The sequence below is a fragment of the Myiozetetes cayanensis genome, unplaced genomic scaffold (assembly GCF_022539395.1).
Source record: "Myiozetetes cayanensis isolate MyiCay16 unplaced genomic scaffold, myiCay2020 scf15, whole genome shotgun sequence".
NCBI classification, from domain to species: domain Eukaryota; kingdom Metazoa; phylum Chordata; class Aves; order Passeriformes; family Tyrannidae; genus Myiozetetes; species Myiozetetes cayanensis.
In genome coordinates this window covers 1,974,173-2,046,261 of record NW_026087159.1, presented here as the reverse complement: position 1 = coordinate 2,046,261, position 72,089 = coordinate 1,974,173, and positions in this window count along the sequence as shown.

Genomic DNA, 72,089 nt, shown 5'->3' with positions numbered 1-72,089 from the left:
AGTTTCCTTTCATTAATCATGCATCTCCATGAACAAGATGATAAATTATAAGTGAATACTCAAATATCATAATTTTAAAAGTGAATTTTCATAAGAACTCGTGGCTGACATGAAATACCCTGCAGGAAACTATAAAGAGCAGTTTTGATAATTCCTCAGGTTTGTTTTCTCTAAAGTCTCATTGATTTGCATCAGTGACACAAGAGTCTGATTTTTATGTCTGTTTGCAAGCGAATTTATACTACATTTTCTGGAGGAATTGCAGCTGATATATAGATAATGTATTGTTTCTGCATAACTATTTACTTATAGTTAAGCTTAGTGAGTGGATCAATATTTGAAATAGGAGATACCAGCTCCATATGTTCCCCTTCTACTTAAAGCATTCAACAGGCAATTAATTACCCCTCTTTACTGCTGGGTTGGGTAGATAACTCTCCAATCCTCCCCACCAATTCTGGACTTATGGCAATAGCATGAGTTAAAGTAATATAATGGAAAATACTTAGTAATAATATAATATAAAGGAATATAACAGAAAGACTTCATACCACAAATCACGGTAGATTTTTCTGGTTCACTCTGATCTTGGTTTCTTTTCATGTCTGACCTCTGACATACACATACATACAGACATACAACTTTACTGACTGAGAATCTACCAGATTTAGCTATTTTTGGTAGTATGACATAATAAACAAATCCTGACAAAACAAATAGGAAGTTGAAACTGGAAGGTAAAAGTGCAGCTTGAAAGATCTATGAAGGGAGCCTTGCTCAGCTTTATCAGTGAGGATTTTTACAATATTCCTGAAAAAGGATATTAAGGAAGATTCTATTGAATTAAAAACAATACAGTACATATACATAGTGTGCAGTTGCCAGCAGTCATAGAAAATAAATATTTGGGGTGGGCAAAAAGGCATGTGATGGGCAAAAAAGTTCCTTTTTTTGGGGGGGGGAAGATGTATCAGTTTCAAATAGTTGTCAAGTTGTACTTATGGGGAAACGATGTGCGGGAGTATTTAAACACAGTGTATGTATCTTCAGTAAAACACAATATAAATCTTAACTGCCAGTACCACAATGCCTTTTTCAGGTTGTATTAATCTCTGTGACAGTGAACACAATGCCCTCAGCATGGATCTAAATGCCAGGTGCATTTCTCCTGCTTAACTTTTGGGTAGAGCCATGCAAAGCACCACGACTCTGTCTGGGGAAGGACTGAGTTACCAACAAATGTCTTCATGCCAGGTAGGACAAACTCAATAATTTAAAAATTCTCTGACTAAAAACCTGAAGTTTCAGGTGACTAAGCAAATTCTTTGATTAGAAGATGGGATCAATGGTAGTTTAGATAATGCTTTTATCTGGTTGTACTATATAATCTCATAAATTTAACTAAAACAAGCTTATAATAAAATGAAGTAGGACTTTTTCATTCCACAACAGTCTGAAGGAGTTTCTTTACCTTTTCTACTACTGGTACTTTTCGCTTTAATTTATCCCCTGATATTGATAACCGTATAATTAAATGGTTCAAGCTTAGCAGTTACCAAACCCTTCTAGAAAGGTGATTGAATTGAAGATTCACACTTCATCGAGGCCCTAAGCTTCAGAGCTCTGTAAGTTTTCTAATTATTTTTTAAAAATAGAAATAGGAATTACAAAATTAGTCCTTATTAGAGAGTAGAAATTACAATTTCCCTCCCTAAACAAGATCACTCTTTTCTTCTTACCCCATTACCCTGGGTGCATGGCTACCATATCAGGAAATAGATGGTAGATGAAATTAGATTTAATGAAACATTGCTAAGACTTTTCACATACAGGTATGCGTGGATGGCTCACAAGGAATGGTTATGTGACTTAAATGACTTTTATAACACTCATTTAAGGAAAAAACCCCATTCCTCTGGACAATTTTTTGCATGTTTGAGGGAAAAAGGAATTCGTGCAGGGCTTCTAGAAAAAACACATGGCTGAACATTCACTGTGCTGGTGTTAAGAAGGTTTATAGTAGCTACTCAGTGTCTTTATTCAATCACTCTGAGTAGTTAGGAAAGATAAAAGTAGTGACAAGAAGTGTTTTAATTACTCTCTAAGAAGCCTTATAAAATAAGACTTCCAACTGTTCTTGAGCCAAATAGAAAGCCCTTTAATATGAAGTGCACAAAACAGTTTGATGTGTTTATTTTTTTTAGACTATGTTTTTCTATTCATTTCCATAAAAGACTAAACAAATGCAATTAAAAATCCTGAAGTAGTTTAAGTAAACAGGCATTCTTCTTGGCTTCAGTTTGATTAAGTTTGCTACTGAGAAAAGATGTCCTTTCCTTTAGATAAGATCCACAGTGTAAATGCAGAATGCTAAATTCTGAAGGTCAGCTTTGAATCACATGAACTTTAGCTTAAAAAGGCAGCCCTGGTTCTAAGATAGAGATTATTATTAGGTTCTCCATTTTAAAATGTATGAATCCCATGTGTCAGAAGCAGAAGATCAAACAGGGAATGCTTTTGTTTTCCATGGCTGTATCCTTCAATTTTTACGGTGTCTAGACCAATAGGTCAGTCTCCTTGGAACAAAAGATGAGAGGGAAGGCACAAAGTGTCATCTCATGGGGTGTTTTCTTGATTCTCTCATTTTATTTCTGTTTCTCATACAAAATGTTTTCTTGTCTGAAAATGAGTGTGTATAGGGTTGTACAAGATATGTGAGCATATCTATATAAATATATATATAGCATATTTGGAAGATATTTCAGTGAATTATGCTCTGGCCAGTGGGTAGGAATTTTCTGCCTGGTTATTGTGTCTTTGGAATATTCCTGCCCTCTTTGTGTTCTCACTGTATAGAATGGGGGGAAAATGCAGTCATGAGTGAATGTGATTTTTTTTTTCCTTTTTTTTTTTGCTTTTCTGCAGTTTTCATTACAGCTCACTCAACATAAAAGCATTTAACTTGTGCAGTGGTTACACTGTAAAGACAGGCTCAGAAAATAGGAACGTGGTTAGGGATTGATGTTGTGTTTGAAGAACAGAAGAGTGGTGGGTTGACTCTGATTCAGATCCTCAGAAACACTCGGGACTGTGGCCAGAGCTGCCAGTGACTGAACCATGAAAGCATTTCCACAAATATTTAGGAACTGCCTTTTCTTTTTTATATCTCTTAGATTCTCTATACCTGTATTATCTCAGCATCTTCCAGCAATCAGCACAGGACCTTTATTCTGAGTTTTCTTCACAAATTACCCTTTCAAATAATCTTTTGGTGACAGAATGAATATTTTTCCTTAAAATATGTATTTCAATTTTCTTTCTTTTATTTCACTGTCTGTAATTCCTGGCTTTGAGCCTCTCTGGTGAAATACTAAGAGCTGATGAATCTTGTTTTACATCAGATGCTGAGAGTGGTCAGCTCTGTCAGCCCAAAGATGAGGTGGGATTCTAGTTTTTAGTTGCTGAGCAACTCTTAAGGAAGGCCTGGATCTCCTGGGAGAGAGGCAGATCCCTTCTCACTTGGGAGCAGAACAATCCAGAACACATAAGACACATGGTACCAGCTGCAGCTTCTTTTAAAGCTGCTGCATAGAACCCCAAATGTTGTTTGGGACTGAAGAAATCTAGGGATAATTAAGTTCTAAACCATGAAGGAGTTATATATATTATAAAATTGTCAGGACTTGAGAAAGTCTGTTTGTAACAAGATAGACATATTGGAGTGTGCACAGAGAGTGTCTGTTCATGTGTGGATGGATATCTGCACACGGTAGTCCAGGCTACGTGGAAAACATCAGCAATGAGAAACCCTGAATTTTTTTCATGGTAGTTTGGTGGTTTGCAAACAGATGTTTCCCACTGAAGGAAGCACACAGTGCTGTCAAGTGCTTCCTTCTGACTACTGACATTACCCATGTCTTGCTTAGATTCACCAGCAAGATACTGGACTAGCTGGTGGTACTTCATATGGTGTGAAAGATAAATAGAACTGACTGCTCCCTCCATATGGTTGGGATTTGACTTCAAGAAATCCCTCAAGAGCAAGTGAAATTTCTGTAGGACAGAGAAGCAGCATAAATTTGAAAAAGTACATTTATGTCCTCTGAAATCTTTGCTGTCAATAAATGACTTTTAGACTTTCTAGACACCTGTGTTCAGGTGCCTCTGATAGTGTGTGTAAGTTGTATGACCTCTGGCTGATGTTGATTCATTAATACCTTTATCTGTTCCTATTCAGGGCTAATCTGTGACTGGAAAAGATGTAGGAGGTTGGAAGGAGGGTACATTCTTCCATGTGACTCTTACCTTTGCCACTGGAAGGAGATTTAATTTTGTTTAATAACTTTCAAGTCCAGAGGCATCAGAAAATTTTCTTAACACCTATGTTCTAGTGTATAAATGCTTTTATTAATTGTACCAGATTGAAGTACTTCCCATAATATTTTCAGTTTCATAGTGGGTTTTTTATGCTGCTAATATTTCATTGAATGCAACATACTTGAATGTCCAGTTGGTGCAGGAGAAACGGAGTTAACTAAGCACTAAAAAAGCAAAATATGAAAAAAATTATATTGATATTTCAGTATGCAGTTTAATTCTATTGAATCATTTACCAAATCGAAGACTGGTGAGTGAATTGATTAGGTCACTAAAAGCTCACTATTACAGGGAAATACCACTTGAAAAGAAAAATGAGAAAGTTCAAACATAAACCCAGACTTTGACATCAGTAAACCACATCTGAAGTGTTCACCAACAAATGGAATTTGAAACATTTTTTACAATTTGTCAATGTATTACTTTGTTATGGTAATGATTCAAAAGCTATAGAGTACTGGGAAAATGAAGGCTTCTTTGGGCTTGTCATAGTGATTTCTCTTCTTATTTTTGTTTATTTTTTATTCTCATGTAGCTTTGGAAATGTTTATATGAACTGTAGAGCTGAAAAATTTTGCCTCAGACATTCTCACCAACTTTCATATGTGTTAATTTTATTCTCTGATCTTTTACTTTGTGAGATAAAGTAAATACCTTTCCCCATGTTTATTCTTTTTTATTTTCTTCTAGAGGGGATGGTTTATAGATTATTAATGAAGCTAAAGAGAAACAGACCCTCTAAACCTTTGTTTTGTGTTTGATCTTCTAACGTATATAGCAACACTTTTCAATCACCCCCTCATTGTAATTCTTCTGAAAGTTTCAGTGTAACCCAAAAATCAATATTAACAGATGTTGTTTGCTTAAGTCTGAAAATGTTCCAGAAAAACGCTCGTCAAATGCATCCCATCTATGGTTTCATAAAGTTTCAGATTCTCAGAATCAATATCAGCAGATGTTCCCTACTTTTATTTTATTTTTTTCCCAAGGCATTGCAGAAGTGCTTCTTCCAGCATATTTTTGAAAGCAAATCGAACCCACTGGGTGTGTGACAGCTTTCAGTGCTGCCACAGAGCAAGAGCCTGTCAGCTCCTTCAGAAACACATTGTCTTCCTCTAATGTCATTAGAGAGCAATAATTAAACAGAAAAACATGGGTTTAATTAGCGTACGATGAATTGTGAAAGTCAATCCTCAGTGTGTTGTCCATCCATGTTAAATTCCATAGTAGGGTTAGATTAGCATTTCTTTATCTACTGAGAATGTTAATGCAGAAATATTACAGAAATAGGTAGGAGTAAGATAAGAAGAAACTCCCTTGCATGGGTTTTGGACATTGTGTGGTTTAATGTTTGTTTTACAGGGCTGACATGAAATCTAGAATTTCTGCATAGGCCTCTGTTTCCAAGAGTGTGTTAAGAGATTTCTGACTGCATGAAATAGGGTTTTTTTGTTTGATTGGTTTTGGGTTTTTTTGGTGGGTTTTTTTGTGGTTTTGTTTGTTTGGGTTTGTTTGGTTTTTTTTGTTGTTGTTGTTTTTAAAGAAAAGGAAAAAGAAAAAATGTATCTTTTAAGAAAAAATGTATTTTTTAAGGAAAAAAAAAAAAAAGAAAACAAAGCCCCAAACCATCTCACTGAGCAGTTTGGAGGAAAAAATAAGCTGGTTTATCCCTCTTCTAGTATGTGAAAAATGTAGTGGGTGAAACTTTGAAGCTGATCTATGTAGTGAAGTAAGTGTCATCTAGTGCAGTTTGGGATTTGCTGAGTGGGGCTGTTTTCTGGTTAAAATAAAGTTATACTAATGAGTCTGTGCTTCTCTGTGAATACGTGTAATAATTTCTGATTGCAATGAGACAATGTCTTAGAAACAGCAAAATGCAAGTTCTGAAAAGTGATCAGCACTAGTTATAAAATATATTTGAGATTAATGAATATTTCTGCAGTCTATAATATTAAAATATTCTCAGTACTACATCAAAATGGAATTATACAAGTGACTTCTCTGAGCTGATTCCAGGTTTGAACATATCATGGTTATAAAAACATGGAGGGTTTTTTTGTGTGTGAATTTAAACCACTGGTATGTTTATACCCCACATCTGGGATTGTTCTCTGTGAGCTCTGAGCTAAAAGAAAACTGTGCAACTGTGTTAGCACAGCAGCAAGTCTGCACAAATAAAGCTGCCTCTCAGTGGGGTTTATTAATGTAGGCATCACATCATGCCACTGCAGTTATAGTTCTTCCTTTTCAGGCTCAGAGTGTGCTTGCATTTGGCTGCAATGCATAGCATAAGTATATGCCAGGAGACTTTGCCCTGAGTTGGATTTATTTGAACAAAAACTGTGACAGTTGTGATGCCTGTTTATTATATTCAGATTTAGCATTCATTAAAGTAGCCATAATGAATAAATTGGGCTTGGATTTTTTGTGTGGTTGGTTGCTTTTTTGTTTTGTTTGTTTGTGGGGTTTTCTTGATGGAATGTATTAACAAACTGTACAGTTTTACAGTAGTAACTTTTTCTTTGGCCCTTTCTATATATATATGTATATATGTGGCAGCTCCAGTGTGATTGCAGGTTCTAGTATATGATGCATTTTATTTTCATTGCTTCTTATAGGGCAGAATAAAAATAAAAAATACAAACCCCTTTCATATTTCCACATATTTATATATATGGATAGAAGTAAAAGACAGCATATTCAATTTAAAAACAGGTGCATGAAAGTGTTATTATCATACCTTAACTTCAGTAGTAGATTATTGACTACAAAGCTTCAGTAACTAAATATAGTTCATTTCCATGATGAAAAGTGTAATTTTTAGTATGTACATACTTCTAAAGAGTAAAAACAGTAGAGTAAGATGTATAGAAGCATTAGAGTCTTGCTACTTTTTGGAAACATTTTGTTCTTCTATTTAGAAAGAGAAACAAACTTTTCGACCAACTCCTTCCCATAAAATAGTCTTTTCTGAAACAAAATGGAGCCATGAAACCTTGTCCAGTTGTTCTGAGTTTAGCTGCTGCTGATTTGGAGAATAACAACTTATATCTCTCAAACTTTTCTCTCCATCCTTTCACTGAATATGGGGAAATCTGTCCATCCATATAAGCAAACCTTCATACCCTTTTTCCTTCATAACTCTCACTGTCACCTCTGTCATCTTTGTCTGGTTTCCAGCCAGTCTTAAATTTCTCAGTGCTGGCTCGTTTCTAGGATAAATAGGTATAATTCATATTGCCAGCTGCCAGGGACTACTGTATTTGCCAATAAATGGGTATCAGGAATAGCTGAATGAAGAGATGTTTGAATTGAGAAGAGAAAGTTTAAAATTAGCAAATATGATGAATGCTGTCATATCTGAAGTAATTTCTCTCCAAATTCATCAAGGGCACAGCTGCTGGAGTGTGTAACGTGAGAGAGAAAGTCAAGGAATGTTTACTTGGTAGAATGAAATATAGCAGGAATTTGCAGATTACATTAACTGAAATAATGTTGCATGAATACTTTTTAGGAATTTTGAAATAATCAGAAAGAAATGGAATAAATATTTCACAGATAAACCCTCTCTGTGACAAGTAGTTAAAAGATGATGTTCTTTTAAAAAGGTGCTGCAGAGAAGACAACAAGTTTTGTTTAAGGCCAGTCTTGTTTAGAAAATTTATATATTAGGCCCTTAGATCCAGCTAAGTTCTAACACATAAAAACCAAATTTATTCTCTCAAAGAATTTCTTTAACAATTATTTTTCCTGCTTACCCAATCAGCTGAAATAAACAGACAGGATTTGCAGATAGCAGAAAATTTTATACCTGTGACATTTCAAATTTGCCTTCAAAGTATTAAAACTGACTGTCAGATTTGAATTTCACAGAATTTTCATAGTTTCTTTTAGACTAAGAAATTACTTAGGGCAGAAGATGTTTCATAATGACAATCTTCAGTTTAAAGAAATAGTAAATTTTAGAGGACAAAGAAGAAAGTCCGTGAGGCTTTGTAATACAATATAGTTATGGAAGCCTCTCAAATCAATGAGCATCTGCCTGGTGGTGTTACTGGCAACACATCTTCTGGTTTAGGAGGATTTTCAGCCATGGAAGAAGAGAGGTAATAAAGAGTTTTGTGACTCACAGGCTTGGTCTTCATTCAGTGCTGAGGTACAAAAGTCCGATTTAACAGAAGAATTTTACTTTTCATGTGGATCTGTCAGTATGCTGAATTAATTCAACTTTAAAACGGTGAATAATTCCATGACCTTTCTAAGGACCCTATCCTTGAAACGGAAGAGGTTGAAAGAAAAATATGTTTAGGATTAAACAGTTAAAAATGGGTTATGCAAAAAGCATGATGTGTTCTTAGCTGAAATTATTAGTTCTAGACCTTGAGTAGCGTGGAAATTAAGTACCCAAAGGAAGTGTGGGAATCCAGGGCTGTGCTGACTTGAAGGCTTGTATAAATTTTGCAGAATTCCTATTAGGTCCAATTTCTCTTGACTGACACTTGGAAAATTGTGAAAATTATTTGTTTTGAATAGTGGACCTTTTGATGGGGCTATATCAGGAAGTCTTGTGGAATTCCTACTAAGCAGGAATTATTCATGAGAACAGGCAAGGAAAAGTGTTGTATGTTATGAAATTATAGAGGTATAGCATATATATGGTCTAACCTTGCTGTATCCCATGAGGAAGATCCCGCACTGTGAAGGAAGATAATCTTGTCAAGATGGGCTGATGGGCCCTGCATTTAAAGAGTCAAGGAAGTAAAGTAATCTTGGAGTGTTTTGGAAGTGAGAAAAGGAATATTTCTAGATGACAGGAGAGAATAATGAAATTACTAAGAGTCTGAGGAATTCAGGCTGCCACTTTTGTTATTTTTCAATTAATTATATGACACATTAGAGAAAAGGGTATATATTTGAGAAGTCATGAAACAAATAAAAATAAACTGCTATCTCGTTTTATTTTGTTATTCTGAATAACTCAAGCCAGAGGCCAGCTGCTGGGCAAAACACAAAGTCTTTTTCTCAGAGACCTTTTCCAATAGGGAACTGATAGAAAACTATTGATCCAGAATGTTCCATTTCTCTTCCAGATGCTCATTTGAAACCATGCAACTCTTCCTCATCTACATTTAGTATTTTATTTGACTTATTCAGGCAGCAAAGTTGTGCTTATTCAAATTGTACCCTTAGAATAGAGAAAAAGAAGTTCAGAACAGCTTTGTGAAATCAGCAACTACTCAGTGTTTGACTCTATTTTCACTTTGTTAGAGGAGTATTCTTGATTTTCTGTACTGAAGAGACTTTTCAGATACCCTGTCAGAATTTAGTGTTCTTTTCCTGGCTTCACCCCCCCCCAGGACACCATTTGTTTGAGGTTTGTACATGTGCTCAGATGGGGTGATATTTTCAGCCTGATGCCACAGCTGTGTTGCTCACAGTTGCTCTGAACCACAGTTTGCTGAGGTTGTCAGCTTCAGATCATTCATTTCAACTATCTATTCATCTCTGCCACAGGTCTCAAAATGAGCTCTATAGAGATTTTAAAATTTTTTGGCTGTCTAATAAGAATGATAAAAATATGCACACAGTGGAGAGTGACCATATATTTTAAATGTGATTCATTACAGACTCTCGTCCAAAAAGACTTCTCACTTGAACCAACATCTTTATTCTCAGCTGCTGCAGGTGAAACTGCATGGCTGGGGTATGTAAATTCAAGGCAAGCTTTTTATTTAGCATTTCTGCCTTGCCAAGTGAATCATAGACAGGAAATAACCCAGCTTGCCAAAATTTATCATACTGTGTTTCCAAAAGTGAAAACAGGTTTTTCATATAGCAAAGCAAATGCTGTGTTTTGCCACAGATAATATTTTGAAAGTTGGTACAAGGTATCTTTGTAGCACAGATATATTTTTTTTCCCAAACTGATTGCATACTTCAAAGTCCCAAGCTTTTTGAGATCCTCTTAAAACTAATTAATCAACTTTGCAAACTGCATATCTCCCTTTCAAGTAGAACCCGCAATCCCTCTACCTTGGGGAATAATTTTCTTGTTTTCCCAGCATTTTCCAAATCTAATTATTGTACCTCTAAATAGGAGATCTGTTATTACACAACGTGATTAATTAGATACGTTATTTCTTTATCAGGTGAGAAATCACCACAGGATTTATGATAAGCTTATGAAATCAACAAACACTGTATAAGGCAAAATGTAATTACTTCTCAATTAAAAATCCATTTGACATATTTGAGAGATTAATAAACAAATTGGATTTGTTTCTAACAAAAATGATTGGATTTTTAAAAAAGATGAATCATACTTGATACACCTCATCTGAACCTAAAGCATAAACCAAATCAAAACTATAAACTTAGCTAGAGGTAGAAGAGACTTAATTTTTCAAATATGAACTCTAAAATCATAAGTCAATGTGTAACCTGGGCACTGCTGCATTCATTAACTAGCCACTTCATCACATTTAAACACTGTTTGAATTAGGGCATTGCATTCTTATTTATATAACCTCAAAAAATGCCTGAAATGCCAGTAGTCTTTACTACCTTCCCTGCTTCTGGGACCTCTATATAATATATGGATAGATATCTGTGAAGTAAAAGACAGTGCATTCTGTTTAAAAATGTGGGCATGAAAGTATTATCTAGTAGATAATGTATTATGTTCATTCTGGAAATTAGGAATTTTTAAGATATGGGAAATCAGCTGTTTACCTCCTAAGCTGTTGTAAAACAATTGTAGCAATGCCCAGTGTTACAAAAAAAGTACTTTCCGAGTTGACAGAGCATCAGATCTCTTCAAAAATATACAGACAGTAAGGGATTTGATCTTACCACCAGCATAAACAGCAATGCCAAGATCCTCTCAGCTTCCCCAAACATCCTCCTCCTCCCACCCTGAGCTCCTGCACACAGCCTGATTGCCAGGGATTCTGTTTGCAGCTTCCCCAGCTTCTCTTGTGCTCTCCTGTCACTAAAGTGTCAAAGTAGGGTCAGGCTGTGCCTGTTTACACTTACAAAATCTAATGATCCATTTGATATGTCACTTAGGAATCAAGGGAATTTTAAACTAAGTGGATATTTGCCCATTCTGCAAACAACTGTAGGAAAGAAGCACCTTCCTACAGAACTGGTGCTTAAATCTGAACATATTTCCATCAAATTTTAGCAGAGTTAGTTGAACCTTTCTCGATTCCATGCTGTGGCTTTTCCAGGGAGAGTTTATTACAGCAAGGTGAATTTCTTGACTTTTAAAGAGCCTGGGAAACTCTGATGAATGTTATGATAATAATTGACCATGTCCTGGCCAAATGAGAGTGTGTTTTCCGCAGAACACTTGTTCTGATTTCAGTGTTATTAATGCGAGTTCCAGGGTCTGAGGGAAGTGTCTGAAACGGGAGGTTTTCAATCAAAGAAACCTTTCATCATATGCAGGCATTATCTGGAGAGCCATATGGATGCTTCCCTGGCAATCTGCCATTTATCAGGCATCTGATCTATCAGTTCCTATGTCTTCTTTTGAAAGCCTTATAGCAAAGGCCCGCTGATTTTTCTTTTCAATCCTTAGTGATCAAGTAGGCTTTAAAACAAGAAAAGACATGATTTCATTATTTTGGATTCATAAACTTGGAGTTAGTGAGTAGCTTCTCCCAGCCGTTAGCTTTAGAGAATGGCAAAAGGCTTTAATCATAATATAGAAATTGTGGTACGTGGGCAGAAAAAAAAATAAGTTAGGAATTCATCCCAAATTTTAGTCCTAATTAATCTTACAAATACTGTACAACTGCAATGCAGTGATATTTATTTCCAGTGATTTCTCAAGAGTGTCTAGTATCTGGAATTTTTTAATTTCTTTTATTGAATATTTTATTATATTAAAAATGAAGATATTATGAGCAGACCATAACTATTTAAAAATTTCTGTCAACTTTTTTAACTCTTCTAGATGAAAAGAGGTTTTGCTGTTGTGAGAATCCAGTCTGATGTTTTTAAGCAAATAGAATTTTTAAAGGATTAAAAAATAAAATAAGGAAAGGAAAAATTATGTCTTAGGGCAGGTATTATTATATATTATTATATACTCTATTACATATTTCTTAATAAGTAAATGCAACTTCAGTTGCAAGTTCAGATTTGACTCATTCACAGAATGACTGATGTGGGAATGTGTATAAGTTTTTATGTGCCAGTTAGCAGGCTGGAATTTTAATAATATTCCTTTTATTTTCTGTCTTTGGGCTGTATAAATATTTTATCTAATGAGTTTCAAGTACAGGTGAGCAGTGGAACCATCCCTAATTAAAAGCTGAAATGTGGTGCTTTTCAAAGTTTTACCTCCTAGTGCAAGTATAGGAATCCTGACTGAATGGCATATGTTCTTCATTCCTAATTCCTGAATTCTTCTTCAAGTGGAGAAAATTTGCATGTCTCTGCATATTTCTTTCTTGAAGTTTCTTCAGGATTTCCCATTGGGACCTGCTTGTGGTTTGCACTTGTTCCTAAATTCTTACATTCCTTACATTTCTTACATTTCTTACTTCCAAGGTGGGTGACAAGAAGCCTATAGGAGTAAAGTGGAAATACTCTGTGCACTCAGCATGGAGAAAAATTATCTCCACCAAGTAGAAAAAGGAGATTTAATCTTTTTGGCAAATGGGAATTTTGTTTAAAATTCTTTAAAATGTATTATTGACCTTGAGATTAAAAGAGCTTCACTCACAGAGCCTCCAGCATCTGACATCAGAAGGTATTTTGGTTCAGTCCAGGGTTTTATGTAGGATAAAGGACTACATATTTTCCCTGTGAAAATAGTTAATATTCCTGTTGCTCACAGCATGCCCAGTGCTATGGCATATTTCTTTCCTCTACTGTACAGTGAGTGTCTGAATTCCATCCTGCATTCCACTTGAAACTTATTTCTCTGGAAATGACAGAAAGCCTGTGACTCTGAATGCTGCCACACTCTTAGTTGGCTGTTTGATAAATGGCAACGTGTGTGAGTGCTCTGGGATTTTGTTTCATTTCAGTTTACTGAAGGCCTAATACAAAACCCAGGGAGGCAACAGAAAAGCTTTTGTCTTTGGATTGGGCCCTAAAGAATTGCCAATATCTCTTGAAAAACCATGTTGTACTTCTCAAATGAGAAGATCACTCATGATTTCTAACAGACTGCAGTAACACCTGGATTAAAGTAAGATAACTTGGTATTTTCTATTATTAAAAATGAGATTTTTTTCCCTTTGAAATTTCATCAGGAAATACAGACTAAAAACCTTTCTGCATGTTAGTTAATCTCTCTCTTTTCCTTTTTTTTTTTTTTTTTGGTACTCTTAATGGTCTGAAGCTCTGGGTCTTTGCTCCTCCAGTTTCAGCAAATGAATAATACCTGGAGGGATAGAAATTTCATATACTTTTTTTCCCCTAAGGTTATCTATTCTGCTGACTGCATGGCTGTCTCTCTAAACCATCCTATCAATTGCTCAAGTGTGAATGCTATGTAATATGTTTTATATCTGGAAGGTTGAAGCTTTTTCTCCTACTGGGAGTTTCATATTTTGATTAGACAGTCTGACTTTCTTTCTTTTTTTGCCTCCTAGGAATTCCTAAAAAATTATCTTGCTGTACAAATAGTTTGGCAACTGTAACTTTATAGTCGCTTATGTAGAACTTACTTTCCTCAGTAAAATAGAAGAACTACCTCTCAATTTGAATAACCTTACATATCAGTAATGGCAGGCTACAAGTCCTTTGTTGTAGTAAATATCTACTCAATTATGTATTTTAAAATATTATCTCCTCTAAAGGCTTTGGTCTCATAAACATGTTAGCTTATTTATATTACATATGTACTATTAAACTGTTTAAATCTGCAGCAATCTAAGACAATTTTTCTAGAGAAAATTGAGAGGTCGTGCATTATAGTTGCACAAAAACAGATCTGGGAAATCGGGTTATTCTGATTTATACATACCAGAAGAGAGGACTCTTGGTCTGCCTGGGGAAACAGTTATTTAGGTGTAATGTAAAGAATATACACATAACGAGTATGTGAAGAAATGTGGCATCAGACTTAACACTTACCCAAGCAGCAGGAGAGCTTTGTAACAACTCTGGTTGCCCAGGTAGCGAGTAGAGTTCAGTAATGATTTAGTCAAACTTAAATGCTTTACATCCCTGTGCTCTCAGAAGCTCCAAAAAATATTCCTATTTTCTGGCTGTGTTTGTCGTGGCTCAGAGGAGACCAGACAAGTTCATGCCAAGGAAGTCCTGGGAGAGTTATTAAGAGATGATGTGGAGCTGAGCAGGTTTCTGAGCTGGAAGTGGTTGGAGTCTGAGAGTGCATGAAGGGGAAGGACTGTGTGTGCTTGGAAGGACTGATGAAGGGGAAGGACTGCTGAGTGCCTTTCACTCAGCACAGGACACTCCTTTGTGGCTGTTTGTGAGGAAAGGACAAGGAGCTCAGTGAACCTTTGCTCTGACTCAGGCAGAGTTTTTTGCTTTGTTTATCTGTGTGATAATGAGAAGTAGAAGAAAGATAGGAATGGTTATAATGTTGAATTCGGGTTTTGAGACTTTTTTGGCTCTTGTTTTTTTGGTGAACCCCGAGGTCTTATCTGTGGGCATTAACTAAGGAAGAACTCTCCCAGAGTGCTGAATTCCACCTCAGAAAGATGAGCATAATAACAAGGAGGTCCCAGTTCTTGGAGTAAAACCATTCTTGCCCAGAGTCCTCCTTAGTTGCTGACTGGGAGATGTCCCAGTGGAGGAGAGCCCATGTCACAGCACTGAAAACGTTGGGGTTTTTTAGCCACAGCAATGTACAGGGTGGTTATTGCAAAGGGAGAGCTTTGTGCATGGACTGCTGATCTTGGGGTAAGCCTGACCTGGTAGAGGGTTCATTAATGAAACTGGGCAAACCCCTCTCCTAAGCTCCCTATTTTGATTACAACTGTCAAAAATGGGTCAAACTGAAATGTGGGGGCTTTTTAAGACTGAAAATACTATATTTCACTTATTGACAAAAGGAAAATTATTTGAGACTTTATGTAAGGTCTGAAAAACGTGCAATCCATGACACTGTGATCTGTCCCATATCTATTCTCTTATCTCTCCTCCTGTTGTATTCTCTCTGCTTTCCATGTGCTTGAGTGGGTTTTTTTTTTTGGTATTACTTGTGCTATTTAAATTCTGTATAATTTGACTTAGATGTGAGACATAAGAAAGATGCTTTCCACGAAACAACCAAATGTCTCTTTTCACTGATGTGATTGAGAGCAGGAAGACATAATTCCTGAAACACAAATAAGCTTTTTAGTTTGCTTTCGTGAGGAAAACAGATGTTAATTTTAGCAAAGAGAACTATCAGCTTCATATTGAGCACTGGAGATAATATTGTGGGTTTTAAGGGCTGTACCACTAGTAAGGAATGAAAATTTGAATTCTGAAAAGAATAAATCACTGACCTAAAATTTCTGCCACGTTAAAGGAACTGAGTATAAATTGATTAGATTAAGCACATATAATGTAACATTCTTTTCAAATATCTGTTATGTGTATATATATTAAAAAGATTTTATAAATTTACATATATTTTTAAAAGTACTTTTAAGTACTTTTGTATTCCCAATGCTGAACATGCTATAGAGAATATCTTGAGGGGAAAAAACCCTGGATGCTTAGACTGGATAAATATATATTTTAACATAGAGTGAGTAGTATATTTGAGTTTTAAGTGTAATCTGTGTTTGCAGAAGAGGAAAACTAATAATCACAGAAATATTAATCCCAAACATACCTTACTCAAGATTATTTGACCTCATCAATTCTTGAGACTCGTTTTTGAAACTATTCCTTTGCCTCTTCCAAATGCCAATATATCCAGCAAAGGTCTTATCTGGGCTCCAGATGTCAGACATGCAGCTCTCCAGCCACAGTTTCCTCTGAGAGCTTCTGCTGACATGCCTGAGGAACTGAAATGCATATTTTGAATGGTATCAAAAGTCTCTCAGGTGCAGGGATTTGAGAGCAGGATGTTTGGCTGTGAAATAAGTGGGATGGAGATGCTTGCCTGTAGCTTTTTAGAAAGTTAGCGGGTTAGATTCAGTTCTTGGGGAAGAGGTGGAGAACTTGGGAGCAGACCCATATTTTTCTGTGGCATGTGAAGGAGATACCAGCATTCAGCAAGAACACATTGGTGTGAAGATGCTGAATTTTCTGTTACATGGAGAACATAGGATTTTTAGTGAGTGTTTGGTGGCCAGGAAAAGAAAGCCAAAGAAAATATATCAGAAAACCCCCAGACAAACAAAACTATGTTGTTACTGTTTCTGCAGTATCTGACACAGGGGTGATGCATTTGATTTTACTTTTCTTCCCCCAGGCCCAGACTGTTTTACCAGGCTGATGAGGACTTGTGCAGTAGTAAACCATCTGCAAGGTTCTTCCAGATCAACCCCTTGTGAAGCCCAGGTAGCACAGTAGGAGAATTATCATGTTGCTCCAGGGTCCTCAGAAGTCTCAATCCCTGAGCTTCTTTAGGGCAAAGCTCCTAAATGAAATCACAATATTTGGATGGCACAGTCCCCAGGATATGTAAACATGCTGCCTAAACAGCTGTTAAATGATTGTCAATGTTTATTCAGACTCTCAATCAGGGAGAGGTAGATTTTAACACACTTTATGGTGGGATCTCCATAGAGAACTAAGTTAATCCTCCTGGTATGGAAGCATTTCAGAGCTGCAGTGCTCTTTTTTGATGTCACTAATTTACTGTGTGCTGGGACAGCAATTTCTGTCCATTTGAACCCTACTTTGGTCAGAACTTTTGTACTTTTGTTGGATTTAGATGATTATTGGGTACATTCAGAGAGTTCCATGAAACTGTGAACTTTGAACAGACGGTGTGATCCAACCTGAAGTCTCAGCACAGTGATCTCTAAACAAGGAGTGTTTGAACCAGTTTGTGTCCAAAATCCCATGCAAGAGTTTGCACTTGTTCTAACACCACGACACAGCATGTAATAGGAATATTTGCTGTAATACATCTGTACAGTTGTGTGCTGCTAGATGCCTAAGGTTAGACTTGGTGCTCCACACAGAGCATAATTTATTTTCAGACAGAAAGATGTTCCAAGTGGCAGAGCATGAAGTTAGGAACAATGTGGGAATCCACTAAAAGAAAAACAGGTTTAGATAGGTTTTGTGTGTTTATATCTTTTCACTTTTGCACTTTATATTCAGTTTTGTAAAGTGAAAATAAGGAGGAAAAAACCTTAAAGCACTCCTGGACCTTATGATGAATTAATTTATAAGTGGAAGATCTAATTTTCACATTAATATCACTTATTTGATCGCTACTTACAACAAAGTTTTGCACTGGTATAAAAATTAAAGGTTTAGTTTTACTTTATGCTTTGATGCCTGTGTGAAATTTTCATTAAGAGTTAAATGAATACTGTAAGATGAGACATGCTTTCATGTCTTAAAAGTCAAGATCCAAAGGGGTAAATATAATATGAAAACTGTTACTGGATATATGATCTAAATATATGCAGTGTGATTGCTCTTTTCTAAATATTAGGTCTCTGACTTAGTACTTTGCGCTGTGGCACCGTGACAGCACGAGACCTGATGTGATATAAATGATGCCAATCTATGCACTGTTGGCATGAGCATCTGTCTCCTTGGCAGACTCCAAAGGCAGCTCCTGGCAGCTTTGGAGTTGCCTCTAGGTCTATCATATGGTTAAGCTTCTGACTTTTCCTCTTTAGCTCAAGTCCACTCCATCTGGAACCTATTTAATTCTCTTTCACCTTTGATTCTGGAGAAATGCTTATGGCAACATTCTGAACTAAGGACTCTGGAATTGTTTAAGTGTTTATGGATGTTACGTTTCTGCTGAGATCTGAAAAGAAATGAGTATTACAGACTAGAAATGAAATCTGAAGAAAGTTGAACCAAAAGCACTGTTTCATATAAAACTAATGAAGAAAATGCTGTGCTATTGCTTTTTTTGTTTTGTTTGACTTTTTTTTTTGGGGGGGGGTTATCATCAGTTCAGTACTGCTGTAGTGGTGTCCTACCTCTCTAGGTTGCTAGACAAAATCTGGCATGCATAGCCAACATCAGGGAGTGGGAGGAGGATAAAAGCCAGCACAGCAGGTCTGGGAGAGTTGTGGATCTACCTTAGTGGTTCTCACAGATCAAGGCATACAGCAGCCCCAGGAGTTATCCAACTTATCCAATGGTTTGATTCAACTATGGGCATTCAAACTTCAAAGTTCATGCGTAGATCAGGGCCATAGTGTACTATATGCCACAAAATTTAGTCTTGTTTCTTAGACCAGCTCCTTTGGTCTAAAGACCAAGTGTGAATTGTTTCCTTCCACAGCGATAGTGGGATCTGGCTTCTTGGAGAGAGAAACCAAAGAGATTGAGAAACTGTCCAAATGAAGAAGTCATTCATATTTTATTAAGTCCTGTTCTTTCTTTCATGCTCCTGTATTGCCACTTAAACCATCTTGTTCCTTCACAGTCTCCTGCTGACATCAACGTCTGGCACATGAAAAGGGGAAGGGTCACCAAAAGAGGGATGTTTCATACTCATAGTTATTAAAATACACCACCTTAGGTGAGAAATGCAAAACCAAGAATAAGAACAAAGTCACGTGCATTGGAAAAAACCCAAAGAGAGTGGAGGATGGGAAGAAACAGCTTCTGTGTAGCAAAAGCAGACAGCTTGTTCACTCATCCTCTGGATCCCAACACACTTCTCAGGGGCTCTGTGACATCTGGCTCTCTTGCTTCGGCTTCCCTTGCCTCTTTCTCTCCCACCAGGAGAAGGCTGTACATGCTGCTCCATCCTGCCATGCCAATTACAGCACAGGGATAATGACACTGACTCCATTCCAGCACTGTCTAGGCTTACAGCCCATTAGACAGATGGGCAAAACATGGGAGAGACTTGACTGTAACTTTGAGAACTGGGATCTGAAAAGCCAGAAACTTATATTTCCTTCTTGCCTAGGTATAGCTTGGATTTTCACATTGGTTTTCTTAACCAGAATCCCAGTTATTGACTCTTTTTCTGACTTGTCTAATGTCCCATTTTCTCTCTCTGTGAGGATGACTTATGTAAACAAAGGAAAAATTCTCTAGGCAGGCACTTTATTGATAAGCCTTATCTGAAGTTCTTCATTATGTCTTCTCAGACACAAACAGTGCATCTGAATGCTTGGACATTAATTTTCTCAACACAACTTGAGCCTCATTTGATTCTGGTGGGCTCTGAGGATCATTCACATTGGTCCAAGCAACCCGTGAACCTGACATCAATTTGTCTGCAAGAGTCACCAGTTTAATAAATGATGGTATTAACCAGGTAAAGGTTATGTCCCTTTAATATTCATATCACACTTCACTATGCAGTTTTTACATCTTGTTTGAGCAGTCACTTGTAAAGACAGCAAACTTGAAAAGCTTCTTTTGAAGAGAGCAGTGCTGGGTGCCAGGTTGTCACGCAATGTGCTGTTTCCCCTCCTCTGCTGCATATCAGGGAGGTGAACTATCTGAGATAGAGATGGCTGAGGAAAGACACTAATTTGGATGTTGACATCTGACAGAAAAAAAATAGATGCAAAATGAAGAATGCTTTTGCAGGTATAAAAAGAAGCAAGAGATCAAATTGATCAGAAACAGAGAGAAGAAGGTGACTCATTGTGAAATAAATTAATCCATTAGGATGGCTTGGTTTTGAGTCTTCATATATTTTGGGCCTTTCAAGCCGTTGCTGATTCCTCCTCTGAATCAGTTCTGATGATCCTGATACTTGGTAGTGAAAACCTTTTCCTTATTCTGCACTGGGTTTAGCATCTTATTTACTTGTTAACATAGCTGCCAGGTTATATAACTGCCAGATCATGCAACTCCTACACAGATTCCCAAGAGAAACAGGATTAGCTGAGGAGGTAAATACTTCACCAGTAAGTATCTTTGCAGACCACAAATAGCAAAGGTACATCAGAAAACTTAGTTCATAGCCTTTAGTCTCTGTATTACTGTCTTGTTGCTGGGTTTCAAACTGAAGAAGAGTTGGTTTAGGTCAGATACTGGCAAAAAATTTCTTCCCAGTGAGGGTGTTGAGACATTGGCACAGGTTGACCAGAGGAGCTGTGGCTGCCCCATCCCTGGAAGTGTCCAAGGCCAGATTGGATGGAGCCCTGACAAACCTGTTTCAGTAGCAGTGTCCCTGTCCATGGAAACCAGGTGCTCTTTAAGGTCCCCTCAAACCCAGGCCATTCAATAATTCTATGCCTGTTTAAAGGGGTTAGAAAATAGGAGTATCTGTGAAGTTATCGTATCAGTTATCTGCCACTTGGTAGATAATTGTAAGATCAGAAGACTTATGGTTACAAAGAGATGCAGCAGTACCCAGGAAAATACAAAATTTACCTGTTTAAGAAAAAAAAAAGATGTTTAAGGAGAGAAAGATATTTCAAAGAACCTAACAAATATTGTTAGAATACTGATGAATTTCTTGTACTCTCAACCTGGGAATCCCTTAGTGTAGATCTGTCACTTTTTTCTTGATGGATGTATTTTGTTTAAGGCATCTTCTGGTAATAGATGCTGTAAGTGCAGCCTGCTGCACAACACCAAGGGCCATCTCAGAATAATAGGAAGTTTAGAGTTTGAATCCATCCATCACAAGAAAAGACTACCTAAGATGTGTGAATCAAATAAATGTCTGTCTACAACTCTAGAACTGACAGCAACTTCATTTCTTTTGTGCTTAAAGGAGATCAGGATAACTTTCACTCTAACTTCACCAAAATAATCTCAGCCTTTAAGCTTCATGTCCTCAAAGTCAGGAATGAAAGAAAATGAGACATTTTTTGCACTTAATTGATTTATTTAAGATTGATTTAAGATTCTCATTTTTGGGAAAAAACCAACCAAACAAAACCAACAAACAAAAACCCCAAACAACAAAATCAACCAACCACAACCCACAAACCAGCAGCATAAAATATGCAAGCAGGTTTTTTTATGCTGCAAGAAATATACCTTTTATGTACCAAGGGAATAAGATAATTTGTGCTAAATAGGGAAGCACAGGAAATGTGCCTAAAGATGCAAAGGTTTATTATTGTACAATATGTGCCCCTGGTCATTTCTATCAAGCAACTAAGAAATGTTATTGGAGCATGTTCTCCATGTTCTCTGGTTTATATTTGTTTACCGATATTCATCTTTTGTCATTTTGCTGGTGTTCTATACTAACAAATTTAGAATGTTCAGACCCCTGCAGTTCTCATGGCCTGGTTCAGGAATGGTGTGGTTTAGTCTAAGACTTAACTCCAGGAAAACACTGTCTCATCCTAGAAGTCAGTGGAAGAATGTCTATGGGCTGAGTTGAGGGTATGAACAAGATTATTCTGTGATCTTCCCTGTTTTTCCTTTTTTATTTTATTTTTTGGGAAGGAGGGGAGTGGAATGAAAGAAGAAAAGTTCTCTTTTTATGTTGGTTGAGAATAAGGGAGCAAAACACATTTTCTTGGGGAATAAAATCTTGAAGCTTAACGTAGGTTTTCCTTTGTCAAACTTGCTAATGATCTGTTTTGAACACATTTAGAGAAGTAGCTTCCCAGTAGGAGACATTTATATTAGAAGACAGAGATTTTCAATTTTTTGAAGTGTTTGATGAGGGAGAACAGCATATATGAGAAAAGAAATAAAGTCTGAGTGTTGCCTTTCTCTTTTAAATGCTTATATAAACAGCACAGATCCTACTAAGCTCATGTTTCTTTCCAGGTGGGTATAATATACGGTTTTGCTTTCATGCTTCACAGGGGTTATGCTGCTTGTATAGGACCAGTCTGCCAGAGATAGAAACAGAATTCCTAATTTTCTATCTCACAGTACTCACAAGTCACTGTAGAATAGGGTTGTACAACAGACCAGTAATGAGCTCTGCACTCAAAACACAATAAATCTCTTGGGGTATATCTTTCTTTTGAAATTATTTTGATTTCCCTTGAATTTACAGTCCTTTTCCATAGTAATTTCTCTAATCATTGCTCTATGATTTTTTTAGAAGCTATTTCAGAGATGGAAGAACCATAGGAATAAAACCCTTACGTGTCTTTGGAACTTTTATTTCTTTAGATTTAAGGTAGGTGAATATCCACGTGCCTAAATAGGCCTGTGCTCTAAAAATTAGAGTAGAAATTAGAGTGATAAAGAAATCGTTGAAAGAAAGTGTGGAATTTGAAGTGAGATAAAGAGTGTATACTGGCATATGGGAAGAATTATATGTGGAATGTATGGCAATGAACTTTCTGCTAAGAATAAGAGGAAAGCTTGACAAGTTCTGCAAGGGGGATGTTGGAGTTTACTAAATAAATTTTCTCCATGAAAAACCTGTCTAAGATTTCAAACAATAAATGCTTAATCAGCCAGATAGTCTGTGCAGGGACTAAATGCCCTGCAGACTCCCTGCAGTCCACAAACTTTGTCTGAGACCCACTCACTGCTCTCTGTCCACCTCACATGTCCCTCTGTGTCACCTTAAGCAGTAAGACCAGGACTAAGCCTGCAGGAGGAAAAGGAAGGGCAATTTGGGAAAGGTCCACAGGAGATGGTGAGCTCTCTCTGATCCTTTTATCTCCATTAAAATAAGACATTAAAGTGGACTGGTGCTCCAAAATTACCAGACTTCCCTTAAGAATAACATCCTGCAGTACCAGTTAATATCTCTAACACTAAACTGATTTCCTCTGTTATAAAAAGAATACTGATTGATAGTAATTTTTGCTGTCACATGTCACTGAATTATGAATTCCTTATTAATCAGTGCAAGAATAATAGTTACAATATAGGGACCAAAAATGGAACATAAAAAAACCCTGCACAGGTTCAAATCATCTATATGAGCAAAATTTAGCTTATCTTCGCAGAAGAGAGAAGTCTTCTCAGGTCCCACACTATCCTAACAAGTATCTCTTGCCTAAAATACTAATGTCAATGTAATGGATTAGGACAGCCATGTCAAATTCAATTACTCATTTAGCTTAGATTCAGTTTCCTTGATGGCTGTAGTATCATTAGGGAACAGAAACTTGATATGATAATGAAAATAAGTTTTGATACAGGGAATAAACTGATAAATCACCAAAAGATTATTTTGTGGCTAGATGACACAGTGAGCTCTGAGTAGCTTAGGGGACAACTTGACACTTTTTTAGTTACCAAACATATTTGGAAATTAGAAGAAAATCTTACAGGTAAGATTTTCCTGCAGCTCTAGAATTACTTTTATAACAGACATTTGGGGTTATAAAAAAAGAAATAGTGATGTTATCACAGGAAAACATAGTGAAAAATCATTGCTTACTTCCAGTGTACTAGGAAGAACACTAAAGGGCAATGACCAGGTAGAACAGGGATAGAGATGTTGTGTCACCTTTCTGTGCTCTGAAAAGCCAATTAAATATGAAAAGAACCAAGAAGGTCTTCCAAACTTCACACCTTAATCTGTGATCTCTTATCAGGATTTGACTGAGTAGTTTTTTGTTGCTGCATGTTTATTACTTCCTTTCTTTGATTCTAAGAATCAGTGTAAGTGCTTGTTGTCTGCATGGCAGTCTTGGAGCCATTTAGGACTTCAGAAATGAAGATTATTGAGAAAAATGAGCAAATCTCTACCTGAACTATTTTTATATTACTGATATATTGCTGGTTTTCACCAGCTGAAGTATTCAGGCTGGAATTAGCAATCAAAAAATGCTATAACTGGTGTGATGTATTTCTTAAATTTGAGAAGGCAAATTGTCTTCGTGTTTGTTTGTGAAATATGTACATTTCTGGGAATTGAATTATGCTGTTTGGCCTTACTTTGGCTGTTTCCAGGAACTCTGGAATTCTGAATGCTTTGAGGTTATCCCTGAGATACTTGTTCCATCTTTTTTTAGTCGTGAAAGAGCAACCATCTTACATAATGTGGTGCCAAACTGGTCAAACCTTGGTCATATTCTCATTCCATCAAAAGCATGATAAGACACTCTCTTTCTTGGGTTCAAATCCTATTAGCATTTGTATGTCCTGGCATTGAATAGCACAGAAGGTAGAGATTAAATGACCCGAAAAAGGATGTTGAGAAAACAAGACAAGAGATGACAAGATAATGTAGAGTCAAGGTCAAGGAGACATCACTGTGTGAATCAGAGATGTTCTAAAGCATGAAAAGAATACAAGGAGGAAGAGTGGAAGGAGGAGGAGGTAGGAAAAGCTGATAGATGATGTCATTTTGTCTTTCAAGAATTACTGGGCTCTTGAGTAGTTAAAAAGAAGGTATTACAGAGAAAAACCCATTATGCTTCCCTGAACAAAGAGTTAATTGCTTTGTGAGAAATGCAGTCTGGAAGTGAATACACTTTTTATAGTGGGGGCATATAATTTTCTTGAGTAGTCATTTGCAAACAAAAGGAAGTTTCAAGGGAATCAAAAGAAGCTGTGAGTTCACACCTGTTTCAGTCAAAAATGAAGGAAGAAGGAAATGGAAAGAATGCTGCAGAAGAACTGTGCTATTAGTTTGGTGTTGCTGCTTCATTTCAAAGTGTTTTACAATTAACTTGGATCTGCAAAAGATCTAAATTTTTGTTTTAAAGGTTAACAAAAGGAACAAAAGCTTTTAATTTTTTTATTTTATTTATTTTTGGTTTAGGTCAAAAGAAAAATTAGTGTTGGCCCTAAAATTCCATTGTATGAGATTTTGCTTAGTTTCTCTTAAACAAAATGGGTGAAAAATACTTCACTTTCATGGCAGAATTGTTTTCTTGGACACAGCTCTCATTAAAACTTCAGCACATAGTTGCCTATGTGTACCATATGTACCTGTCACAGTAAGAAATTCTGGAAAAAAATGCCTTTTTCTTGGAAATGCTCTGAAAATGAAAGGAGGATCAGACTTCTGAATGGTACACAGAATGCTAAATGCTCATATAAATTATCCTAAGTGCAGTAATGGTTATCACGTATTGTTCTCAACCTTTTGCAGTTCAATAAAATACTTAAAACTGTAACAAAGAGAAGGAAGAGAGGTCATATTTCTGAGAGTTAGGAAGTACTAGGGAACACTTTAATCCTGTCCTGGAACTGAACTTTTAACCTTCTTAAAAAAATTAACCTTCTTTAAAGGAGTGCAGTCTCTTCATACAATATTTCACTTCTTCCTGGTTTCTATTCTCTCAGTTAATCTACCTCCAGATGACAGTTGCAAATATGGTGGGAATAAAAATGGTGTTTTCCATCATTATTTGCAGTTTATTCTCCATAATCTCACATAATTGTTCAATGTATGATGCATCATTGCCATTGAATGGAATGGGGGGGAAACATTTTTTTCAAATAAATTATTTGGATTTATAAGTATTTTACTGATATTTATAGTGAGCTTCTTCCCAGGAGTCTGAACACCTGACATACAACTAAGGGCAGGCACCACATGCTGTAATTCTAAATGATATTTTGATTATTACTTCTGGTGCTGAAGGCTCTGTTTTACTTTGTCAGGTTTGATAACTACCAGAGCACTGACTTCTCATAACCAGTGCTTCTGGGAGCTTCCTTCTGGAAGGAACAGAATTTACCTGGGAACTCATATGTCTAAGCCTGATCTATCTCCTGTGTTTAACTCAGGTATTTAACTCTTTTAAATAAGGAAATTGCTGTCCAGAATATTTGAAATTAATGCCTTGTAAAATTCTTGGTCTTTCTCTGTTTGATTTCGAGTTAGTAGCAAGAAGTAGTGTGGAGAAAATTAAAAGCTTTATTTCTTTCCATTGGCTTTTTGGCTCTTCTGGCTTAAGATTTTCCTTTACAGTAAAAATAAGAGAACAGATAGAGATACCTTTGAAATTATAGTTTCTGTTCTATTAACTGAGAACAAATAAAAAACTGTCTGATAAATCTGTCAATTCTACTATAACAGACAAAACTGAGATATACTAATAAGCAATTTAACAACTATCTCAACCAGTATAGTTTCATGGCAAAAACCGAGCAAGTAAATATTTATTTATTTTTTAAGAATACATAAAACCCAAACTGCTAAAGCATTGAGACTATTGTATTGAAGTTTGCAATTTAATAGCATCTCTCTTTCTTCAACCAAGGGAAGCTTTTGTATTGACTAAACACAAAACACTCCTTGATTCTCTTCCTTTGTCCATTTTGACAGTAGTGATGGTGGTAGAATTGCCTCTTCCACTGGAGAAATAAGAAAAAGACTGGAATTTCTTTGTTTAATTTGAAACCTTTTACTGCCGAACCAAAGGTACATGAAGCAAGAGGGTAAAGAACAAAGCAGATGAGAACAGTTTCTGTTTCAGGTGTTGAACCCACTTCCTACATCCACTGCTGTGGTCAGAAGGATGAAACACGTTGTCTTTTCAGGCTCACAGCACAATCTTGTTTCAAGTAATAGTCTGTGTTGCCTCTCTGATAAGGAATTCACAGAGGTCTTGTGAGAGCTGGCTTGATAAACCATTCAAATTAAACTGAGGAAAGGGAGGAGTAGAAAACCGTGGAAGAAATATATGGTGTGAAGAGAAGAGACTTGAGATAGGAGGTGTAAAAAGTGGCATAAGGCTTATTTCATCTGTTGTTCAGAAAGACTGTGGCAGAGCAGCAGCAATGCTGCTTGTGTGGTATCTCTTTAATTCTGTGAGAATATTTCTAAAAATCATATGAGAAATACAGCAGTAAATCAGTCACAAAATGATCATATCCCTTGCTCTGTTAGCTCATTCCTTCTTTTCTTCCTAGATGGAAAGAACAGTGAGGAAGGGCAGAAGAATGTCCTCAGGTAGCATGTATTTGTGACTTGCACATTTGGGGTCACTGAAATCCAGCTCCTCATTCTTTATTTTTACAAGTTGAAATTCGAAGTCCTCTGATGCCCATAGCAGATGGATTTGGATATGTTATCTAGGACAAAATATCTAGGACAATTTAAAATACAGACTTGCACTAAAAAAAAAGCAGAGTATTTCACTGGAAGCAGATGTCATTAGTCTTTTACTGAGTCAATTAAATTTCCTCTAAAATGATCACAGTGTATCAATAAATCTGGACTATGGAAATCTAGATTTCTGATCATATTTCTGTATTCCAAATCCTATTATACAGGCATGTGTGTACATTAAACTTAAGTTTTAGCACTAAAAATGTATTTAATAAAGGAAATCAAGTTTTCATCATTGTGTGTACAATATATACAAATTTATAGCAAAGTTGAAGAGTCCTATAGAGATATATTTGCTAGATGAGATAACGATTTTAACAAAATCATTTACAAATATGATAGGAAAATTCCAAACCAGAAGGAAAACAAATTCAAATGTCTAATTGTTAAATGATGTCATGACACAAAATTATAAGAGCCATCAAGGAGGATGACATTCATCTCCTTGTCAGGTTTCTGTAAACAGATAAGAAATTTTAACTTGGCAAAAGGAAAGTAAAGATGATTCCCACCTTGCCAGTTCAAACTCCTATTGTTAGTAATGGAGAATGTGCTGTAAGAACCTGAACTCCCCCACGTGCTGGAAGGTGCAGCTCCTTCAGAATCCTGCAGAATCGCTGTAGTGCTGTGGAAACAGCAGCAGAGTGTGGGGCAGAATGTATATAACCAAAACTACTTTGTTTAAAGTTCTGGGATCGAGAAGAAGGAAGGGAATTTGGACTGGAAACCCAAAGAGTCAAATAATTTGTATCATCTTTGCAATATGTATGGTACAGCTTCTAACGTGTCTAATGGGCCACAGATGGTCTGGTTGGGCAGAAGGGCTGCCAAAAGTGAATGTATCAAATTAATCTCTTTTTCACCATATCCCACCATCTGTTGCCAGTTCATTGCGTCTGTTAATAATAACAAATAATTAATAATAATTTACGTAATTTAATTAATAAGTTCCTGATTGATTTGAAACCATTTTTATTGGGGTTTACTGCTTTAGTCACATTTTTTCATATGTGCAGGCCACATAAAAATGATTTAGCACTTTTTCTAAGTGATCAAATGTATAAGTTAACTGTGTGATAACTCTTAGTGCCGATATAAGCTGTGTCTTGTCTAGAAAGTCACTTGTCACTGAGGGTGAAGAACAGATTTTAGAGTTTTGCTGGATTTTATTATAACGAGTGCACTTGTTATGTTAATATGAGGTTCCAAGAAGGTGATGATCTCTGACTATTGTGTTGCCCTTTCATAGTAAAAATTAAAATCAACTCAGAAAAGATAAAACTCTCCTTCAGTTTATTCTCTTTCCTCAAATATACACTTCTCATTTATTTTTATTGTATACATTATGCCCTTTACAATGTTTTTTGATTATTACTGTATAACTCTTCATCCTTCTGTTTGTGAATCATTGCTCAAAAATTCCTGATACCATAATTTTATCTTGGTGCTACAGTGTTTTGGGCATCTACAGTAATTTATTATGGGTAATAACTACAGATTTTGCATCTTTTCTTTATAAGTGTGTTTTCAAACTTAATAAGGCATAACCATATTTATAATAGGATGAAAGGTTCCAAAAATAAGCACAAACACTGTTCCTCATGGTTTGACTTCTTTATATATGTATGTTAATTCAATAATTTTCCCCAGGCATATTTAGTTATTTTATTTCCTTTTACATTAGATTTTTATATTTCCTGTATGATGCTTTATGTCTATTTGCTCTTTCTAATATCAAAGCATTCACAGTTTTGTCAAACTGTTAGACAGTCAAACTCACAAGCTGGGGTAGAGGCAAAAATAAGAGTAGTCCCCCCCATTTCCTCCCTGAGTGTGCACCAACCACCACTGAACTCATACAAGGGAGTACATCAGTTACTTCTGATATTTTATTCCTTTATGAGGTCATGTAGGAAAGGCCAAAACTGAACCTTTCCCTCATACTTTATCATCTTTTACATATTCACAATATATTACCGTGGTATCAGTTTGTAATGTATGAGCATTGTTTACTTTTGACGTATATTAAAAACTGGTTTGATTGATGTCATGTGAAACAGCTGAATTATTCTTCTTTGATAGCAGCATCTGCTCCTTTTTTTTTGAGAGTTATTTACATCCAGGCATCATAATCCCATAAACATCCTCTTTTTTAGAAAACAGGTATTATTAATTTCAGAGTATATTTGGTGCAGTTTACTTTATCATTATCAAACTCATCTGTTTCAGCTGCTGATGTATCTAAAGAGAAAATTTCCCTTCCTGTGTCCTCCCCCACACCTGAATTTAGCTCATAACTTGGGAAACAACATGCAGGTTTACACCTGGGTGGAAGTTCTTGTGTCAGAATGTTCTGTAGGAGTTTTGGGGTTTGAATTTAAAAGTCCCCAAAGAAAGTTTGCCTGCAATTGTTCTTTTTAACCTTCAGTGTTACATCTGCCCTCGGTGCAAACTCTTGCTTTTAAAAATCCACTTAACATGTGGTATCTAGAGCTGTGGATCTCTTGTGTTAATTATGCATAAATCAACACAGAAAAATAAAGTTTATGTGTGTTTTAGGTGGGTTTTGCATTGGTTTTTTTTTTGGCTTTTCCTACAGTATTATGTACGGTTTTGATGAGGTTTCCTAAGAATGATGCTTCGGAAAAATATTTTTGGTACTACTAGTATACAAATAGAAATAACAATAGAAATAATGGTGACAGAGTGGTTTGTATCAATATGGATTTTCATACGTATTTTGGTCAGCTCTAGATAGTTTCCATTTGTGCACCATGCTGAGGGCTCCAGGATATTATGGGTGTCTCACTACAAGGGAATACAAAAAAGAAATTATTATAATTTTTTTTTTTTTACTCAGTAAGTTTTTCTACATCCCAAAAAGCAGAGCTCAGAAGAAAAATCTCTTTTCTAGCCCTTTGTTTCTGGAAGGTTTAAATCTAGCTGCACTGCAGTAATCTGATTCAGAATAATATAAGCACTATATTAAAAATGAAATATGATATTAAGGAACCATATTGAAGTCTTGGAAAATAAGTTTGTCTCACCGTTTTCTTAGCTTTTAGTAATACTGGTCACATCTAATTCTTATTTTGTCTTCCAAGCCAACTGAATTTTTATCTGTATGCGTTCACAAGAACTGTGTAGAGAGGCATATCAGAACTGAGGAGCAACATAAATTGGATGTCATTTTCTGTGCCACTTGTGTAATCTGTAATAACAGAGGCATCTAATAACCTCCATTTCTTACTGACAGCTCACTGAGCTGGGAGAGCAGGTTCCTGCTGTTAGCCAGGAGCTGGTTTATTGACTGAACTCCAGAGAAGTTGTCTCAGATTTAAGGGTTTGCTGAATTATAGCCAGTTGAGCTAAGTAGAAGTCCTCAAAATCTGTTTTAATTATGGAGTTTACCAACACATGAGTGCAGAGAGAAAGTCCCACTCTTTCCATTTGCTCACAGGAAGGAAATATAAACAAGATTAAAGCACAGCTGATTCTCTCAGTTCTGGGTTCTCACAAGGCAGTAGATAATTGTTCCACAGTCTGGGAAGTGCATTTCTGTTCTGAAGGATTGTGCCACTGTGCCAGCACAGGAGAATGTGCCTCATGTACTCTGTCATACTGTTTTAGTGGGTTTAGCTGTATTTTCTCATTTGGACATTAATAGAGGAAAGTTGGAATTGGATTCCAAAGCTTCATGTCAAGACCAGACAGAGCAGTCATGGACTGAAGTCCTGTCTTCTTACACCAGATTGTGTCTGTGTTTGGGTGGCTGGTATTGCATCCAGTCAAGGGGAATGAATGGTAATGTTATTTAATAAGTTTGGGGTTTTTTTTTTTATTTTGTGATTGGAACAGAGTATAATTCATAGGTATGTTTTATTGATATAACATTTTTACTCAGGAAAAATATCAAGCAGTAGTCCGTGACCTGTAAATATAAATACAACTTCATGAAGCCACCAGAAGACCTGCAATGTGGCAGTCTTCTGTACTTTGAGCTTTTGTGGAGACATCTGAAAAAAAGGTTATGTTCTCCGAAATTTTATATGATATGTTGAACTTATAATTTGATTCAGGCCAGAGGTGCCCTTGAAACTCATCATGTGTCTGTTCCAGTGACATGGATGAATAGTTTGCTGCATCCCAAGGGCTGTGCTGGCTTTACAAGGCAAAGTGCTGCCTGTCCTCTCTCTGCCCCTTGCTGTGGACCAGATCTTCAGCATCCCTGGGCCTGGCTGACAGAACTCTCATGTATCCTCAGGGTTCAGGTGATGAGGAAATGAGAGTTATGACTGTACCATAATCACTTGTCCTGCACTAAATATTTATTTGGTTTTTTTCCCACATAGCTGTACTTGTTTAATAGCCGAGCTGTTTCTTTCCTATTTGTTTTTCTTCTCCAGAAAAAAAGATAGCTGATTATCAGTGCACTCCTCATTTTTAAGTGTACTATGTTTTAACTTATTTCATTCTTGAATCCACCTCTTGGCTTCCTAAAGCATGATATTTGTCATTCTCAACTCCTACTGAGGCCATGTCCTGCATAAAAATATTCTGCTAACGTTACAACTAACAGAATAATAGTAGAGTTATACAAGTATTAGTAACATATATTCTAAAATTTTTTACTTGATAGGAAGTAGATTTGGCAGCAAATACTAAAATAACTGTTTTGTCATTGTATAATAATAAAGCTGAGTATTAACATGATTTTTAAATCAAAAATAGGAGTTGATCTTGGTGTTTAATCAAAAGATACGTGTTAATCTTGGAATGCTATTAAGGATAGCAGCTGTGGCTTTCATTTCAGCTGGATGTTCTTCACTCATCTCAAGGTTAGGTGTCTACCTGAGTTAGTCATCTGGGCTTTCTCATATTACAACATGAGCTGTGCCTGCCTCCTGTGGGTGTTCATTTTACCTCAGATATTATTTCCAGGTGCTTTTTTCTCTTCACACATCATGACTAACTCAGAACAGATACTTCTAGAGAACTACAGATAGATGCTGGGGTTCCTAGCCACCGTTCCCAATTGAAATTTAGATTTATATATGCATTTTATGCTTATGTATATGTTAATGTATGTATGGACAGCTTTGTAAAATGTGGGCTCCTTGTCATCTTGCCCATTGGGGCACTGGGGTGATTCAGGTGAGGTTCAAAGTCTGCCTCTCTTTGAAGGATTCTTCTTCCCCTCCAAAGTAGGGCAGCTCAGCCTAAAAGTGTGGTCAGTTGTCAAGAGAAAAGAGCTCCATTTTTGAGATATGAAAGAGCAAACAGAAAGAATTAATCAATATTTCAAAAGTTTTCAATCAGGATAGATTTGCTGATGAATTGGAATGGATATAACTGTTCAGTTTTTCCTGGGAGCTCTAGCACTGCTTGTGGCTATTTTTTGTGTTCCTGTCTATGTACCTGCGGTCTTTACCATTGAAACGCTCTTGAAACGTTTGGAGAAAAGGCAATACTGACTCAGGCAGAAGGTAGAAAAAGTTTAGTGCTTTCCCAGCTTCCTATACCTGTATTATGAGGAAATAATGATCCTGTGATTAATTCATAACTTGGTTCTTTATACAACCCAGGAAAATGATAGATAAATATTAGCCGTAAATCAAATATTTTTGTGCCAAGTACAGGATTTTCTACAGTTTTATTGCTCTTATTTTAGATGTTGTTTCTTTTGGATCACGTTTATCCTATTAAAATTTGCTATCTTAAAATACATTTTTAAAAGGATTTGACTACAAAAGCAATACCAGATCCACTGTGTTTAAGTTCCATGGTGAAGACATGTATTGCTCTTATGTTAATGCAGGATTTAATTTCATGTGCTTTACTTCATGCCAAGTCAGAGAAAATAACTATCTTATTTTGTTTCTAATGTACCAAAATTCCTCATTATAATAATAATTTAAAAAAAAAAAAAAAAGGAGAAGGAAAATCTACATTTGAGAAGGAGAAAAAAATGTCTGTAAGTAGGCATTTTTTGCTGGACTTTGTATGTCAGAAAACTGACTGGGAAATGTCAGTGAGAGGTAAAGCACAAATCTTGCACTTCTGTACTTGATCTTTCTTATAACATGAAAATGAACAAATTATTTTGCAGTTGTTGACTTAAAAGTCCTATTGCATCATTTGCTTTACTTTGATCTGGTTTAGATGCTATTTGAGTTGCTAATTACTAAATACAGCAGTTAATTGTTAATTATTTAACTATTATCCACAAGTAACTTCTTAAATAGAAGGAAAGCCTTAAATATTCTTTGAATGGGGACCTTTATGAAAAATATGATGCAGCCTACTAAATTTACCTATAAATTAATTTGCAGAGTGATTGCTGCCTGTTTAGTAAGATAAATAGAGCTGTGGATCTGGAAACACAAATCCTATGATTCTGGCCATTATTTATTTTCAGTTAAAATGGCTATTCTTGACATACTGACAGCATGAAGCTAAAACTATTAAATCTAAAAATACATATATTAATGAGTAAGTTTTCTCCAAATTATCTCACACTTAAAAACTTTCTTTTTATGTTTTTAGACTGGATTGAAATGTTAGAAAAGAGGCAGTTCTAATTTGCTCTGTTCCCATTTCCATCTAATCCTTCATTACTAACAAGCTACAAAATTAATGAGAAACTGTGGGGTTTTTTTGAGTTGGAATTCAAATTATAGGAAAATAACAAATCAGAAAGATATTTTTTCTCTTTCAGATGACTTTCAGAATTAAATTAGTAGCCGTGATCTGTTATGCAGGATTATTCCTCACAAAAAGCTCTCTAACCTGTAACCCACTGGATAATATTATTTAAATATTATTTAAAATATAATTAATAATTATACTGTTGTTAGCTATTACTAACAGTGTTAATAATTTGGACCCCCTATGCAGTGCCATTATTCACAGTGGGAAAGTATTTGTTTTTAATTCTTTATGTTGTATGCATTAAAAAAAGTGGCAGGTTTCATAGGTTCATTTTCAATATTAAGGAAGAAAAACCCAAACAAACATGGAAATAAAATGAGGTTGAATGTGCAAAGTAAGTTTGTTTTGACATGTAATATTGAAGCTCTTCGTTATTACTCTGAATGACAATGGTAATTTCATCCTTTACTGAGGAAATTATAATTTTTAGATTTTGCAGAAAATATCTCACATATTTTACAAACCCCATAATATTGTTTTCTGAGCATTTGCTGTATCTCCTCGAAATTACACTTTTGAAATGAGTTATTGTCTTGTTTTGATGAAAGTGGAACATTTGGTTTCCTTGTTCTCGAGGCATTCTTTGAATGCTCTGCCAGTTTTGCATAGTTACATTGAAATATTGTTGATATATTTACTGTTTGCTTCTGACATTTCAGAAAACACTCTGAATATTGTCACTGTGGAAGGTTTTGAATGCCTGTTGGAGCATTTGCACCAACACCAAATAAATTGTCTAAGAGTTTTTACAGACCCTATTGTTCCTTCTTCTACATGGGGAAGCTTTGCCTTCAAGAGCATCTCTCCTTCCTGGAGACATCTGGGTGGATAATTTACATATGCAACCTCAAACTGATTAATATTTAGACAGAGAATATTGTTTATAACTTCTCTTCTGCATGAAGAAACAGTTTGTTTATGGCTTCATGACATAATCCAGTTTCTACTGTCAGATAAAATTACCTGAGTCTGTTGCAGATGTATCTGAAGAGGCCAAGGCTGACTTTTGTCTGTGTGATGTTGAGAGTAACTTATTCTCTTCACTTGGGTGAAGAGGTCTAAGTGATCTACATGACTGAGGTAAATGCTTGTAGATGCAGAATTTCTACACAATGCTGAGGCATGAGTAAATTATAGCTAAAAATGACCCTAAAGATGCATTTTGAATAACCACTAGGAAACAAAGGTTTTAAGTCTCTGATAGTTGTAACACAATCACTTGTGTCTTATTTTAAGACACACTTCAGTAGCATGAACAATGTGTGGTGGATGGAAGGTGATGGAGATCTACATTCTCTACTTCTGAAGAGTTTTGAGTAATACTGTGATTTTCACCTGTTCTTAGAGCTGCAGAGGTTTTTCAGTTGTATGTCACAATGAATTGAAAATAATAATGATGATGATAATTTTATCCCTCTAACTTCTGCTTTACCTCTCTCTCTCCTTTTTCATGTGTCCTTTGCTTGCTGTAAACATAAGAACTGTTCCTGTAATAAGAGTCACCTGAATAATCATTAAACTTATGCATTTGCTGATTCTCCTTCCTCTTTCATTTCAGTCTCTTCTGTAAATTTTTATTTTAATTCTTTTCAGCTTTATGAAACATTTATCTTCTAAAGGCAGCAACAGATAAGAGTACCAGGGGGAAAAAAGGGGTGGGTTTTTACATGTTTGTAAAACATGTTTTAATCATCTAAGTCTGCAATCTGTAGAAGTATGAATTTTAACTTCCCCTTTGAGGGGAAAAATCAGGTAATGTTTAGGAGTTATGTTTTAGTGATTATTCCAAGCCTTTATCTGTTTTCTACTCAAATGTTGCTGTATCTGGATTTAAACTGTAACATTTAATAGAAATCCAAACAATCAAAGTATTTTCAACCTAAATAAGCCACCACTTGAAAACTAACAAGATCAATGAAATCCCCATCAGGTCTTAGTTTTGCTACTTGTGGTGATAGAATGGCCTCCTTTTGGTTATGTGCTAATTGTATTTGGAGTCACTGTAAATATTCTCTGACTGAAATTTAAAAATCCATTTTAGTCCTGAAAGGGTTTACAGTGTCTTTTTAGTCCAAATATTCCTGATAGCAAATACTAATACAGAGTCAGCTAAGGAGTACTCATAAAGGATGAATCTATGGATTCCATACAGAAGGGAATTATTAATATTAGGATTAAGAGAACCAGATGCAAGCAAATACATATAAGAAAGCCTGTTCTTTTGTTAATTCCAACAAAGCAATCTCTTGGTGAATAGAGTATGAAGATTTAGAGCTGAAGAGTTCAATCTTACCTTACTTCAAGCTTTTATAAATATACATTATGTGAGAAAGACTGGAACTGTAGAGAGAGGATGGTAAAATGTATTTTGTACAGTTTTGTCCTCATGTTATTGCACCTTGCTCAGCAGATTATTTATTATATTAGCTCTTAATAAATAATTGATGGAGAACTGATAACACAAAACTTACTGAAAATGCAGAGTGTTTTATTATAACATTAATATACTACAGGTGTGTTTTATTGGTCAATTAACACATACCTCGAGGTGTGGGGTGATCTATGAGGCTGCTGGTTGTGTGAGGTTTGGATTAGCAGGCTGGTAAAACACATCCTGGAGGGTCTTAATGGTGTTGGATAGTGAGGAAAGATGCCCTAAATAGAAAATGCACTGTGGTTTGGATGTACAGGCTAACTTTAAATGAGGCAGCATGAACTCTGGAAGTGGGCTAACAATAGCAACGTGGATCCTTTATATAAGTTGATTTACTCTGCTGTTTGGGAGAGACTATCTTAGGGCCAAAGTGGTTTCCATTAATTTCCCAGCTTTCCCAGGAAAGTTGTAAAAGTTAGTTCATCTCCCTCATGATTTATTTACAAGGCCATGCACAAACACAGGCCTGCTTGTTATCTCTGAGTGCTGCTCTTAATCAAGTAATGGTGTGAATATAGCCCAGAATTAAGTTTATTTTAAAGTTCTTCTCTTACTAATATTTTCATTATACCATTTGTGTTTTGGGGGGTGGGTTAGGTGGTTTGGTGTTGGTTCTTTGTTGGTTGGGTTATTTTGATTTTTGTTTTCCATGGTTTCAGGTCTTTATTTTTGTATTTATGTGATACTTGTTGCTTTTTCTACACCTTTTGGAAAGGCTTGCACAGTATCCCTCGACTATCATTAGGCTTTTTCTTTCTTTTCTCTTGTCTGATTTTCATTCCACACATAACAGAAGGATGTGTAGCTTTAGGCTCAGTTTTTGAGTAGAATGGCTGGGAGAGAAAATTGGAAAACTGCACTGTTCAATGTCTGAGTATTTCTGGGTGAAACTGCCTTAGTTACATGCAAAGGGCACAGAGCTCCAAGAGCAAAAGGATGGCTGCAATAGATCAGTCCAAGAGTCCAGCTGACCCTGGAGAAACCAAAAAAGACAAGAGGCAAATGCTTGAAGAAGAAGTGACAAAGCAGAGCAAACACACAGATATTTCTCTAGGTATGGCTCTTCATATTTTTGTCTGCACTATTCTGAACCAGAATATTACAGTCAGGCCATTTTGCTTAATGACTCTTGAGGGAGTTCTCTTCCATTTGTCTAAGAGGTTTTTAATCTTCTTACCTATTAACATCCAACCTGTCCTTTTGGAAGGTATTCCATCATTTTAATTCTGAATTTTGTGGGAAGAGTTGGATTTACATCTGTGCTCTTTATTTTAAAACTGCTGCCACCTGCTTTCATCACACACCCTATGGGTCTTGTGCTACAAGGTGTGGTGAATTATCAATCTATATTCAGACATCCTGTGCTCCCTTAACCATGTTCTTACCCATGTTGAAGAAGCCTCAGCTGTTTTCACCTTATTCTTCATTCTTTTCAAATAGCTTATGAATATATTAAATACCAGGGGCTCCAGCATGAACTCCTATGGAACGTTACAGAGTTTCTCCCTCAATTATTAATCCTCTTAACTCGTTTGTCCTATCTTCTTCCAGTTTATTACCACACAAGGGAAACTTCGCTTTTACCTCACACTAAACTGGTCATTATTCTCCAGTATAAAGTAGTTATTTTGGGAATCTGGATGTTATCATGTGTATGAACTTAAATATATTTAAGATGCCACTGACTTCTTCATGGAATGGTTTTAGGTTTTAAAAACACTGTGACTGTCTGCAGAAGTCAGGCTGACTTTTTGCCTGTTATGTTTAGCAAAATCAAGTTTGGTTTTTGTTTTTTGTTTGTTTTTTTTTTTTCACATATACAACCATTTTGACCACTATGGAGTCAAGTTTACTCATCGGTATTTCTATGTCTTCTGACATCTGGTGCCATCTTTGCCATGTTCGAGTGGTATCAAGTTGCCATGTCCAACTACAGATAAGAATGGGCTGCACAGGCTCACCAAATGTTTTCAATCTGCATTGGGCATTGCTGCTTGTTGAAGCAAAAGAGTGAAAACATCAAGAAAAGCAGTTTTTATAATCTTTAACTCAGGGTCTAGTCCCAAAAAATTCCTCTCTGCTCTATAACAGAATAGGTAGCAGGGGAGGAAGGTTTATTTTGAAATCTCTTATCTCAACTCCTGTTCTAACAAGCTGATCATCAAAGTACAAGAACTGCATTTGCACCTCAGCCTACCTGCTCAAAGCTTTCTTTCTGTGCTGAAAAAGCAGATGGACTACTTAGAAACATTATTTTTACTTTGGCAGGTGATTGCCCAATTAAATGCTATACCTGATTAAATGCTATAAAAAGTATTTAAGATCATTAGTGGTAACAACACCAGCAGAAGGGAAGTAGCATGTAGAATATAAAGAACCTCCTGCCCTCCCTTCCAGCAATTCTGTGAAGAGACAGGTTGAAAATGAAGATTGTGAAGGAAACTGGACCAGTATCAGAAGCAGTATGACTTGCAGAATTTCAAACCAGTGGCATAAGCCAACAAGCAAAATAACTGTTAATTGAAGCTGATTTTCCCTTTGTTGAGGGGTCCAGGACATAAATGTTATTGCTGTGACTGAAGTGCTCATTTGATGTATAGAACTGGACTCTCTACATTTTTCTGGTTTGTTTATTCCTACTTAGCCCTGGGCTTGCTGAAATCAATAGAATTATTCAGCAAAAAGATTATGAGTAGGAATCATGGGACGAGGTCCTGGAGTTTGGAAGGGAATATTACCTAGCAGTTTCAGTGCATGTAAGGCTGAGTCCTTCTGAAAAATAAGGTAATTTGAGAGAAAACAAGTGCCTCAAGGTTTGATTGAACAAGGTTGGTTGTGAGTTCCAAGCCTGTGCTCACCTGCTGAGCACACTTGCAGCTGCTGCCCTCTCCCAACCAGCTTTCTGCCAGTCTCAGTTTGACCCCAGGCATAAAGACAGTTTCTTTTATTTATTCATGCATGCATTTATTTGGTTTTGTCTATCACCTGGTCTTTTTTGAGAGAGAGTTTTGTTTGCACTTCTTCTGTTAATGATCCAAGCTGTGTTTCTGTCAAAACAAGGTGCTATGTAAGGAAATAATTCTGGGGGGAAAAAAAAGAGTTTTTGCCTAAACATTCATACAAATCATGTTGTGACTAATTTTTAAAATGGAAAATATTTTTGATGATTTATTGGGCAGGCAAGAATCTCTCCTAGCCCCATCTGAACAGTAAAAGGGCTTGATGGGAAGGTGGCTTAGGAAGGGAATGTGATATCCAGACAAGATATACCAGCACTGCTCTTGACTGCAGATGAGCCAAAGTTGTTTATAGCAGATACCTCTGAGCAAAAAGTTCTTTGAGAAAGGCTGGTATTTTAGCTGTCAGATCTGCTTCAGGTCTAGTGATTATCAACATCTTAGCTGCTCCAATTCCCTGATGAACTGCCTTGAAAACATGAGTTTTATAAATCCTCTCACAACACCGCACTACAAAGCCCTGATGATCAGCAATGCAGCAACCACATTTATGGGAAGAAAAGACATCATTTCTGGGAATAATATGAGAATGTATCAACTCCACATATCTTGATTGCAGACTCTGCAGGAAGCAAAGGTTTCTTCAGCTCACTCCTTGACCTTCACCTTTGCTTTCACAGACTGCAAACTTCTCATACACAAGCGTGGTGTGAACTGCATCTTAATAGCCAGGATGCCTGACGGAGAGATTTCCTTCCATTCTTAATTGGGAGGGAGCTTTAGCTCTGTCATCCAGGTTCATAAAGATTTGCTGCTTCCTACTCGCTGCTACGTAGCATCTCTGGGGAAAATATGACAATTTATAACCATGGAAGTTGACTTTAAGAGTGCATATTTACATTAGAATCTATAAATATAAATATCCAACCACTTTTGACAGATATTAAGTTTTGTTATTTTTTTCTTCACTTTGATTTTGTCCCATATCTCTCTGCTCTCTCAAACCTGCAATAATTTTTGTTACCTATTAAAACATTATAAATAGTAAGTTCAGTCCAGGTTTTTCCCATGGTGTGATTTCCTAAGCAGAGGGCATGGATTGGATGGTAAACCAAGTAGGCCTTCAGTAGACAAATATCTTCACCAGGAACAGTAGCTGCTTCCTTTGTAAGATGCTATGAAATCTATTGATAAAGACCATGTATTCATGGTAGATATTATTGTTCAGTTCATGAATGTGTTCCTCAGTAGCCATGAAGCCGTGAGATGACTTAATATTGTTTACACTGGTATGCAATTTGTCTTCTACTGTTTTTCATGTTGTTTCTGTGAAGTGACATGAAAGAATGCAAATTTTGCCTAGTATGGAAAACTCCATGCTGCAGATGAAAATGCTGCTGGGCTTTCTGTCTAAATTTAAAGGAAAAAGAAAAAGTTTAAATTCTTGTGCCATGTATTTCTGACCTGTGGTATCTCCGTGAATGCCAGATTTCAACATGCTGTTGAAAATGTCTGTTGTCAAGGCGTTGGATATCAAGGGATGTTACATTACAGTGTCTGTCAGTTCTGGAAACCCAAAGACTAACAGTGGTAATGCAATGAAAAAGCTGAGTGAATGAATGTGTCATTTAAATTTTGGTTTTTTATATCTATTAACAGAGCTGGTTCTTCTCCTGAAAGTAAGAAAATATATCTGAGTAACAAAGCTTTCAGCTCTGCAGGATTACAGTGAACAAATTAGACAAGGATTTGTTTTCAGAAGAAACCAAAATACCTCGCCTCCTTCAGATTTTTGTATTATTTTTGGAATCTTTGACTTTCTTGATTGGTCAGGTTACAGTTTTTTTGGTGTTTTATTTGTACACAATGAACAGTTAATCAGATCTTTGGCTTAATGCTTCTGCTCTCTCCTATGGCTTATCCTACCTCAAAGGTTCAATTCTGTACATTAACCAGGCAGCAGGCTAATGGACTTTGACAATCTGCAAATTACATCTCTAAATCTACTTTAAACTTAACGAAAATACATGAAACCTACTCTCTTTTTAAAAAGCCCTGTTAAAAGCCAAGTAACCTACTAAAATGGCAACAGGGTATTTCAGATGTTTGTTATGTTTGTGGTATTTTCTTCTTCTTCTTCTTTTTTTTTTGTTTTAATTTAAATAAGCTACAGGCAACTCATTTATACCAAAAAGAGAGTCAGTCATCATTAGATGTCAGAACACTGATTTCTCTCATGTTCCCATGGAACTTGTTCCCATGATGAAAACTAAAGACAAAATTAAACAAGCTCCTGAAGTAATCCTAAGTAATAGAATCTTCAAGAACTTAATGCTTCTTCATTTTTTTCTTTTTTAGCCTGAAATATATTTTACTTCTTTTCTATTAAGATAGAAAAATGGTAATTTTTTTCTATGTAATGTTAAGGTATATTCATGTTTTGTTATAGAATGCCATCAAATTGTTTCACAGGCTACTTCAGAAGAGAAGTGAGCAGACTTGCCATGCAAGTCACTCCCTCTAAGAGGTTGGTTTTCCTGTGTTTCTAATCAGTGTTTCCTGATTGACCAGTAAACCCATATTTGTACCTAATCTGAGGAACACTTGTAGCTCTGAGGGGAGTCTCTGAGCTCAGTTTCTCTTTCCCCTAGGGCACATGGAAATGGGATAACCATCAGTATGTTTTCAGGCCATGTACAGGTTGCTGGCTGGAAATTTTGGATGTATGCTCCAAAATGATCAATTCCTTGCCATTTGTGAGGGCCATGGTACAGGACAAGAGTCACCAGCAGCAAACAGTGGCAAAGCCATGGTGAATTATTGAAGATATGAGGAAATTGCAGTAAAGATATTTGTAGCTTTATCAAAAACACTTGTTCTTGAAGTGACCTTTGGTTTGGAGCATAACCTTCTGATAGTCAGAGGACACTGTAGTGCCCTGACATCAAACACAGCACTTCCCACCCCAGTACAGACCTCTGCCAGATATTATCAGAGTACATCTTCTGTAGCCACATTTTCCTGTTGAAAATGTTGTGTACCTCTGCTGGCACCTGCTGTGATCAGAGAAAATGGGATTATATGTAATCCTAACTTCTGTGGCACAGACAATGAGATTACACATCTCCTGGAGCGGTGCTTTCTTGCACTACCACAAATTACAAAAGAGCCCAGGGGCTAATCAGTTATGAAACTCCTATAAAAACTAAGGAGAGAGGAAAGAGAAAATAACAAAAAGATTTGTGCTGCTGTCTGAGTGATAAGCCTTAGTAGAATAATAGCTAAATTCTTCCCCTAATAAAATAGACAGAGGAATAGATTTATCTGTGATTTTTTCCTGCCAAGAGCAACTGCAGCATTCCCATTAAAGGAAAAATCCAGAGCATTACAGTGGAAAAATTTCGACTGCTTTTCTTTTCCTAGGCACAATTTTATTTTTGGTGTTTACTCCTTGTGTTTAATTTTTTAGTTCTGGAAAATATCTATCAACCTGTATGTCAGGTAATCAGCTACCTTAGTTTAATTACATGTATCAATCACATCTTTGGATGATGTACAGCAGCGCAGTAAAAAAACACATGTACACATCTAGCAGAAAAAAAAATTAGGAACTGAAAAGCTACACTGAGAGAAACTTGATGTTGAAGATGGAAGAGGAAAGATGAGGCTGATGAGAAGTCTGTCCTTTTGAGATGCTGAGTTCTCTTACAATGTGTTTAATGGGAGCTGAATCTATAGAATTGGGCATTGAATGATTTATTCACTGGGTTGTTTTCTAATGAGACAGAAGAAAAAATCACAGATGAGAAAAGTAAAATATTCAATAGTTTTGTGATTGCTCTCCAGAAGATAATCTTCACAGTTAATAAAACACGGTGATTGCTCCCAATTTAGGTTAGGCTAATTTTTTAGGCTCTTTCAGTAATTTAGTAGAAAAAGTAAAAATTAAACATTAAAAACATTTTTTTTTTTAGTGAAAAAGTAAGATTAAAGTTCAAGTTCATTAGGTTTTCTTATGGAGCAGAGAGGCTATGAAACTTCTTATAGTAGTCAGTTTTTTATCTCTTTGTAAGAAAAATCTTAAAGTAATCTTAATTTTTTTCCCTTCCTAGTAATGACACCATAAATATAATAATATATAGATAAATAAATTGATATAGATAAATATAGATAGATAAATAGATAATAAATATATGTTCTGCTGGGATTATCCACAGAATAGAATTTATTAGTATCTTACTGGATCCCTTTGTAAAGGTCTCAGTAAAAGGTAGTTTGCACATTTTAAGTAACCCTTAATTTTAACATGCTATTGCAGCCCCACAGCTAGCCCTCATCACCCTGCCCTAGGTGGTCAGCAAACAAAGCTGAGACTACCTCTATTCTGTTTTGCCTCTTTCCCTTCAAGAATTACTAATTTTAAAGGCCTTCCTAGCGGAAAATCCAGCGCTAGAAAAAAACAGATGGAAAAATTATACAGGGTTCTCAGATTAATATACACAAGGCTGTATATCTTTTTATCCTGGGCATTTATGGAAAGATGGATATAGATATGGAAATTTTTATAACACGTTACACTGCAAGTCTCGTCCAAGTCTATATAATACTAATAAAGTCCTGTTGCATTGTATGAGCAGAACAGGTTTCCTGATTCTTGCAATAGGCAGTGGAGATTTGATCACAACCCTACTTAGTAAAATGATAAAAAACAGACTGGCTTTTACTAAAAGGTTCTTTTTTTCTCTAAATTCTGTATGCAATTTGCAGCTGTTGATGAAATACATATGCAGATGAAGAATTGAGGAGAAGCAGCTGCACTATTGCCCCAGTTAAATCATTGAACGTGTACTTCAGATAAGTTTTCTCTGACAGGAGTGAAGGCAGCAGCACCTCAGGAACTCAGTGCAGAACTGTAGAAGGTGCTTTTTCTGGCAGGCACACATCAGCACCAGAAATTCAAATTAGCTAACTGTGTATGTTGAATAACAAGTATAAATGAGATACCATCAAAAATGTTGCTCTGTCTTACCTTGGTGCTGAAGAAGCTCCACTGAAGAAGTGCAGTATGAAACATTCAAGAGCTGAAGCATGAGAAATTCAGGGAATGCTGGGGCAAAATACCTGACCAGCATGTTTACATTTCATTCATCAGCCTATTCAGTCACTCTGAATGCCTTTTTTATATCAACAAGGTGAAGAACAAACTTATCAGTATCTTTGAGATGATTTACAATCTTTCTCAGAATCCCCTCAGTTTTTTGAAATGCCACCCTGCTATTTGCAGTCTTCACAGCTAATCATCCATCTGCATTCTGTCACAGAGGCCTCTTCCCAGAGAAGGTGTGTGGTTGCTGGTGGAGAAGAAAAGGAGGAACATGTCTTTTATGTCAGACTTGTAGCTGCAAGTCTGAGATCTTGTTCATTCTTGCACAGCTCAGTCAAGTCATGCTCACCAATCTTAACTGAAATTCCTGAAGGCTTTTAATGTCTCATTCTCTTCTGGATCCCTTCAAAAGAGCATTTACTAAGTAGCTCACCAGTATAAAATGATTATGTTCTGTATTAGGTGCACATGTGGATATTCTAGTGAGCCTGGATTTATCCAAAATTTGGTGATATGTGTTATAACTAGGAGTGAAATCTTTGTACCTGCTAGCTTAGATTTAAGAGTTTCCTTATGGCAAATGATTTGACAGATGACACAGTAACTGCAGAAAACCTGAAGATGTATGAACAAGGGAAAGTTTGGGTTGTCCATCCATCATTTCCATTGCTGTCATTGCCCCATATCTTCATTTTTGCTTTCCATCAAGTGTATATAAAGAAAGTACTCAAGACTGGGATTCTGCTGCTGATGATGATGTGGGTGATCATCAGCACATCCAGTATCTGACACATCATATCAGTTATTCCTGCATTGCTCCTGTTCCCCAGCTTGTCTTGACAATTGTCACCCTCATAGCTGCTTTCCAGAATGTGCACATCAGGAGTGAATTTTGCCCTTAGATGATAATATAATCTTCAGGATCAGACAATTGTGCATCAAAATGTTTAAGCTCATTGCCAGAAGAATTAAAAGTATGTGTGACCAATGTGCCAGGTGGACAGGTAAAAGCATATAAAAGGGAAGCTTTGAGGATGTTGTGAAATGCAGACTTACCTCAAAGGCAGTTTATATTAATGATGGAACAGTACCTAATAATGGCAGCACCTTATCAAGTTACTGTCAATTTTTTGTGGAATTATTAACATCACAACCAAATTTTACAACTTTTGTATGTTATTAGGGAAGCCTCACAACTTCAGTGGATTCCATTTGCAAGGAAGCAAAGAAGATGAATTGTCCTGGAAGACAAATCAGTTGGTACATTTTTTCATATGGATAAGACTTTATTATTTTGGTTTTAGCAAGCAACAACAAAAGATTGTCTGGGTATATATGACTGAAATTAAGATGTAGATTTCCAGGGAAAGGGCTAGTAAGAAATACTGACAGATGACCGATGCTGTGCTCTCCCAGAGAAGTAATTATTCAAGCTTTTCAAGCTTTCAGATTTTCTCTATTATCCCTCTGATAATTTGTTGCATACCTGCTTTTGTTTTCTTACTGTTTCTCTGAGAGGGTTCTGAGCCATCAGTTTGGAGATTTTGAACATCATGAAGTTCTGTGTGGGGCCAGTCAGCAGGGTGTTCAGGCTTTGTTAGGTATGGCAGGATTCCTGTGCCTCCACCTGCTCTCACCTTCCTTTGATAGCTGCTTAGGAAAAGAACCTTTTCCCTGGAAAACAGGTATTTACTACATTGTGATACAGTGAGATGATGGTGATAGGTACCTATACAGACAGAAAATTCAGCACATAAGTTTGTAAACATTACTGAAAAATAAAACCCCATAAATTATAAAATAACAGGACACTTATTTTTGTTTTCTCAGAAAACAGCTTATGAACATTGTGCCTTTAAAACTGCCGTGTCTGACACCAATCTGTTCTTCAGATGCTCATTGATTGCATGCAAAAATAACACTAAAGTAAGCTTAAAGGTATTTAAAATTATCAACAAATCACATTTTATTTGAAATGCTTTGGCAAGTCTTTCCAATGTCATTGAAAAAAAAGGAGGATGCCCTTGAAATAAGACTAGTAGAAGATCCCACTCTTCTATAGTTCCTTAGAGTTTCATTTTGGATTTTTCTTGTTTTCAGGCACATGTTACATGTAAACCATCAAAATGCCTGCTTGAATCGTTCCTTGGTACTATTCCATACAGTAAAGAATTTAAAAGGTTTTAATTGTAATACTTCTTTAAGCTTAAGGCCTATTTTAGGGTAACTTCTGATTATTCTGATCATCAAATTATAGGAATTATTTCACTCTTTCCCTTCATCCCTGCTCCATCCCTTAACTAGATTTGCAGTAGATGCATTTAGCTAATAGAACAAGAAATTATACGTGTATGAATAATTGTTTTTAAAGTACTATATATAGCATGAGTTTCCTGGAAATCTTTCCACATGCTGTTTGGTAGGAAATAGTTTCCAAAGAGGTTACAATGTTAATCTGATAGCTAAACCCTTCCCAATAGTTGTGTTCTTGATTTGCTTACTTATAAAGAAATCCCATTTTAGGCTGAGTGATTACAATCAATTTGCTGTTACCAAGTTAGCAGAGAAAGGAGCTGTAGTACGAAAAAAGCCCCAAACAACTAATGTTAGCAAAAGCATTCTTTAAATTCAATTTTGAATGCCCAGTTTAGGTCAGTTTTTATCATAACTACTCAGTAAAAATCCAAAGAGAGGTTAATATAATAAAATATGGGACTACTTAAGCTGTTAATTTTCCAGCCAAGTTTAGATGAATACCATGGACTGGGATGCTAAAAGCCATCTAACATAAATGTTTAATGAACAAATAAAGCTGTCAAAGGCAAATGTGCATTGAACATTATGTATGTATTTGCTTTGGGTGGATTGTGCAATTAGAATCATCGTCTGATCCAGGTTTGAAGGAAGTCTGCTTTCCACAACTTTAGTATTTTTTAATAGTCTGCTCACAGGTTGGTTTTGGAGGCAGCTGGAGTGTTGTGTGGCCTGTTTTACAGGCCAGAATTATAGAACCAGTTGTCTAATTCTTCAGGCTCTCCAGGCTTGCAAATATTTTTATTGACTTGACCAAATTGCAGCTGTAAAATTTCTACCAAACTTCTAAACAACCACAGAAGCAAGGACAAAAATCTTCTTTTGCATCTAAATGGAGGATCTCACTGAAGAAACTTCCCAGCCTGGAATATTTTAAATGATTTAACAGAAAGTAGCAATTTCTGTGTAGAAGAAAATATTGTTTTTACTTCTACTGCTTCTAACAAAATCCACAGAACAATCTCAACACTACAAAAATCCACATTCTCTGTTTAATAATTAACCTTGAAGTGATTCCTACAACATGTTTTTATAACTCCCTAGAACCCCATGTTTTCATTTCATTTGGATCTGCTTCATATAAGGAATTATTGATTTTCCAACCAACACTGAACTTTTGGTCAGAAACCATAATGATTTAGTCTTTCACTATGGATTCTTCTCATTTAAAGACCTGTAGAATGCTTCTGGAATGCTGACACACTAAGGTTTTATTTGCAAGGAGGTCTAATCCCTACTGAAAGCCTTATGTATGTAGTGAGGAAATTTTAATAATTTTTTTAAATTATGTGCTGAGTGAAAAAATCTTTTATAAGCTCCAGTGAAGGTGATTATATGCATTTTCTTCAACACATTAGTAGAAACCAAAGTAATTTCAGCAATTCCTTCAGTATAAAAGGGCATAATTTTTATTACAGCCTTCCTACAAATATTTTAATCAAAAAAGAGTTAACTTTGAACCCAAGGACTTCATTCTACTAAGACCTTCTGAAAAAAGAAAAGAACATTTCTTTGGGTAAAAAAGATAATGTGACATTAAAGTCAGAAAAGTTGATGTTCCACCGTATAGAAATAAATGGCCAAAACCTGGCAAACAGCATGTTCTGCAGGGAAATAAATTAGACTGGCATAACTACAGTGACTGCTGATTTGTACTAATCATTTGTAAATTAAATCCTTTTTTCATTAGCATTTCCATGCTCCCATGCATAATTTACCACAAAGGTTTGCAGGCACTAACACGGTTTTCACAAATTAGTGGTAATTTTGTTGTTGTGGAAACTTAGGAAACTTTTTAATGCAGTAGGATTTTTGCATATGAAGAAAACCATAACCTTGATTTCCTTAAAGTAAGATTTAGTGTTTAAAATATATATAAGGGGCCTGATTTCCATCCTGTATCCTTTCTGTAGCAGTCTGAATGCAAAGTAGGTATTAAAAATGACCAGAGCTACCAAAAGAAAATAGTAGATTTAGACCTTGTTCCCCGTAAAATGCTGGAGTTGTTTTCTAGGTGGGCATAGGCTGAGAGTTTTATTTTCTATTTGATGGCTACTACTACATCAATTAGAAGTCCTACCTGACAGGTGTCTTGCTAACAAGCACCATATATTGCTGACACTCACCTTGACCACGTCCTTTTTTTTTCTCCCTCTCTTTTTGTTTTTTATTTCCTCTCCCCATCCCTCACTCTCATCCTATTCACCCCTCAGAAATGTTTCCTTTCCATTGGATTGGGGCACACTGGCCCAGTGATCTGGGGAGACTTTAAAGCTTCAGCAAGCTGATAAAGAAAAGAATATGATTTCCAAGGCGGATCTGGCAATGTGTCAGCTTATTGGAACAGTGGAAATCAAATAAAAATCAACTCTGTGAGTGAGGGGACCAGGACTGAAGCTATCTGAAGACAGAAGAGAAATAATCTGTTTATTCCTGGAACAGTTTCATAGGTAAACTAAAAAGTTTGGAGTAGGTAAGCAACTCCAGTGATTGGATAGAAGTTTACCCAATAGGAGTAGGAAACTATACAAGTCCCTGGGATTTTAAATTATCTGATGTTGAGAATGTTGATAATTTTCTATTATTCCTGTAGAAATTCTAAAGGGAGAAGTTCTTGCAGGGAATCTGGCCAACTTTATATGTTGAAAACATTGCGTTGATGCTTCTAGTCTGGAAGTGCTGGATTATGCTTCTAGAAATAGGTTGGAAACCATAACTCGTTTGACCATTTTTTTTTCAAATTAACTACATATTTTGTTTTCATTTTTTTCATGGTTCCTTTGCTCTTGCTTTCACTTGTACGAATGTCCTTGGAATAATGAGGAAGCTTCTGGGAACTGGGACATAGCACATGGACACAGGCAGGATGAGTTGGTTCTCCTTTACCTCCTTTCTCCTCAGTTCACTCTTTCTGCTCCCAGTATTTGTGCAAGGGAGGGAAACAGAAAATCTATTTCTCTGTTCCCATCTTCCAGCAAAACCTGCAGAAGAGTGGGACCAAGAGACTAAAGAGAATATGATGGGATAGAATTGCTTTACGTTTGAGAGTGTGTCTTAACCCTCTGTAGTGTTGCAAAGAAATGGCTGCTCATGTGCTTTATGTGATTAGAGCCCTTCTCTGTAAACTGCTGGCTAAAGAATGCATTATGTATTATTTTTATGATTCAAAGTCTGTTTAGAATTTATAGGATGTCTGTGCTGTTGGTTTCAATGGATTTTTGCTTAGTGGAAAAAAGAAAATAACATAGTACTGTAATGGCACTGTGGCTGCTCCTGCATCTTGTGAGATAGGAACAGTATCGAGGCCCCTATGAAGTTATGTGGCCATTAAAACAAGGAAATTAAAGACTGGAGAGACTTTAAAATAGAATTATTATTTGATTCCAGAAGGTGAAAATGTTTTGGAATATGGAAACAGCAACTTTCTGACAAAATGTGCTTAGAGTGGTACACGGTGGATTTTGTAGATTGAGGGTGTGCATGACAGGAGATATAATAACCTGCACAATGTGATTTTTTACAAGCAGTTTGAGATCCTTCTCATCTGCATCTATACTCTTTATTTCTTGGAGGTTTTGGTGGTGTGGGTGAGACAAGAATATAGTAAAAAAAATGAAATGTATGTAACCCAAGAAGATAGGAATATTAATTTCATGGGTAAAGCTGGAAAAATCCTCACTCTACAGCTCTGATTGGAAGTGGAGTGAGGGGCAATTTTAATGCCCCTTTTCTATCAGCATTATCCTTAGTACACCTGCATGTTTAGCCACTCAGTAGGAACCAAATCTTCCTGCCAAGCCATGCCCTGCAGTCACAGTGTAAGTCAGACTGAGGGTTCCCACGTGAGTTATTCACTGAGTCCTGCCAGCTGAGTTGAGATGCTGTGCCGATACTCTGCTAGTTGTGGATGTAAATTGAATTGTGACAAATACACAGAGAAGTGTATTGCCTGAAGACTGAAATCAATGCTTGCATGTTCTCAAACAACATTATTTTTCACTTACACCAGTTTTAAGTGAAGTCATTTTAAAGGGACTGCATATTTCACGGTTTATATACATAGTTTTTTTCCTTCCTGCAGAAAAAATAGCAGAATAATAAATCATCACTTGAGAAAGTTTTGCCATGTTTAGTGATTTCATTAGAAATATTTTTCTACATATGTAGTATGCGAATGTTTCTGAGGCATAGAGGAAAAAAAGAAATTGTCTCATTTTACACTGCAGATGTGAGTGTAAAAAGTCTAGGGGTGGGTTTGTTTGTTTTCATCCTGGACTGTCTTTACATACTAAGTGAGTTAACAGAAATGTGTGCATGGAGTTTTTATAAGGTTCAAACTTAAATTTACAGCACCCATTACACCCAGTGAAAGATGTGCCTGTGTTATTTGGGCAGCCTTAGTATGGAGTAATAAGGAAGGATTTTAGTATAGTGGTAAAATCTTACATCTACTTTATGAGAGAGACAAATGCAGGTTTCTTAAGCAGCATATTATCATGTAGAATGTTTCTAAGGTTTGTCAGAAAATCAAACTTAAAAGTCTGTCATTTTCTTTTGAGAGGCACTTTAGATCACCACATTACAAACAACAATCTTATAACTCTAGTTAAAGTTAGTAGAAAGAACTCCCTCTAAAGTGCTAGAACAGTTTAAAACATCTTCTCTTTAAAATTTATTACTTAAGTAGAGGTAAAACAAAACTAAAAGATCTGCATTCAGGCATTAAAAGTTTGACAAATTAAAGTCAACACTGAATCATTCCTCTTGCTTTCCTTGAAAGAATACCAAAGCCCAACTTCCAAAGAACTTAGAAATAGTTTAATTGGCCTCTTGGTGTTTTAAAGCTCAAAATATGTGTATGAATATTATCCAAGATTAGTTTTTCAAAGTGACACCACTACACCCAGTGAAGCTGTTCCACATTATTGGAGTCAGAGCACTTTGGCTAACTGGCATTTCCCAACCACCAGCCCTGGAGAATTTATCCTAAGATCAGAGTAAGGTTTTGAAATCATCGAAGTAATTGAGATGTAGAATGAAAAGGAAGAAAAACATCTCTGTTTATGCACTTTTGAGAAGGTTGGTTTGGTATTTTTTAATGCTTGGACTGGACAGAGAATCTTCTGATTTTGTGGAAGCAGAATTGCCTTAACATGGATTAACATGGATTCATTGACTTAAATTTTTGAAAAATTTTTCCAAACCAACATAATTCCACTGAAAATGGAATAGAATAGATAGAATGGCTATATATATATATCTGAGGTTCTGTTCAAATCTGGGCAGAACTGCAGTGGGTATTTACAGTGGGTATTAGGACTATGAATGACTGCAGGAATAATAACTTTAGTATCAAAACTAGTATATAGAAAACGACATCCTAAACCTGGAAAGCTTCCTCCTACCCCATGTTAAACTGATTTGCTAAGCCAGAGGTTTATTTCAACACATTCTTTTAAGCTTAGGTGCTCTAAGGAGTGGAACTGTCATGAAATTTCTTCATATTCAGCCTGCTATTATTTACATTCTACTTTTCTGGTTTCCTAATGTGAAGAGTTCAGTGATTAGTTACAATGAACAGGACAATTCTACAGTAGTAGTAGTAGTAGTAGTAAATAATAATAATAATGAAATGCCACTGAATTTGGGTGCCCAATCTTAAACTCCTTTAGAAGACCTGAGTTTCAGTAAAAAGCACAATTGCTTCAAAAATCAAGCCTTTTGGGGAGGTCTCAAGGTGCTCACATTAATGCAACACTTGTTTTTTATGATTTAGAACCCATTCAATGAAAAACCGGCATTCTGAACTTCAAAGTCACTCTTTTTCTCTCGTTGCTGACCTCGTGCTTAAGCAAGAGGGGTTGAATGAAATTTATTGGCAGCTTTTATAATTGTTTTGAAACCACTCTGCCTTCTCACTTTGTAATTGACTGAGTTGGCAAAGCTCTCCAAAAGAGCCAAGAAGGTCATTGAAATATAGCTGGCCTCAGCCTTACTTAAAACTACATTTGTTAACTTATGTTACATTTTCTCTTAAAAACAAATTAACAGTTTGAGACAGTGGTACATTGATTGACCAATTATAATAGAATTTCTGTGAAGTATATACAGCATTACCTCCTCATTAATAACACATTAGTTCTTCATTATTGCATCATTACAATGAACATCAGAAGGATTAATAATGCCTGCACGCAGTCGGTGTTACCAAAAATCATTCCCAGTCTGTGGAATTATTTGGCCCATGGTCATTCCACACATGCATTTTGTTTCAATGATCCAGGGTGCTTTTAATGATGAGGAAAAGAGAAAAAGAAAAAAAAAAGTAATAAAATGCTGCAGTCAGGTACCTTGTGAGGCATTAGGTGTGTTGTATCCAAGGAAAACAAATTGTGAATACACACTGCTAACCATGAAATCTTTTAGCCTCTTTTTTTTTTAAACTGTTTTTAACAGTTTTACTTTAACTGAGGTCCAACAGAGATGTGTGACTGGAGTCTAAATTGCATTAGAAAGTATTTGGCCTGCCTTTTTCTAGCATAGTATTTTCATTGTTCTATGAAAAATTGAAAAGCTTGGACAGCTATTGAAATCAATGCAGTGCAATTTTTTTTTTTAAAGAGCAATTGCTGTCAGCTCCTGGTTTTAAAAAAAAAAGTTTACATAAATATCAAACTAGATGAAATCTCATTTGCGTTCTACAGAATTAAAAAGGTGATTGGGGAACACAATATTGCGTTTGGAAATAATAAAAATTATAATGTTTGGAATTTTTAAAAAATCAAAGCACTTCTTTATGTCAGGATGAAATTTTTTAACCTTTTCAGAGTTATTTTGCCTGTTTTTCTCACAGGAATGTTTAGCAAACTGTTTTTATTCACTGCATCTGCAACTTCCACTGCAAGTTTCTGATCAGCAATGACCACTCTATTCCTCTTAAATCTCCATTCCCCTTCACCCAGCTGATGGAATTGTAGGCTGTGGAGGGCTCTTAGAAAGCCAGTTTTTCCTGCTACTGATGTGGGAGTTTTAGGATTTGACCTAATCCAACAGAGGGTGGCAGGGTTAATACAGGTGGTAAAAGTGAGAAGTGGCAGAGGTAATGTAGAAGGTAAAAGTGAGAGTGCTAAAGGGGTTCCTAGGAGTCTGTAAAGTCAAATTTGCTGCATCCCAGACTGGAGGAAGCTCAGTTTGATTCCATGGTACCTCATTGTAACCTTGGGTGCATCACCCAGAGAGCTGAGATATGGGAACAGTGTGAAAATCAAGGAGGAGTGTCTGTCCCTGCCTCCTGTATCACCATAATCACTGCCCAGCCTTCCAGTTCCTGGACTGAAACACTGGAGACTGAGACAGCAGAGGGAAAGGAGAACAAAGAGCAGAGATGAGAGGAAAGGAGACCCTGTGAGTGGGGCACAGGGCTTGTAACACGAAGGCAGGAGTGATTTGCCAGCTCTGTGACAACTTGGCACGGGAAGCTGAGGGAGGATCAGCCTTGTCAGCTGGATGGGAAGCAGAGCGGACCTGGCAGGGACTGGGAAAGGGCAGCAGACCTGCAGATGTAGCAAGCTGTGGGGAAAAGAACTGCCCAGCTGCCTGCCAAATAACACTGCAGAGGGAAACAACCCCAGGTGATCTGTCTGTTCCAGTGCCTGAGATCATTTGTATTTTTATTCATTCCAGGGGATGGAATTTGCAGAGTTCACATGGAAAGGATAGTTATCAGGACTCTTTTCTCCAGGATGGCTCCTAGAGAAGCTTCTTTGTGAAAAAGAATCGAAGTTTGTCCTAAAAGTGCTTCTGAAATACTGCAAAATAACTTTTTTTTTCTTCAGGCAAAGAAGAGTTGTTTTAACTCCCAGCAAACAATCCCTTTGTGTTTTTAGTGTCTACCTTGTCTATCATGGAAATGCCAAGCAGTAAAGCTTCAGCCTTATCAAATGCATGGAACAGACAGTAAGGTGCATAAATACATCCTCTTACCTGGGTAAGCAACAGAGATGGAAGATCTCTGCTTAAAAAGACCCCAAACCATCAAGAAACAAGCCCAAACTAATCCAAAGCAAACTATTCTTGCTTGTAAAATGTGTTCTCTAAAGTATTCCAAACAGACTCTGAAAGAGTTAAAATTCATAAAGGCACACCTGACACAAATACTCATGTTTGGAGCTTTTTTTAATAACTAAGCCTACTCTTTTTTTTCAGGTCTTGATTTAATTTGTCTCAATTTTAATATAAATGATTTGAACTTGTTCATAAATAACAAGAGTGTCAGAACTGATGCATTAGCTGAAAATAACCTTATATGTTTTTCAGTGGTAATGAGGTTTTATTGTTATTATTTTTCATTTTTTTCAGAACATGTAGCAAGAATTGTCAATATTTGGTGTTAGTAGTATAGCAAGGCAATCCTAATGAAAATGATGTCTTTTTTGCTAAAAGATTCCCAGGAGTAGTATTAGGAGAAAAATACTCACCTTAGAATGGAACAAATCAGACTAATTCCAAGCTAAATAAAGTGATTTTTAGTGGTGTATGATGCATAAGCTTAATTAAGTTTTGGAAAAGACAAACTGTATCAGCACCCCAAAAATAATAATAAAAAGATGATTTATTGTCAGTTTATGCAAGGAAATCTAGTGACAGAAATACATCTAATACAATACTGCTATTTGTATATGCCATGATTAGAAGGTTTAAAGTTTTCACGCAGCTGCAAGACTTTTGTTTGTTACCTGAATTACACAGAGGAATCATGGAATTATTCAACTCTCTGAAAGACTGATACAGAGTTTTTCAGCTGAGTTTCCTGACTGAAGGAACATTTGCTGAATCTTGTTAGAATTGAGCACAGACATGAACATACTGAAATGCCAGCGGTTTGCAATATTTCTGTGTTGAAGCCTCTCCAGAGGTAAAAAGAGTTGCAACTTTGAATCTTAAAGAATCCTTGTTTTCATGTGCCTAATTTCCCTGCAGCTGGGGGTCTTATGCAAGGGGTGAGATAATTAGGATTATTTTGGACTGATGTTGCCAGTAGAAATGAGTAGAATTTACTCAGATGTAAGGTGGTACTTGTAAGATCATAAAAAGTGGAAACTACAGGGACCATCATGAAAAATAATCATAGAATCATAAGATCATGGAATCACAGAATGGTTTGTTTTGGAAGGGTCCTTAAAGCTCATCATCCAACCCCCTGCCATGGGCAGTGACACCTTCCACTATCCCAGGTTGCTCCAAGCCCCATCCAACCTGGCCTTGGACACTTCCAGGGATGGGGCAGCCACAGCTTCTCTGGGCAACCTGTGCCAGGGCCTGCCCACCCTCACAGGGAAGAATTTCTTCATGATATCAGATCTAAACCTGTCCTCTTTCAGTCTGAAGATGTTCAACTGTTGTAAAATGAGATTATACTGCAAGAAAGGATTGCTACCTTAGTCTTATGGTTAGATACAGTTACAGACCCCCAAATTCGTGGAAAGCATCAGTTACTCATTTAGCTCTTTCCTTTAGCCTATGGAAGAAATGGAGGATAAATAGATAAATCACTTAAAAGCAACAAAGAATTTAATGTGTGCATGGACAAGAGTCTGGGAACAATCCTCTAATGTCATGTGAAACAATGTAGGGCACCTATTGTATTGGCTGGTGCCTGTAAAGCACCATTCAGTTATTGGTGGTAGCAAATTATCTAAATTAGTACAAAGTCTTAAAAAAATTTATGCTGCCTGAAGATTTTTTGTTTATGGATTTGTTGGTTTTGTGCATTTTGGTTTTGTTTGTTTGTTTGTCTGTTTTGGTTTGGTTTGATTGGTTTGTTTTGTTTTGTGGGCATTTAGTTTTGTTCAGATTTTGTTTGTTTGTTTGTTTGTTCTGTTTTGTGAGGGGTTTTTTGGTGAAACCAGGTATTATGATCTCTAGAGATGTGCTGCATCACTGCATCAATAAACTTAGTTCCAGGCCATTTCTAGGCTTATAAATCATCTGTGGGGTGTAAAAAGTATAAAGCCACACTTGTGTCTGGCTATCCATATGTACATGTATGGACATTTTCTTGGGGGATATGAGAAATGATTGTAGCAAAACTGCAATGTAAAGCTTGCAGAATTTCCTTATTGCAAGCCTGATAACACTGATCATGCAGTTCCACTGGCAAGTTGGCCTCTGATGTGCAGCCTTCTTGGCTGAGGGTCCTGTCAGCGTAGTAAGAACAGATGGAGCAGATGTAGCTGCAAAACCCCTCCAAGCACCTCTGCCAAGGTGCCACTTCCATCCAAGGTCTTGGTTCTAGGATGGCCAGGAAGGAGAACTTCTTCCCTTCATTTTACTGGAGTGGTTTAAGTAATTTGTAAACTGGAGGAGTACAAATTTTTCAGACAGTAACAGGTGCAGAAGACTTCAGAGAGAGGCCAGAGTCAGCAGCAAATGGGAATGAGGATAAAGAAGCTGGCAGACAAATCCTGGTGTATTGATTTTAGCCTGCCAGAATGTATATTGGATGAGGCTGGAGACCTGCTGACACTGTCCTCTCCTAAAGACTGCTGAAACATTCAGATTAGGTCTGGGAAGCAGCAAACTAGAAAGACAGATTCTTCTCGATAAAATAAGTCTGATTTTAACTTTTAATCACATATGCAGAGATTTTAATTTTTTAGATCATAATATGAGCCAAAGGAGTTACTGTTCATTGTCTTATTGGAGGCAGATAATTCTTAGAGCTACAGGTTAAATTGTATTTTCTTTCTGATGAGCTGCTTGGGATTACAATTTTTCCTTTTATGTGACTGTATAACTTCCATTAATTCAAATGGGAAAAGGGTACATGTACTGCAGAGAGAATAGATTTCATTACTCTTGGCATGTTATTATTCCCTGCTGTCAAGAATCAAGGTAAGTATTCTGGTCCAGATCTTTTATTTACTGTAGTCAACCACAACACAACATTTTACTGGGTCTTTCTCAGAATGAATATTTTCAGTGACTGAAATGAATCTGGGTCAAGAAACTTAGAATTCTGTCTTGATTTCAGGTTTACTGACAAATCTAGTCCATGTATTTGAAAACACAAGGGAAATTGCTCACAAAGTGGAGATTTTTGTGAGCAATTACATGAATGAGAATTTTTATTATTCTATTTTTTTTATTCTGACATATGTCAGGTTTTTTCCAGCTTTATTTTAGAAATTAATGTTTTAAACAGAGATTGTAAACCAATATGTGCTTATTTAACATTTAACATTTCGTAATGTTTTAAAATTTCTTAATTCTGTCGATGTACTAGGGCTGTGGTGAGAATGTGAAAGCCACTTAGATTTCTTTAGGTATCATTGTCTTCTTAACAAGTAAACTATTTGATTCCTGTTTATTCATCAGTATAATATATAAGGAATAACGAAGTGAGTGACATAGAATCATTATTTTATTCACATGGTGAGGGAAATTAAGATCCTGAACTGTAAAATTGTAAAGGTAAACCAGTCCCATGGATTGCTGCAGAAATTGATACAGTGCTGACATTGACCCCCACAGAAGCAGACTATCTGTGATTAATGGGTTTAATTAGGTTTGACTGTCTCTCCTGGCTACTCCAGGAGTCCTCATTTTTTCTTACTTTTGTCCTAAATAATACCTACATTTCATCTTCCACACTGTCTTTTAAACAGCCTTTGTAACATAAACTGTCAGTCGTGTGTATTCTCCTTCTGTTCTAAGTTCCCTCAGATCAGGTGAGAGAACATGTGTTTCTCGTTAGGAATAAAAGCTCAATCACCATTTTAAGTAGTGCAGGTGAGAACACTTCAAACAGCTTCTGGTTTGCTGCTTTAAGGCAGTACAGGAAGAGGAAACCCAAATTTGATGTCTGTGTTGGTTTTGCACCATCCATAACTGCACTGAGGGAAGAGAGGAGCTCATTTTATGTTCTGAAGATATCACAGGTATGATTCCATATGTGATTGTTTCTTAATAGCCATGAATGTTTTAAACTCTGGTTTAAATACAGGCAGTGTTTTGTGAACAAAAGATGGGTTTGTTTTTAAAGAGTCCTCTGAGTAAAATCTGAGTTAAGCTTTCATGCTGATGTACCTGTATACTCTTGTCAGCAAAAAATGATGTGTTGGTAAATGTTCTTGTTCGTCAGAACTCACTGCCTTGTAGCAGGCTCTGAATAGCCCACTGTTCAGAAAATTCAGGGTTTTCTTTATGTCCAGAGCTGCTGCCCTACCTACAAGGAATACAGGATTGCCCCCACAACTAATAGCTGCAAAATCTTCTTCTAAGGAAGGCCTCTCCTTCACAGAGAGAAAATGGTGCCTGTAAATTGTAGTTGCATTATATCTGAGACCAGAGGCTGGTCCTGGTTCCTCAGTTTCAGTAGCATCTCTTAATCAAGCTTCTGTCACTGAAATACAAATTAGCTCTAAATTGCATGGTACAAGTTTTGTTATCCTTGAATGAATAAGAAATTATTTACACATGGGAGTTTCAACACGTATTGTGCTTTTCAATTTAGGTATAAATCATATGCAAATTTTATTTCTCTTGCTGGACCCTTGTTGATGGCAGGGGTGTTTTTCATATGTATGTCTTGTAATGAAACAAGTATTTTACCCCAGGTCTAATATGATCAACTGTCTCTTCTCCTCTAACTCTCTACTAAATAATTCCAAATTATTTGACTGCAGTTAAATCATCTTTTGAGCTTGTGTTTCTCCTTGAAGATGTCTGTCTAATGTTTAGTGCCTTGCACAGTAAATGGTTTATAAGAGAAGCTCACAGGAATATCAAAGAGGGCATTGTCACGGGTTCGTTCTATGATTATATGATGTGAAAAAATCAGGGATTTGTTCATTTTCTCTATAAATTTTTTTCCTTTCAGAAAATTATTGTAGAGAATACTTCTGTGGTATACAGAAACCTGTACGTAATTGAGAAAGCAATAAATATAAATTTGAATAGAGGATAATAGAAAAAGGAAAAAAGGGCAAAAAATGAAAATTTGAATGTTTAATAACATCAGAACTTAAAGGTTGGTGACTGGTTTAAACCAAGTTTTCAAAGTCAGTGTGAGTGCACTCTGTGGTGGTGTGTCTGTCACAGCATCTGAAAATCACCTCAGAGAGAGATTTGATGAGGATTGATTGTAGCCTTATCATTGCAAGGTTGTTATCAGATAGGGGCTAACTCATGGCAGCTGTTTGTTTATCTTGAGTAGATAATGCTGCAGAGCCCTTGTCACCTGACTGGAGAAATGAGGATTTCTTCATGGCAAGAAGGGTGTGTGGACAGGGGATGTGGCACAGCTAGTTATAAGAGAAGGAAAAGTTGTATTTTGATGCATTTTAAGGAGATAAGAAGAATAGATTTGAAACACACGCATTGGTTTGGGGGGTTTTGTCTGTGTTTTCAACTTATTTAAGTTTACTACTAGTCTGTGTGTAGTATTCATCTAAGGAAGTATTTCTGTTGTATATTTCTGTGAATGAGTACCAAATATGCTTGTGAAAGGGACTAATATTTAAACACTGAAGTTCTGCTGACAGTAGAGAAAGAACTTGCTAAGAGAGTCAGAAAGATGGAAAGAGTTGAGGAAAAAGTGGGTAGGTAAAACAATAATTTTCTTGTGTATTTTTGAACTTCTGTCCTAAATGTTTTTATTCTCATGTCCTTTTGGTCGCTATGATTTAGTGAGGTGAAGGATAGGAGATTATGAGAGATTGAAGCCTACTTTCAAATCAAGTTTCTGGCATGGCAGAATCTATAGAAGTATTCCAATTTTATCATAACTGGAATTTGATGCCCAAATGACACACCACCAGCTATTCCCACATGGATAGTGTTATCTACCATAACGTAACAAACTGTCTTTTGACAGGTGAAACCTAATTAGTTCAGAGCTATTCCTTAACTCCTGAAGGATCACAACGTTGCCTCAGAAATCAAAATACAGTTTCATTTCAGAGAAAAATTTTATTTTCCCTTAAATAGCAACACATTAAAACCTGAACCCATAAAAACCAAAAGATCTATTTAGATTATAAAACTCCCATTACTTTGTGTTTAAAGAGCATAAATGAAACCGTAGAGAGATGTGCTTTATTCTGCATGAATTGTAATGCTCACAGTTGTTCATTTAATAACCTCAGTCACTAGCCAGAGATATCTTTAAAAAACCTAAAAACTAAGTGTTTTAAAATATCCCATGTGCTCTGTAAATGTAATTAAATATGAAGTATTGTAAATTAGTTCTCTAAGCAGAGATTTTTTTCAATGCTTATGAAATATAGAGTACTAGAATTTGGTTAAATTTTATTTAGAAATAGATAAAAAATATATATATAATATCTGTAAATGTTTATATCTTTATAAAACACCTAATGAAGTAGAAGCTAAGCTGTTTTATGAATAATTGAGGGCAGAAGAATGACTCCCATCAGCCTACTCTGGCTTTGTCTGAGATAATATCTTTATAAAATCTAATGATACTTTAACCCACATTATTTGTGGAAGCATTACGTACTTCTCCTTGCCTGCTTGCTCTTTCCATTTCTTTGTCACACACATACAGAAAAAGTACTTTATTAATTAATCTACTACAACACATTTGTCTTAACTTGTCAATCTTGTTTTCCGATCTCATTATGTTTAGATGCTGAATGATATCAGCTACACAGTCCTGACATTTTGTTCTGTGTCCTGTCAGCACCTGTAGAAAGCAGAGAACAGCTTTTCTTGATCAATATTCCCCCACAAATAAAGCAGAAAAAAATTTATTTAACCATATATTGACCACAGGTTTTCTCAGGTAGTTAGTTTGTAAAAAATAAGTTGTAAAGGAATGTGTTATTTTTCCTCTGACAACCAAGGGCAAATCTGATGCTTCACTGAGTCCACGGAATAAGGTGCTGAGATTACTACCAGTTCTATCTCCTTGTGCCCTGTAGGAATATGTCAGAAGAATGTATCAAACTGCAGTTACTTAGATTTCATAGGAAATGGAGAACAATGGAGATATTGCACTACAAGTTGTGTTGCAACATCTGAAGATTTACCACTGGTGGTCTTAGCACATGTGGCCTTGGAACCCCTTTCAGATACCTCAAGCGATCAGCAATAAAAATCTCAACCCACATCCTCCAAAGAGTGCAACATGAAAGTATTTGAAGAGACTATACTTGGCTTAGGAAATCTACCTCTTTGTACAGTCAGCAGGGCCTGGGAATTTCATAAAGACAAAATCTCACTCCCAAGTCATCCCAAAGGGATCTCTGTGATAGTTGCAGGATGTCCCTGGGATTGATTTTTCTTTTTTTCCCTAAGATTTTTTCTATAATTATTGAGTGTATTTCTATTCATTAGAAGACACTTTCTCTGAGAACAGCAATAGAAGAAGTAACTGTGCTGGGCAAACCCAAAGATATGTCCTGTCTCCATCCCAGGAATAATAGATGATCAAGGAAGAATGTGTCTGTCTCATACCTTCTGTATTCACGTTTTCATGATAAATCAGAACTCTAATGTGTGTCCTGTACTCCAAGGTTGCAGGCCTTACAATGATTTTCAGTCAAGTAGGGTAATAATTTCCCTCTTTATCCATCATGGAAATTCATGCTCCCATAGTTCATATGGCTTTAAAAATCACAAAAGTTACATGAAGGGTCACCATACCAAGGTTTTTTATCAGCTGTGTTTATTGTTTAGTTACTGATTCAAGATTTTGTGTATTTTTTAGATAATTAAATTTGAATAAGGCTTAAATATATTTATTGGCCAGCTAAATTGGTTATAGGGTATTTATGTCAATAAAGTACAAAATTATATTACAGAACAGTATGAGCAGACTAAGACTACTCAGGTTGTCAATATGATGGAAATTACTCAAAGAAAGCAATTAAAACTCAAATCCATGCCTAAATTGCTATTGGTTGTAAGTCCAGTGAATCCATTTACACATCATGTTGTAGGATACTATACAATCATGGGCACTGTAGCAGAGTGTCCTATCAATATACTGTCAATAGAGAATTATAAAAACAAATATATCACCACCTTGAAATCATATACAAATCCCAGTCAGCATTCTTCCAAGCTATTAAATGGCCAGAAAAGATGCTGAAATCTGCATATGAAGTAATCTAAAAGTCTGCAATTTTTTGTACATTTCTGTGATGAAAATTAAATATAAACTTATATACTGCAGGTTTTGATTGGACCCTGCTGTAAATAGGAGTGTGAAAGAAAACAAAAGAAAATATTAGTGAGAAATTCTGGAAAGATGAACATATTACTTCAGTATTTAAACCTTTAATTCAGGGCCTTGTAGAAGGATGTTTAGATTTTTTCAGTATAAGTACTATGCAGATATACCTATGATCATGTCATGAGGACAAAAGCATAATAGACTAAAATTGCTAATTGTTAACTGATTTTTTTTTTAATGGATTATGTCACTGAAAGAAAAGGCTCATAGAGCAAAACTCTTAGGTAAGCCCCCAATCACCTCTGCATTTATTTGTTTATTTTCCTTAATGAATGTTTAGTAGTGCTCATATTTTGATTGCATCTATTCAAATATAGAGTATGAAAGGGTAGAATCTGCAGGAATTCCAATCAGCATCTAAATAAACAATTTTATAAATTATGCATCTCACAATAAATCTTGTATTAATTGTTCTTTAAATTGGGATGGTCTAAAACATTGGAAAATATAGGACACAGGCTGTATGTGTAAGAACATGTTTTTTTCACCAACTCATGAGCTGGTTGAAAACTGTCTGCATCATTTTAGGTCCTATTATGACAATTTGAGAATGTAGGAGAAAAATTACAGCACTGTGAAAATTAGGGCTTATAGCAGAAGCCCAAAAACAACATGGGAATTTGTACACCATGAGCCTCTGGGGAAGGAACTGTTTCTGATAAATTAGGAAAACATATTTAGAAAACACAGATGCCTAATATTTTTGTTTGAAGAGTAATGTGTTTTCTGAATCATTGCATTAATTTTACAGTTTTGATTAAGATACTTCTACAGTAATGGAACACATTATTTGCATTTTATGCCAAATAACTGATTATGCTCACTTGTAACTTGTATGTTGTGATGTAAAAACTCTTTTGATATACAGCAGTCTATATTATTTAGCCTGACTTATTTGATACCATCTTTTTCCTTTAGGGTGTGTGAGGCTAGAAATATGAGTGGAGCAATAAACAATACTAAGGAAAAGGACTGGCAGATGCTTTTCCATCTTGGCATTTCCTTATTAACCTTGAGAAGTGTGGCTAGCACAGCAAATGTAGCTTCAGATGAATATTCCCTATTTCTGCACATAGACACATATAGTAATTTCATGGAACAAAACCAGCCAAGAAACTGGACTGTATTTCCTTTTTTTTTTTCAATTCTCCCTTCAACAAAATATATTGGTGGAACAATATCTCTTTCTGCTGTTTGTCTTACAGATGTTTTATAAGTAACATCATATCTTTGCTAAGTATATGTTCCATATTTCTTTAGCTTGGTATTCATGTCTCTGAACTCTTGAACTTCATTTCTGCAAGGTCTTTGCTTGATAAAAACCGTGTCCTATTTGCAGTAGTTGGAGTCCCAAATGTATATCTGGGAGAGAACAGCTTGGTGTTGAAGGGGAAGGTGTGTGCAGCAAGCACTGAAAATATTATCTGCACAATTGAATAGAAACCTGAGGGTTAAAGATACTTATTTAAGAGACATCATCTCTTTGAAAGGAACATGTTTTTGCTGGTAAACCAAACAAACATTTTAAAGAATTCTTTGGCTTGGTTGTGTTTATATATGGAGATGCAAAAAAAAAAAAAAAAAAAAATCAGTCATGTAATTTGTCCACTACATCAGGTAATTTTTGCTGTATGTTTTGTACCTTTCCTTCAAAATGTTTATTCCACCATTATTCTTATTATTCTTACATTCCCCTGTAACCAGTCTGGATTGGGTTGTACTTTCTGCTCATAGTCACTCTCTTTAAGTAAGGAATAATTCTGTACCCCTTAATTTATTTTTATGATGTATAGAAAATATACTGGTTATGGGGATTTACGTTTCTTTGGCCTTGTACAAAATGTAGCATTGAAGGTTTTTGAGGGTTTTCAGGAGCACAGAGCCCAGGGGATCAGTCCATTCTGGGAATCAGGTTTTCTGTCATGCACAGATTGTGTCTGGATGCAACCCTGGCAGTGGAGAAGTTCTGCAGGAAGTGGTTAAAATGTAATATTTCTCTGCTAGGAACAAGAAGGAAGATATTTGCAATATTCCACTGACTTGCTTTTAGAATAATAATTGAGGGTATATCTCCTTATTTGTGTGAGATCCAATAGTTTTGCATTCGAGTAGAATTATAGAAGAAACCTAATTAACCTTTACAAACATAATTCATTAGGCTTGCAAGGCACAAAAAACATTTAAGGAAAAACAAACTACTGGTAGAATGCAAAGGCTGGCACCTTCCTTTTTGTGATGTTTTTACAGCTGTGGCAACAAAATAAGTCAATGCTTTATTTTGATGTCTGCTCATTTTTCATTAGTTCTTTACAGGTTTCTTGAATCTTTGGTTTTTGACTCTGAATTTGATTTTCCTCCAGTATGGAAAAACTGATTTATTGTAGAACAAATTTATTTTCTGTTCACCTGGTTTACACAATGAAATCTGGGCAAATTGGATTTCACTCAGAGTTCAGTCGCAGGAATAAAATGATGTGAACCTCTGTTCATAATGATCATGAATACATCTCCTGATATCTATTTCCTCTATACCTTTTATTTTTTTTTTTATGGTTTTCTCCTCATTACCTAGATTTTCTCAGAAAAGTCCAGAAAATAATACCAGCAGGTTTTATATTGTGTGATATTCCAAGTTAAAATTGAACTCCACAGGATGTATATGAAATAACACGAATGTGGAACAGCATTTTGACTTCTGTGAATGAACCTAATTTTGAAAAACAGCTCCTTGTGTCCTTCTGATTCTTGTTTGCTCCTCACTAGTCTTTCTGACTCATGGAAATAATGGAGACAGGAGTTCAGAGGATACAGATGTTTTACCTGTAATATGAACTTTTAAAAGAAACTTATATAGCACTGAATCATCTGCACAACTGAAATTAAAAAATAATTTTCTATTTATTTAATGTGTCATTTCTCTTAGAATAATTTTTCTTGGTGTTTAACTTTGCATCTGATGTTGCTGGAATTGAATTTTCTCTGTGTGCATTCCTTAAAGTGAATATAAATATGTCATTCTGTAGGTTTGCACAAAATGAGTGTGTTTGTTCTGAGCATTTAGTGCTATGGGAGCTTTTGTGTGTCAGGTGAGAAGATTTTTTTTTTTTAAATCATTGAGAGCAATAAAAATGAAGTCATGCATTTTCAGAGTATTTATTTTACTTATTAATGAAAATAGCAAGTCTCTTCTGTAGCTTTTTATTATGGCCTTTGACTTTTCATTAATTCTGTCTGTGAAACAAGCCTGTTCAAAGAATTAGTTCAAAACGGTCTTAAATTGCATTTAATATTAATGTATTTTTACCTTTGATGTTTAACATACTGCTGCTATCAAAACATTGACCTCTGCTGGGGGCTTTAGCAGACTGGCAGTTGTGTGATAATTAAGGAATGTTTGGTGATTGTACAAAGAGTTTGGAGAGTGAGTTACAAGATTAGATCCCTTTTCCCTGGAGTCCTCCAAACCAGTAAATATTTAGCTGGCAGTAGGTGCCAAAGCAAAGATTAAGAGAATTTGCTGTCCTAAATCTCCTGATGGGTCCAGGCCCACCATTCTGGTTGTTGATCGAGAGCTACCCCAGCCAGAAACAGGATGAGTTGTCACTGTTTGGTGTCCCCAGTGATCTGTTATCCATGGCTCTAATTAAAAATAATCTCAACCAATCCAAAATGCCTTTTTGCCTGTTACTAAACATGCACAACTATGTTCAGGTGTCCACTCTTGCCAGCTGATTTTTACAATAAAGAAACTACAGTGGCTGATTGGCCTAATGGTTTTTTCCTCAGAAAAAGAAGGCTTTACAGCATAAGTCCAATTAGCCAGTTGGTTTTGCATTTTCTCCTCTCTTTACCACACACGAGCTATTTTGTGTGACTGGATCATTTAAAATTGAACTTCCTCTCAGGAATTTTTCATGAGTTTTGCTCCCACGTTCCCACTTGAGAAATTTTCCTTTTTTTTAAGTCACTAAAAGTTCTACAGCCACATGTGGCTCTCTCCCAAAATCCTTTCCAGTAGCACTGGGCTGGATTTCAAGGGGCTCCAAAGAGACTGTGGAAAGAGCCAACAAACCCTTATAAGTGAGGATTGCTGAGTGTTGTCTGATGTTTGACACCTGAAATAAGGACCTGACATCCTTCTGCAGTAGGACATGAAGTCCCCAAGGAATCAGATGTGATAAAATGCATGTCTAACCACCTTTTTGTGCCTGATCTCTGCCTTTCCCTTCTATTTAATATGAGAGATGCAAAAACTCCTCCTGAGGCTCACAGAGGTGCAGAGGCACCCTATGACACCTCTCTATATAATATTTTCCCTATATTGGATCTCCAGGACTGCCTCTTTTTCATTATGCCTTAATCACTCTAAACTAGCCCATGAGTTCATGCCTTGATGATAAATTTTCTACTTGGATTCATGATATCACCACTGTTAAGTATGTGCAGAAATGCTGTTTTACTTGAAAATATTTTTTTTTGTAAAAGTAAAGGAACAAGGTTAAATATAGGATTTTCTTCTACAGATTTAACATTGTTGAATAACAGAACATTGATTGAGGTTGCTTATAGATACATTTTGCATTAAATACTTGATGACCTTCCTGTTTCACACCTAAATTATAAGCAAATATTCTAATTTTATAGATTAAAAATCACAGAAAACCTGTGCAACTTTAATGGTTCCAAAATGGTCAAGCTGGAAGAACAGACCTCCTTTATGGCCATGAATAATACAATCTGGATCATGCAATGTATCATGTATTGAAGTGCTCTCCTATACGCTGTATAATTATAATCTGTTTTACATTACAATAACCATTTAAAAAAACTACATTTATCTTAATTTTATACTGATAGAGGCTATATTCTGGTTCAGCTCGTTAGAAACTGGCTTTACTTGGAGTCCAAACTCTCTAATTTCAGAGAGCATGGGGTGTTCCAAAAGCATTAAAAAGCTATTTAATGTTATACATTAGATTTTGTGGAGAGAGTTGGTAGACTGCAAAAAGGAAACTGTTCTCTTCTTTTTTCTTTTTTTTATTTTGCATGTCACACTGTTTAATTCTAGATGCCCATGAACAAATAAAAAGAATTAAATCAGAGGCACAAGATGCCAAATTCCCTTTAATAAGAGTTCAGTGAGAGCCTGAAGGTGACAAACTTCAGGAAGTGTTAGGGAATATGTGCAAGCAAAAGGAAACTTGTGGATTCAATAAAGAAATCTCAACAATATACCCTCTGAGGAATCTATAACAGCTTCTGCAAATGTTTATACCATCACACTGCCTCGGCAATGCCATGGAAGAATATTTCTATTTGTGATCTCCCTGTGACCAAAGCAGGCAGAGTGCTGGATTCATAAGCAGCTCTCACACCAGTTTGTTTTAATGTGCCCACTGCATGGTTATTGTGCTGGCACTGCAGCTGGGTCAAGCTGGGCATGAAGACAGTAAAAATCCTGTCCTGCAGCTCTGCTGGTGTTGGATTGCATGGAAAGGGAGGTTTTTGGCATGTGCAGCTGTCAGCTCACCACACGGGGAACTTTCATGCCCTGGTGCACACTGTATGAAGGTTAATGTAAAAAACTCTCTACTGAATAGCAAAGTTTAAGTCTGGTGGAAAACCTTAGGGCTGGCTGTTGTTTGATAAGGCTGATGTGGATAAACTAATGCTAAGGGACTGCACTGGCAGGGGGCTGCATGTCATGTGTAGTCCCCTTGAACAGGAGAGGCAGCCTGACTCTGTACAGCTAACACAGGCAATCACTTAAACCAGCTATAAACACTTGGAGAAAAATAGCTGGGAACAAGAATTTGAACACTCGTTTCAAAAGAGTTTGACTATTACTGGATGTTATTGTAAAATGTATCTCATATTTTAAAAGGCTTGTTTTTGCTAAGCAAAAACATTAAGGTTGCTCAGGGGATTCTGAGCATAGATGATCTGTAATAACAGGGTTATACTCAGCCCCAAATGCTTTGATCTGTTCCAGAACCAGATCTGACTAAATGAAAGCCTTCACTTGCCTCTTTTGCCTTCTATTTGAAAACCAGAATATATATATATATAAAATAGCTGTATAACCTTTTATATCTAACCAACAGATTTCAACAGATCAAATGTGTTTCCCAAAATAAAGATAAAACAGAATGTTAGTTTGTGAATCCTTGAATCATTCTGTATTTCAGCCACTTAATGTACTTCAAACACACATACACAATCATGACAAGAAAACTGGCTCTGAAATTATAAGCAAATTGCAGCTCTTTCAGGCATCCTATACATTTTTTTTTCCCCAGCTGCATTTAAATAATAAGAGCTCTTCCTTGTTTTGGACATCCTTGTTTTCATGTCTGTTTTGAAACCATTTATCCTAAATAAGAAATTGAATAGACAGATAATTAACAGATTGCAAAGCAGTGTCTTAAGTTTCCCAGTACTCCTTAACTGCAGTAGAGTGTCTGCAAATATATTCTGCATAAAACCAGAAATTCACCAAGTAAGGCACATGCCATCTAGTGATACACACAGGAATTATAACTCAAAATTAGATGTAGACACATTATATCCACCGAGGGAGTACTTCTCAAATAAAGTACATATTTAGAATGTGGAACTTGAAATGGTGAGCTGGGAAACTAAATTTCTGTTAATTTTTCTCTAATTAATGGTGAACTGTGCAAAAACTTTTCAGTCAAATGTAGTTTTTGGTCATTTGGGAGCTTTCTGTAATGTTAGACTCAAGGAAAACTCATAAATGCTCAGTGGACATCCTTTGTACTTTTATAAAATTTTACCTGTTGCACTTAAAGTACTAATTGAATTCTTTTAAAGGTAGTTCAAGTTTTATGACAGACAGTGCCAGTTTTTAAAGCAATAAAATGAGAAATAGTTTAAGGAAAAAAAATAGGTTTTGACTGAAAACTCATTCAACTTCAGTTGTAAAATCTGTGTTTCTTCTTTCACACAAGTTTTCAAAGTAGTTTTTGGTGGTTTTGATATCTGTCAGTGTAGGCTGAGTTGCTTTATGGTGGCACAAATGGACATCACACAGCTGAGAATGAAGGTGAGATGGCTTTGTACTTGGTATTTCTGTGGCTTTTGGGTCTCCTGGGTTCTTTTCTGATGTCCAGCAAAATTAATGTTCCTGTAATTAAGTTTGTTGTCGGTAATCCCTCAGACCATTGTCACAGTAAGAGAAACCTTTCCACATTGAGTTTCTCTCCACTGCCCCATGAGTAGCAACTCCTGCAAGAACTTTTGACAATGAAATGATTTATCTTTGTGGAAACTTGCTGGTACCAATTAAAGCTGGATCAATTTATGGCTTTCCTTGGGCATTAAGCTGCACACCTGTAGTAATAGATCCTGTGCTCAGGAAAGATTATTTTAATCAATACAGTACCTTGGTATTGATAATTTATACTTTAATATTATTTCAATAAGTTAAACATATTTAGAACTTGGGGTGGGACTATTCAGCTTGGAGAATTTCTAAAGCCTTGTGATATAAAAGTAATTTACATGGAGAAGCTATACAGTCTTTTCCTTCTGTACACTGTGAAATATTTAACTATACAACTGTGAATTCAGTGTGAGAGGTGTGAAAGAAGAGGGAATCATTATTTACTGCAGGAGGGTTTTATTAGGCAGACTGCAGTTACATGCTGGACAAAGTGCAGTAGATCCCTATTAACTATTTAACAGCTATCTACAACAGCAGACACCTTAGAAATTAATAGATGTGCTCAAAACACAGAGTGGCTGTAGAGGAAAAGCTTAGAAAAGGGTATAGATGAACACCCAATTTAGTGGCTACAATTTAATACTGGATATCACAGTTCTGGGATTTTTATAAGTAGCAGAGACACATTTTTGTGGGAAAAGGAAGAGATGATCCACTTCTAAGGTCTGTTCAGTAGCTCATTTTACTAAATGATGAGTGTCTATTATAAAACTCAGACATAAATTATTCAAATGAAGAATCCATCACTATTCTGCAGGGAAAGATGCTCTGCAGTGTGAATGGAGAGCGTAAGTGGCTGATGGAGTTGGGGTGACCTGATTGAAAACACGTGTGCTGCACCTGGCAGTGCTAAAGGAGAGATGACAGCCAGTAATTCCTGCCTGTTATTTAAGGTTAAAAGTAGGGACATTAAATTGTCAATAATTAATTAAAGCTTTACTGAGGAGTTAATTATTATAGCCTTTCTGGGTGCAGGAGGCTGCATGAATCTTCCATACTGAGGTTTAGTAATTGAGAAGCAGTTTAGCATTCCCATCCTGACACAAAGCAGAGTGCAACATATTGTTTTATAAACAGAAATGCTGATACCTTCCTCCATTAAAATAAATATCCTTCTTAGTTCTGGTGGCTACTTCCTTAGGGAAAAGGAAAGGATGACTTTCATCAGGAAAAACTGAAGCAGAGCAAAAAGCATTTCTACCAGCACTAGCTGAAATGGTTCTCTATGTAAGAAAAAGATTAAAAGAAATATGTATATTTGAACAAACTGAGGAAATATTGGAACTTGGACACATTGTAAGGATGACATCTCTAAACCATAGTTAAGATTATCTGAGGGGAAAGTGGACCCAAGACAGTGGATATTCTGGGAAATTGGAGAATTATTCTTATATAACTCAAGGACCCAATTGCTCCTGCAAGGGTGTTACAGCTTTAATGTGATCATGATTAAAAACATTAAAGCAAATTGGTGGTACTACATCTCCCATTTGTAATAAAAAATGGTACAAAGATGCTACTGGATCATGTGCTAACTTGTCTGGAAGGGTTTAATTTACATCTTTCATCTTGATCCAATCTGTTGTTCTGTACCAGGTTTCATCAGCCACATCCTCTTGCCCCAGACAGAACACACAGAGGTGAT